Source organism: Micromys minutus (genome assembly GCF_963924665.1).
Source record: "Micromys minutus genome assembly, chromosome: 1".
Taxonomy (NCBI): domain Eukaryota; kingdom Metazoa; phylum Chordata; class Mammalia; order Rodentia; family Muridae; genus Micromys; species Micromys minutus.
This window is the reverse complement of record NC_137969.1, coordinates 138,100,756-138,172,844: the sequence shown is the minus strand read 5'-3', so window position 1 is coordinate 138,172,844 and position 72,089 is coordinate 138,100,756.

The following is a 72,089-nucleotide window of genomic DNA, read 5'->3' as shown; positions in this document are numbered from 1 at the left end:
TTCTGTTTCCATGATCTGTCCATTGGTAAGAGTGGGGTATTAAAGTCTCCAACTATTATTGTGTGGGGTGAAATGTATTTTTTGAGCTTTAGTAGGGTTTGTTTTATGAATGTGGGTTCTTTTGTATTTGGAGCATATATGCTAAGGATTGAGAGTTCCTCCTGACAAATTTCCTCTGTAATAAGTAAAAAGTGTCCTTCCTTATCTTTTTTGATAACATTTCGTTGGAAATTTACTTTATTCTATATTAGAATAGCCACTCCAGCTTGCTTCTTGGGGCCATTTGCTAGGAAGTTTTTTTCCCAACCTTTTACTCTGAGGTTGTATCTGTCTTTGTCTCTGAGATGAGTTTTCTCTATGCAGCAAAATGCTAAATTTTGTTTATGTATCCAGTCTGAAAACTGATGTCTCTTTATTGGTAAGTTGAGTCCATTTATGTTAATAGATACCAAGAAATAGTGGCTGCTGTTTCCAGCTATTATTGTTTTGTCGATTGAGTTGTGTCTGCATCTCTTTCTTCTTTTGGTTTTCTTGCTTAGGAGTTTTTTTTTTGTTTTTACTAGGATGCAGTTCCCCTCATTGTATTGGGTTTTTCACCTATAATTTGTTGTAGTGCTGGGTTTGTGGTCAGATGTTGTGTAAATTTAGATTTGTTTTGAAATATCTTTAGCTCTCCATCTATGGTGATTGATAGTTTTGCTGGGTATAGCAGCTTGGGCTGGCACTTGTGCTCTCTTAGTGTGTGCATGATGTCTGTCCAGGCTCTTCTAGCTTTCATAGTCTCTGTTGAGAAATCGGGTGTGATTCTGATTGGTCTGCCTTTATATGTTACCTGACCATTTTCCCTTACTGCTTTTAGTATTCTTTCTTTGCTTTGGGCACTTGGTGTTTTGACTATTTTGTGTCAGGAGGAATTTCTTTTCTGGTCCAACCTATTTGGAGTTCTGAAGGCTTCTTTTATGCTCGTGGTCATCTCATTCTTTAGAGTAGGAAAGTTTTCTTCTACGATTTTGTTGAAGATATTTACTGTGCCTCTTAGTTGATATTTTTCTCCCTCTTCTATTTTTATTATCCTTAGGTTTAGTCTTCTCATTCTGTCCTAGATCTCCTGGACATTTTGGGTTAGGAGCTTTTTGGTTTTTGCAACTTATCTGGCTGTTTTTTCCTATGTTTACAATATTGTCTTCTGCCCCCGAGATTCTCTCTTCCATCTCTTGTAGTCATATGTGACTCCTGATTTCTTTTTAGGTGTTCTACCTCTAGTGTTATCTCTTTTAGTGTTTCCTTTATTGTGTCAATTTCTGTTGTAAATTCCTTCTTCCATTCCTTCATCTCTTTGGTTCTATTTTCCTCTAGTTCTTAGAGTTCTTTGAGTGTTTTTCTTGTTTCCTCTTTAAAAGCTTCTGATTCTTTTTGCTTTTCCTCCCGTTTATGTTTATGGATCTCTATCATCGTCTTGAGGTATGATTTTAGGTCTGCGTCTTCTTTTTCTGGAATGTTTGGCATTCAGTTGTTTGCTGTAATGGGAGTGCTGTGTACTGGTGTTGCCAGGTTGTCTTGGTTTCCTTGGGATATGCTATTTCACTTTCCTCTTTCTATCTTGTTGTAAGTGATATGTTCTTGCCTGTACCTGGTCTGTGTCCCTGGATCTTCCCTGATCCAGGTGGCGGATGGTCTGAGCCCTGTTCTGTGCCCCAAAGCCACTGGGTGGGAACAGAGTTCCCAATGCTGGGTTCCTGGTTCCTGGATCAGGCAGGGCAAGGGCATGCTTTCTGTCTGCACTTGGCAGAGATCTCTCTGCGCCCTGGCTACTCAGATAAACTTCTCACCAGGCCTGTACCTTTGGGAACTTCTGGTCCAGGTGGCAGATGTGCCGAGCCCTGCCTTCACAGGTTTGAAATACTGTCCCCTTTCCTGTGAGTTCAAATGACTTGTTTCTTTGTGGTTCCCTACTTCTTCTGACTCTTCGACTCTTTCTTTCCATTCGTCTGCCATGACCCTGAGGTTTAGAAGTGTGATGTGTGGTGTAGATGTTCCTTTTAGCGTTGAACACCCCATAGTCTGCTATTCTCTGCACTGGGCAGTTATAGGTCATTGGGATAATCACTATTTATGGTAACAGAAGCTTCTCAGATAGGGTTGAAATATTCGATGATCTGTTGCATACTTATAAAGCACTGAAATAGATGAAAATGATATGACTGTTGTTAGGATATTTAGTTATAAAACTATGTCCACTTAACAACATGATAATACTAGTTTCTTCATTAGAAGCTACATTCTGGCCTGCCATAGGTTCTTAGTTTGATAATGGTATTGAGTATGTGTTTCATCTTATACAATCAGAGATGTAGGACATTCAATTATTTCCATGACACTACTATAACATTGAAGATGTTTGGTCAAGCAAGTCATTAGTGTAGCTCTCTGGGTTCATAGCAAATCATCATTATGTTTCTTATATGGCTCATGTGCAACAACTTCTAGCACTAGGCATGTTAACCAGTAGGGAATGAGGCCTCCTGGTCTGTACCAGTTTGATTTCTTCTTTTTCTGCCACTTCACTCAACATGTAGTGTTCTCAGAAAATGAATCTTTCTCTTAAGTTTTCAAAAGTAGTGAAAAACAATGACACTGTCCTGTAATATTTAGAGTCTTATGGGACCTCATTTACCAACAAGTTCAGAGAAGCAACACATTCTTTGTACCAAGCTTGTCATTAGTTATTATGTGGATTCTAGTAGGGACATTACTGTTGTTATTATTAAAAATTCCATTTCAACTCTTTTTATATTTGTGTAGGTTTATGTATTTTATGAAACTGTAGTGGAAATCTTCTTCATACAATAACACTATTGGCACTTAGACCAGAAAGAAAGAAGGGTTTTGCCTTTTGACTTAACATGCCAAGCCATAACACCTGTTCACACAAAACCACATATACTTAGCACTCATACTTCCTTATATCTTGACAATCAATTAATGAATGAGTAAAACTGAATATGTATCCCCTTCATTTCTTTATCTATTTTCAATTACACTCCAAATTACTTTAATCATGTGATTCCTTTATATACCTATATCAAAGAATAGTTTTAAGAAATTAAGTATAATAACAAGATAATTACACTATTTTTTCATCTATTTCAATTGAATAGAGAATGATTTTAGTAACTGATTATCATAAGACAAATATTTGCTTACAAGTCACCAGAACTTCAAAATAATGCTTACAATTTGTCAGTATTTTTAAGTTTAAAATTTCTTTCTGTGTGAGTGTGTGTGTGTGTGTGTGTGTGTGTGTGTGTGTGTGTGTACTATTTATGATTTCCACTCTATACATTCAAAGACATTGCTTCCTCATAGAAATACCAATAAGTAAACCTCTTTCTTCCAAGTTCCTGAGATTTCAGGGCTTCTATCACTCTTTTATTATTTATGTAATTAAAGATGACTTCACATTTGATGCTGATCAGCTGTCTCACAATATCCATAAGAAATTTTTTTTCCTAAACAGAGGATGCACTGTGTGAATTTAAGGAATAAATCTTCATTATTTGAAAAAGAGTAAAAGGACATTTTATTGAATATCCTTAGCATTTTATAATTTTCAGAAAATAGTGACTACTCACTATTCTACCTAAAAGAAACACATTCTCAAAAAATTCCCAACAGGTAAGATTAGTTTCACTCTGTTTGTATTTCTATGCTCCCTAATACTATTATCACATAGTCTAACCTAACCATAAATTATATTCATTTAGGACTCAATTGTTAAAAGGTTTTCATATGTACTAAGTAGAATAAATATAATAATTCTAATAATTTAATTCTCAAATACAGGATAAAACAGTGCCAAAATTTTTTGAATTGTTTGCCTATCTGAGGAGCAATGTAACCATATAATCTTTCTAAAAAAACTTGTTCAATTATGTAAATCCACTCAAAGTAATTTATGCTATATAGTTATGTAAATATTTCAGTGGTTGGGGATTATTATTTTTTTTTTTGTAGAAGATAAACAGCCAAAATGTATTATTTCACACTTTTAAAATCAGACTAATTTTAAACCACACAATTGTGAACTTTTCATTCCTAGGAACTAACAATCACAAAGGAAGATAGTCCTTTTATCACAGAACTGAATAATGATTTTGCTTTGTACAGTTCTGCTAGATATATTTTGACTGATATCCAATTTCCTTTTGTTTTAAATCAAAAAGCATCAATTTTCTTGACACTGCTATGGGTATAAGTCTTTGAGAAAAAGAATTAGCAAGAACAAAGTGCGGCATTCAAGAAAGTCAATTCTCTCAAAAATGGCTGAAAAGTTAAAGTGAATGTTAATTTACTTACCTATTCGGGAAATCAAATATATTTATTTATATGAGACAAAACTTTAGTGAGTTAAAGGTTATTCATATATGTGGGGAGTTTGCAGCTCTTCCGTTGCTTCTACCACAATGCACAAAAAAGACAGGTAGATTTTTCCATACTGGATGTGAAGGTTAAATTAGAAGAAACCTAAAGAGAAAAGAAGAAAGTAAATGCAGAACAAAATAGAAGAAGAAACACAAAACCAAAGAAATCACCCACATTATGAAAGTACCTTTCCAAACTTGATATGTTACATGTAATTTGTGTTTGGTTTTAATTACCTATCTCAGAATATTTTTCCCCATCATGTTGTGAAGGTTCAACTTAGAATAATATAGTTACTCCTTTAAAGGTGACATTTCATTTATTTTAAAATTCATACAGTATTTTTTAAATCATATTGACTCTCCACTCCTCTAAGCATCTTTTGCATTCATCCCCACACCCTGCTACTTCCTTTGTATCTTATTATTAGTAATTCACTAAGTCTAAGTTAAATTAGTCCTGACTTTATATTCCAATGGGACTATCCACAGAAGCATGCTCAATCTATGAGTACTATATTCTAAAAGAGGAAGAAGAAGAAGAAGAAGAAGAAGAAGAAGAAGAAGAAGAAGAAGAGGAGGAGGAGGAGGAGGAGGAGGAGGAGGAGGAGGAGGAGGAGGAGGAGGAAGAGGAAGAGGAAAAGGAAGAGGTGGAGGAGGAGGAGGAGGAGGATGAAGAAGAGGAGGAAGAAGAGGAAGAGGAAGAAGAAGAGGAAGAAGAAGAGGAGGAGGATGAGAAAAAAGAGAAAGAGGAAAGAAAAATGAAGAGAAAAGAAAAATGAAGAGAAGAGAACAGAAAGAAAAGAAGAGAAGAGAAAAGAAAAGAAAAAAAAAAAGAAGAGAAGAGAAAAGAAACTCTCCCCATACCACAGAAGCTATGGCTGCTAAGCATAGGTCCAGTACACAGTCTTTCTCATTTCTGTGTTACAATGTTGACATGTTAGATCTTGTATCTATCTGATTCAGGTAATCACAGATATTCCAAATTCCTGAGTGCAATATAACTGATCTGTCCAAAGACAGTGTTTCTCTACAACCCACACTAAATTCGCTCTTAAAGTCTTTCTGTCTTTTTTTCTGTAAAAGGCTTCCGTTCCTGTGCTTGGGCAGTAGAGGCTGATGCAGATGTTGAATTGGTAATAGACACTTTACTGACACTTTTCTCTGTACTTTGATCAATTTTACTTTTCTGCATTAACCACCAATAGTGAACAGACTAAGTTTTCTGATGAGGTCTGAGATCGGGACTAGTTTACATGTACCAAGAGACAAATTTAGAAATAAAGTTGACATTATGTCCATTTATCCAACTAATTTTATCTCCTAAACCACAATATCTTTGCATATATTTGTCATACCAGGCATGACTTTCTTATTGTCATATTGTCTTAAAGTCCATCAAAATAATGCAGTTATCTCCGTAGCAGTTATATGAATTTATCCATGAATATTTTATGGCATACTAGTCAGAACTGTCATCCAATGGGTACACAGAAAGCTAAGATCTTACGTCACACAGAAGCTTTAAGAGCATCTTCTAGTGCTTTTAAAAATTATAAAATGTCTCAAATCATCACTCCTCAATTTTATCCCGAAACAACCCCTTCCCCACTCTAACTCCAAATTTTTTCCTTTTTTTTGTAAGAATTTAAGACTATCAAAGTAAACTTTGTTTTGTTTGTTTTTAAACTACTGACTGTGTGGTTTTCCATGGGAATATGTTCTAACTACCCTGAAATATACATATGAAATAATGACTTTCCAACTCCCACCAGCAATCAACTGATAAGTACAGAGCTAGGGGGTGAGACTCCTGTGCAACCTCCTTTCGGGCATTTTGCTTGACTTGAACTTGTGTGGGCCCTGTACAAGCTGTCATATATCCCTTGATTATGCATGTGCAGCTGTCTGGATTTGTCAAGAAAATAGTATTTTCTTGTAGTATCCATTGTCTCTGACCCTTAAACTATTTCCTCTCCTTCCAAACTAACCCTTGAGTCTTGGGAGGAGACAGTGTGAAACAGATGCCCAACCTAGTGCTGAGTATTCTACAGTCTCCACACCATGGCCATTTGTGGATGTCTGTGTTAATAACCATCCATTACAGGAAGAAATTTCTCTGATTAGTGTTTTTATAACAGTAAATTATTAGGAATCAGTTTAATCTGGTGGATTAGACTATAAATCTATCTAGAAAATGGTTATTTTCAATCACGATGTTTTTGTCACTACTGATTGTACCAGTGGGCATGTCTTGCTAGGCCAGTCATTGCTTTATATAGAAGGTCCACAGCAAGGTAAGGTTGATAAAGATGTTCATATGCATAGCATTTTCAGAGCTGTAAATGCCAGACACTGGGGATGAGGCTTCCACTTTACTGTTAACCTGGTTTATTTTTCTTCTATGACTTAAATATTTGGTATCTTCAGGAACTGAGTCTCACAGTCACAATTCAGAACGTAGTAAAAAGACCACAGCTTATAGCCTATGTTGTTTGTAGATCAATGGTACCTCACAAGCCAACATGACCAGAATAGGTGAGCCATTCCTGCCTGCTGAATTTTTACTCACTATTGCATGATTGAGCAATATTGTCCCAGTATAGAAAAACTCCATTTAAACTCCCCTTATATACGTTGATGCAAATATTTTGAGTACAATCCATCTTAGTAAGTTGCTAAATAACTTTTTAATGCCTTTTTATATCTTTGTTCATGTATATTTCCCAATGTTTTCTTGTGCTAAAGCAGCATTTAAAAGACAACTTATATGAAGAAAGCATTTGATTTGGAGTTTGTGGTTCCTGAGGGTTAAAGTCGGTGACCACCATTTATGATGAGCATGACTACATCAGGCAGGCTCATATGGTGCTGAACAGCAGCTGAGATCATATATTTTGGTCCACAAGGAGGAGACAAAGAAATCCAACTGAGACATGGACTTTTGATAACTCGAAACCCACTTTCTCTAACAAGACCACAGCTACTCATTCTTCCCAAATAATTCCACCAACTAGAAACAGAGAGTTCAAATATATAATCCTACAAAAGTAATTTTCACTCAATCATCCATATATATTTTTTCTACTGACTTTAGCATTCATTGGATTATTATTGACATATGAAAATAAAATTGAAGGAATACATTAATAACCTGAAGAATGTTATTTTTTCCTCTCTCTTCAGCTTTCTGAAAAATAATGGTATTAAATATGTAATCCAAGATATAAGTAAGACTTTATATTTTTTTGGATTTGCAAATTAAAAAAACAAGTTCTATCTACTAAGTCTCACCATTTTCATCATCTATAAGATGGGAATGAGAGCTTCCGCTCTTTTAACTGTGCTGAGTCACTGTGGCCAGAGTTAAGTTACATATTTACAATAAATATCCTGCATAAGTACACACGGTTCCTACTGAGGTCTGAAAACTGAGATTCAGTGATTCCCAAACTACCATCTGTTATTACTTCAGTCTTTAACTTCTTCTGGAAACCTTTGGAACATTGCACATCTGAGAATTAAAAGGCCTTTTTTCCTTCCCCAGTTCCTTAAAACTCCAGTCTTTGAACTAGATGGATTCCGTCATAACATCAAGGTATTTCTAACATAAATTTTCTGTTGATCCACTAATTTAAATAGCAAAGCCACTTGTCCACCATCCTCATTGATCTGTATATATCTCTATAATGATGATTGCCATAAACCCATCATAAAAAGTCCTAAATGAGAATTCCTTACACATGTGTTACCTGAAGCAAAATTATCTCGAGAAAATGGAACAAATACATGGCAGTAGCTAACAAGATCTATATTTGAATCTCAATTGTGAATCTAAAATTTGAATATATACTGGGGATACACGTGAAAAGACATTTTTTTTTACTAGTATAAACGGGTTAGTCTGTGTTGACATGTTCTCATTTTTTTTTTCTGTGTTGCATCTCTAAAACCTGCACTTTTATGGTGTTTCAACTTTGGGTTTCTTTTTTTTTTTTTTTTTTAGGTTCTTATTTTAATGTTTCATTGAAAAAAAGTATTATGTTATCATATAAATAAGACCAAAACACACACTGACTTCAACATATTTATATGTTGAATCATAAAACAACTCCAAATTCTCTCTGGCCCACATTGATTTTGCTCTTCAATATGACATTTAAGAAAAGATAAGAATGAAGTGTCAAGTTTTGAAAGTCACTGCTTGGTTGACATTTCTAAACAGCAAAGGATTATAACAATATTAGATAGAAGTTGACTAATCATCTTACAGGTGACCTCAGTTTGTGAACATATTTGAAATCATATGCAATCTCTTACCATCAGTTTACTAGAGTTTGAAAATGCCATTTAGTAATGTGTCTTTATTTAGGTTAACAAAAACTATATTTAAATACATATTTAGGTATCCAAGATAGTGGGTAATCATTCAAAAGTTAACCAGCTGACTAAAATATATGGAAATATGTGGAATAATATGTATCATTTAGAATACTGAAATTTTTTTATTATTTAATCTTTGTGCTCATTAGCCAGAGGTAAAAACATAACGTTTTTGAATACTTCATTCAAACTTTACCTTTAGAAGTATATAAAATTCATGACTATATTTATTATAACAAACAATGAAAATCCAAATTTTTAGGAATACATGGCTTCAGCAATACAACCAAATCAGAAAATTTTATAACATAATCCAGCTCTTACCTGTAAGATTTAAAACTCAGAATATTTATGTACTTCTAGATTGACAAAATATATGAATGCTTGTCTCTAACATTTGGTAAAGGTAAAACAAACTTGTGTATACAAACTAATACATTGTCAACATTAAATTACATTTTTACACTCTCTTGACACTAAATGCTAGATAGTGCCTAAATAAACTATTGTATTAACCCTATGAAGTGAACTCTATTACCATTTTTTATTTTACAATGGAGAGACCTGTGTGAAAATGGATAGATAAGTTGCTCATTAACATACAATAAATAATATGCTTATTTGTACTCAGACTTTAGCAGAAAGTATCAGTTTAAAATCTATTATTCTGCATACCAAATATAGTAGGAAACAAGATAATATGGTTCAAAATGCAAAGCTGTTCTTCTAAAGAGATGTTTAAAAATATAAGGAAAGGTTCTTTCCTATGTAAAGAGTATTTGCATTTTCCATCCCCCCATAAAAGGATAATATCTGAAGAAACAGTAAAGTCTATTTTTAAAATCTGAAAACCTGAAACCAAATCAAAAGCCTGATGTGTTAGAGTAGAGCTGTAAATGTACCCTAATCTAGAGTATAAACAAAATGTGTAATCAGTCTGACCAGGTGGTTTTGTTTTGTTTTGTTTTGGTATGAGCAATCTAGGCATTTTTATGAGGAAAATAGCAGCTTGTTTCTAAGGGATACTTCAGAGTTCAACATCCATGGGTATAAAACCTGTCCCTCTCTTATAAATAGTTGTATAACACTGAGCAAATAGCTTAACCTCTGTCTCCCATAAGTTCCCTAGTTTATGAAATGAGGTAAGTCATCATAAAACCTCTGTGGTTGTAGGGCAAATTGAATTCAGGAAGTAATATTTTGATAGTATCTAGATCTAGGTCTCGCAGAAACATAGTATATTATTTAGATATAATATTAGAAATATAGTATACTGTTTGAAGTTGAATTCTCGAAGTATCTGTGTAGATGCTGTTTTTTATGTGACTTCATGAGACTATATCTAGGGAGTATGTTCAACTTAAATCATGATCAGTACTTAGGTTCCAATCAGAAGAATGAATGTGGCAACTATGTAATTTACTAAATTTAGTATTTCAGAACAACTATATTAATATGCTTTGGTCCTATATTTCAAGTGCTACATACTAACATATTTGATTTTGCAATTCTGTTTGTTTCATTTTGGAAAGCTCAATATAAAGTTACAACCCAGTGGTTGAAAATATTGAAACAAAAAAAAATTATGTGTAGTAGAGTTCCTGTGTGTTCATACGGGTACTCTTCCTTAAAGTTAGAACTTCTTTAAAGATAAAACACAATAAGAAGTTATAAGAAGAGATAATAAAAATGAGTAAATAAAAGAATGAGTTATTTTACAATTTTTTTAAATTAGATACTCTGTATTTACATTTGAGATGCTATCCCTTTACCTACCAGCTCCCATCCTTCTCCCCCTCCAGTTGCCTTCACAAAGGTACACGCCCTTCTGATCCCCCACTCCACCCCATTGCCTTGGCATTCCCCTACATTGGGAGAACATGCCCACTCTGGAACAAAAGCCTCTTCTCACAAATGGAGAATTTAAAAAGTTCACAGCTCAACTAATAACAACTCTAGATTATAATCCTTAAGCATTATGTTAAAGTTACACATTTTCATCCTTGTGAGGGAAGATAGCACAGTCAGTAAGTGCTTGCTTTAAAGCATGGAACAGGAGTTGGAATTATAAGTACTCACAAAAAAGTCAGACTCTTGGCACAGCCCCATCATAGCAGAGGTGGGTCAGATTCAGGAAGATCCTTGGGCCTTGATGATCTGTCACATTTTATTACAGTTTTCAGGCTCAGGAGGAAAAATGTGCATCAAAATTAAGTTGGGAAGCAGGAGACAAAGACATCTCACAATTGCTTCTATATTCACACATAAAAGTGTGCACACATAATAGCATACACATACACACACAAATGCACACAGGTGTGCATGCACTCAACCTCACACACACACTCCACAGCATTGTGAATTATGTAATGTTATTTACACACATACCAGCTTTAGATACTTTGTTCACTTTTGCATTCCTTTGTAGATTTGAAGACACTTCCAATATGGGCAATACAGGACCTTTTCTGTATTTGATGAGAAGTTGTTTGATTACTTCTAAGTTTCTTTTAAAAAACATTTTATTCTATGTTTACAGGTATTCTGCCAACATAAATGTTCTTAAGCACTGAACCACCTCTTTATCCCAATCTAACTGGCATTCGTTATTATCTATGTGGCTATTGTAACAGTATTTAGTCTTCATTTAAAAATCTGCTTTCTGCACATTTTATGCTCATAATACCCAAGAAACAATTCACAGAAATTGTGAAGCTCAAAAGAACAGAAGGACATAAGGTGGATGTCTCAGTCCTTCTTAGAAAAGAAAACAAAGCACTAATAGGAGGAAATAATGGGACAAATAGAGGATCAGGGATTGGAGAAAAGATTATCCAAAGACTGACTCGCCTGGGGACCCATCCCATATGCAGCACTAAACCCAGTCACTATTGCTGATGCCAAGTAGTGATTACTGGCAGGAATCTGATATGGATGCCTCCTCAGAGGCTCTGCCAGAGTCATACTGATACAGAGGAGGATGCTGGCAGATAACCATCAGACTAAACACAGGGACCACAGTGAAGGAGCTAGAGAAAGGACTGAAGGAATTGAAAGGGTCTGCAAACCTATGAAAAGAAGAAAATTATCAACTAACCAAACACACGACAGCTCCCAGGGACTAAAACACCAATAAATTTGCATGGAGAAACCCATGGTTTCAGGTATATATGCAGCAAAGGATAGCATTCTCTGGCATCAGTGGGGGGAGAGGCCTTTGGTCCTGCGAAGGCTTATTTTCCCAATATAGGGGAATGCTGAAGGCGCTGAGGTGAGAGAGGATGGTTGGGAGAGGGAGCACTTTCTCGGAGGAAATAGGAGAGTGAGGGGGAATGGGATTAGGACAAAGAAAGTAGCATCTGATACGTAAATACAGAGAATATCCACTAAAGAAGAAAAAACCCAAATGGAGGGGTACAGATCAGAAAAGTAAATAAACATTTGGCATTTCCATTTAGAAGCAAAGTTTTTTCCTATGTAGACATACTTCCTTCCAGCTTATTACTTTTATGATGAAAAATCATAGTCGACTTCTTTAATCTGCAAGCAAATAAATTCATGAGGAAGAAATTGAAATTTGCATGCGATGAGTCTCCAAACCTCACATTGACAGACTGTCTGAATACTGGGTCACACTTGCAACATTGTGTAACCTGCACACAAACTGCTACAATGCTGTCAGGCAAGGAAGGGGTGTGGTGTGGAAGCTTTGCCTTCAACTAGATTATCATCAGTAATTCAGTGATCTTTATGGAAATGACCAATAAGCCAGACTGGCACACACACATACACACATCTACTAAGGAATTTCTTAATACCCATTCTTATCAAATTGAATCTCCATGGAGCTAATCTTCTACAAATTATTTCTGAGAGTTGACATTTTATGTGCACATTAAAGCTTCCTACAAAGGGCTTGTCAACCTGGAGAGTGGCACAGCTGATGTTCTGACAGCCTTTATCTTGGTCTTATTAAGCTAAGTTCTGCATAGCCCTAAGCAATAGAATAACCTGACAGAAAGGGAAAACAGACAAACAAAGCTGTAAAAAAACAAAACAAAACAAAACAAAACAAAAAAAACAGAAAAGACAATACACTCTTGAAGGAGGTATAGCTTAAGAAGTATTTCTTCTTTGTTAGGATCTTCTCTTTAGATAAATCAATGGAAGATATTACAATTTGGTAATGTTAAAGGACAAGACTAATGTTACTTAAAATATATAGCCACCTAAGTAGTTCTAAACCTCAGTAGATGTAAAGATAATTTACCCTCTATAAGGTAGGACTAAATAAAAGTCCTTTAGATACAGCTGAATGTTTAGTACAGTAAAGTTATTCAGCACATTTTAAAGCTGCATCATGAGAAAAGCATTATCTCGTGCATTCCATGGAAACACAGTTAGTGAAATAGACCCTTCCATTATGCTTAAAGTTTCAAGGAAAAAAGGGGGTGGAAGGACAGGATGCAAAGATATAAATTATATAAATTATATAAATATCACCGTTATTATATGTGAGATTACATAGTGCTCACCTTACATAGTTCATTAACTTTTAAGACTATACTATAAATAAACTATTTCTTTTGAATTTTGAGTATTGAAACAATACTGAGAAATTAGTTACCATCAAGCCTTTCTTAATTAAGATTTATTGATGTTCACAAAACCTCAATATCTTTATTGACCTTATCTTTGACTAAGTGTATCAAATATTTTGAATCAGGTGTTTTTCAGTTACGCTATTTTCCCAACACATATAATTAAGTACCTGAAGTACTTTACCTTTCAATCGCCAATTTTAGGTACTAAATATAATAAAACTATTTACTTATTGAGAAAAAAACTTTCACTTATATTTTTTTGTAATATAGCCAATGTCTTAATTCTCTAAACTTAATAATTTAAACATAATCTAATTATCTTTAATGTAATTTCATGTGAAGTTCTTAACTCTTTCAGGATCATTAAGATCACTATGATTTCTGTGTCATTGGCTCCTAAAGTCATTTTCTACGGCTCATTTTATTAAAATTTCAAGCATCCCTGACTACATTCACCAGTCCATTTCCCGTAACTACGTCTCCCACTTGGTGTCTCATACCTATGAGATTAGAAGTGAACTTTTTCTACCAGGTGTATACTTTCTATCAAATATTAAGTTCCCCAGATATGTTTAAATATTCTCCCTGTATGTTCTTTCAAGTTATTCTTATGAGTATTCAAAGGCTTCTTTCTTTTTTTATTGCTTATTTTATTTATTTACATTTCAAATGTTATCCTCCTTACCAGTTTCTCCTCAAAAGCAACCACCTTATTCCCCCACCCTGCCTCTCTGAGGGTGCTCCCTGACCCATATTTCCATAGCTCCCTAGTATTCCTGTACCATGGGTCATTGAGCCTTCTCAGGACCAAGGAGCTCACCTCCCAGTGATGCCCAATAAAGCAATCCTCTGCTATATATCTAAGTAAAGACATGGGTCCCTCTACATGTACTCTTTGCTTAGTGGTTTAGTCGCTGGGAGCTCTGGTTGATTGATAAAGCTGTGCTTCCTATGAGGTTTCAAACCCCTTTAATTCCTACAGTCCTTGCCTCAATTTATGCACTGGGTTCTCTAGGCTCTTGGTTGCATACATCCACATAGTTCCCAGGACCCAACAGGGATGACATTAACCAAAATACTCAAAAAAGGGGAAATAGAATTTGTAGAGACCATATCCAATGCCTAGGCACAGTCCTTGGTTGAGTGATGGGGCCACCCTCCCACCTCAAAAATTAATGAATCCAGACCTCCTCTTGTTCACAGAAATGCAGGGACAAAAAATAGAGCAGAGACTGAAGGAAAGGCCATCCAGAGACTGAACCACCTAGGGTTCCATCCCATCTAAAAACACCAAACCCAGACACAGGTTAATTTATTAAAAGTACACAGATGACTAATAGGCTTAGCATCATTTAAGATCAATATCCTGCAAGCTAACCCTATATGATATGTTTCTCTCACTCAATTTATGGAACACACCTTAAATTGAATATTTATCTGTTACTTTTATATTGCAGTTTCAAAGCACAATACCTAAGGCAATTTATAAGAGAAATTACTTAATCAGACTTAAGTTTGGAGAGGAATAGAGTCCATGGATACAGAGTACAAGCGTGGTGGTAGGAAAAGATGAGAGCATGCATCTCTAGTCCTAAGAAGCAGGTATAGAATGACATGAGTCTTTTGATATTCCAAATCTCCACTCTGTAACTCAGCATTTCTTATAGGGTTATACCTCTTCATCTTTCCCAAATAACTCTGGAGCCCAAATATTTAAAAATATAAGCCAATGGGGACCATTGTCATTCAACTACAACAAAGTTCAAGGTTGAGTTCATTTTTTTTCATACATTAGACATATTAGCAATGTAACCTCTAAATGAATAAGGTGCTTTGTTTCTTGAGTGATTAAAAAATGATATTATGACTAAAGTCAAAGAAAAGTATTTCAAGTAAGGACATCTGACTTTGCAGAAAAATTTAGCTCATATAGAGAATATGGTTAACTACTAATGTGTACAGAATTCTCCCCAATTTGACCTTTTATTATTTAAATATATCATGAGAAGCAGCTATTATATGTATATAATGCCTTATAGAAAACTTTTAGTCTAGTACTATGGTTGCTCTAGAAAGAGATCACATCCAATGACCTAGATCTGTGTGATCCTTAAGAATGCATAGCACACAACTTTAATCCCTTTTGCTGGAATACAGACATTCCTTTAGTATGCATCATTAAGGTAAAATTCATTTGTAGAATGAAGTAGAATGTTGAGGGGCAGACAACACAATGAATCAGAGAAAGATTTGACAGGATGAGTCAGAGATAGGATACACCAACTCATGAGTTTTTGTGAGAGGCCCATGGCTCCAGGTGTATATCTAGGAAAGGATATCATTCTCTGGTATCAATAAGAGGTGAGGACTTGGATCCAGTGAAGGCTCATTTCAGTGTAAGGGAATGCCAAGGCACTGAGGAGGGAGAGGGTGGCTGGGAGAGGGAGCGCCTTCATGAAGGCAATGGGATGGGGAGGAGGGATGGGATTGGTGAGAAGGAGATAATACCTAAATTGTAAATATAGGAACTATCCAATAAATAAATAAATAAATAAATAAATAAATAAATAAATAAATAAATAAATAAAAGAAATGGATATATCAACTCTCATGAGAACAGACAGGAAAAAGAAGCTATTTAAGAAAAGCATAGGGAGAAGGTGTCAGAAGTTGATTGTCAGTGCAATGAGCGCAGTACAGTGGAACTGAGTTTGTTTGGGGTTCATGCAGTTCAGTGAAGCTCAGCAGAGGCAGTTGAGGCCAGAGAATAAGAAGGAACTAGAAGATTTTATCAAATTGCCAGAGTTAGTTTGTGGCCAAATAGAGCAAGTCAGTGAAAAGCAGAACAGAAAACCACATTGAATCAATCATCTTGGAAAAAAGTTTTGAGCCAAAAGAGATGAATTGAACCAGTCAGCCAGAGTTCAGAAAGAACTAGAAAGGATAAGCTTATTCAACAGTAAGCCTTTGAGATAACAATCACATTTTGAAAATAAAAGGTACTTTTACAATGTTTAAAATTGAATAATTGCAATAAAACACTGCATACAACCTAAACTACTAGAATATTTAAGCAGAGATAATCAATAATTTACAATATTAAGAAAAGGCTAGAAGAAGCAAGAGAGTAGGCTACCCATAAGAAGAAGACCAGCAGTATCAACTGACCTGCATCCCTGAGATCTCTCAGACACTCGGCAACCCACCAGAAAGCATACACCAGCTAATATGAGGCCCCTGACACATATACAGTAGCAGACTGTGTGGTTTGGCCTTAGTGAGAAAAGATGCACCTAACACTTGAGAGACTTGAGGTCCCAGGGAGTGGGGAGGCTTGATAGGGTGTGGGGGTGGGAACATCCTCTTAGAGACAGGGGAAGAGGAATGAGATGAGGAACCATCAGAGGGCAGAATGTGCAGGGGATAATAAATGGACTGTTAAACAATGATAACAAACAAATCAGTAAATTGAAAAAAAAATTGTTTTCTATTTTAATAACTACTAAGACCAAACAGAAACTGTACAACAGTAATTGCAGATGACACCAGTAATGAGACTGGCTTAGAACACATAGTGCAGGGGAAATTTCCTAAACAGAATACCAATGGCTTATGCTGTAAGAGCAAGAATCAACAAACAAGACCTCAAGAAATTGCAAAGCTTCTGTAAGGCAAAGGACACTGTCAAAAGGTAAAAAATGGCAACCAACAGAGTGGGAAAAAAATCTTTACCAATCCAACATTTGAAAGAGGGCTACTATCCAATATATACAAAGAACTCAAGAAGTTAGACTCTAGAAAATTAAATAATCCTATTAAAAAACGAGGTACAGAGCTAAACAAAGAATTCTCAACTGAGGAATACTGAATGGCCATGAATGCACCTAAAGAAATGTTCAACATCTCCAGTCATCAGGGAATTACAAATAAAAGCAACCCTGATATTCTACTTCACACCAGTCAGAATGGTTAAGATCAAAATCTCATCTGATAGCACATGCTGGAAAGGATGCTGAGAAAGACTCCTCCATTTTTCTTGGAGTTGTAAGCTGGTACAACCATTCTGGAACTCAGTCTGGTGGTTCCTCAGAATATTAGACATAGTACTACCTGTGGACCTAGCTATATCAGTCCTGGTCATATACCCAAAAAAAGCTCAAACATCTAACAAGAAAACATGTTCCACCATGTTTATAACAGCCTTATTTCTAATAACCAGAAGCTGGAAAAAACAAAACGCAGATATCCTTCAGCAGAGGAATGGATACAGAAAGTATGGTACATATACACAATGTAGTACTATTTAGCTATTTAAAAAATGACTGCATGAAATTCCTAGGCAAATGAATAGAACATGAAGCTATTATACTGAGTGAGGTAACCCAGTCACAAAAGCACTCATTGTATATACTCACTGATAAATGGCTACTAGCCCCCCAAAATCTCGGATACACCCCCCAAAGATCAATTCACAGAATTTATTAATCTCAAAAAGAAGGAAAGCCAAGAGGTAGATGTATCAGTCCTTCTTAGAAGAAAGAACAAAACAACCATGGTAGGGATAAGAGAAAAGATCATCCAGAGATTGCCTCACCTGGGGAACCATCCCATATGCCTCCACTAAACCCATGCACTATTGCTGATGTCAAGTACTGCTTACTGGCAGGAATATGATAGGGATGCCTCCTCAGAGACTCTGCCAGAGCCATACTGATACAGAGGAGGATGCTTGCAACTATCCATCGGACTGAACAAGGGGACACTAATGAAGGATCTAGAGAAAGGACTAAAGGAAATGAAAGGGTCTGAAACCCCATGGGAAGAACAAAATTATCAACTAGACAAACCCACTGCAGCTTTCAGGGACTAAAACACTAACCAAAGAATTGTTATGAATGCACCCATGGCTCCTCCGGCTGCATATGCAACAGAGGATTTCATTCTCTGGCTTCAATGAGAGGAGACGACTTTGGTCCAGCAAAGTCTTTTTCCCAGTGTAGGAGAATACTGAGGTAGGACAGGGAGGTTGGGAGAGAAAGCACTTTCATGGAGACAATAAGTCTGTGAGAGGCGATAGGATTGGTGGAAAGGGGATATTGAAAATTGTAATTGTTTTAGTCTTAGATGTTGTGAACCTAAGGTAATAAGTGCCAATTTTAATTGAAGTCTCATGTATATTTTATCTCATGGAAGTATCTCATAAGTTGGGTTTAATTTTTTTCTGTTTAATGTAGATATAATGCAAGTGTCAATGTTTAATATCACCTTACAAATCATTTGTCCATAGTCTATCAACTAAAGTTTAATGTTATTTTGTCTCAGCAGTATTACATTACCCAATATTAGTAAAAACAATGATAATATAAACTAGAATGCTGACATTTTCAGAAACTCTTAAAAAATATGAGCTAAGGCCAAGAGCTTATAAATATTATGGCCATAGTGAGCAAATATTTCAATCAGAAAAATAAATATCAGCAAATTGCTTTGCAAAAGTTAGCACACGTTTAAAGTAGAATATTGCTTCTTTTAGTTCCATTTCCAAACTATATTTAATTACTCAGCAATTTTTCTGATTATCCTAACAATACATATTTTTAATTATTTTGTTTTTCAGTTTTATCTTGTATTTTATTCCTAGTTGAAATTAAATTTTGTTTAATTTCTGCTATTTTATATTTTCTTCCATGTACTAATCCATACTATCTAAAGAAACCGAACTGATCGACTGATTATTATAAGTAACTATAAGACTGTGGTTTAAGTAGCCCAACAATGGCCATCTCATGAAGGAAATACAGACAACCCAGTAGCTTCACATACTGCTGTCAAAAGGCAAGATTTAGATTTTTTATAAAGTTGACTGACATACCACACTATATATTCATTTACCATTTATGCACACATAGTTTGTGTCCACATTTTAACCTTTCTACATATGGCATGGCACTGAAAATAAAATACCAATATTTCTTTTAAAAATGATTTTAAGCTTTTTGCATATATTTGCTACTACAAACTCCAATTTTATTTTCATTATTTCAGGGAGACTACGATGGCTATGCTGGTTTACACTCCTACCCGGTACTGTACAAGGCCACCCTTTCCTCTATATACTTTCTGTCACTTGCGATCTCTTTGAAAATAGCTGTTACAATAAACATAAATGATGCCCCAGTGCAGTTTTAATTTGCATCCTACTAATGATTAATGACCTTAAGACTGTTTTGTTTTCATCCAGTATTAGCAATTTGTTTATCTTCCTTTGATAAATGGTGTTTCCATCTCTAATGCATTTTCATTAATCAAATTGTTTTTTTTTCTTGTATTCTTTAAATTTGTTACATATTTTTCATATACTATACATATTTTAAGTTTTAATTCTTAACCTTCATGATTAAGATATGGATAGTTTATAGATATATACCCTACAGGTTATTTGATATTTGATAGGTACTTACCTTATGTAGTGTTTGAACAGTTTTTGCCCCCATAGACTCAGGTGCTTGAATGCTTAGCCCACAGAGTGACACTCTTAGAAGGTGTGGTCTTGTTAGAATAGGTGTGGCTTTTTGTGAGGAGGTGTGGCCTTGTGGGAATAGGTGTGGCTTTGTTTGAGGAGGTATGGCCTTATTTGAGGAAATTGTCACTGTGGGGATGGGCTTTGAGTATTCCTAGTTACTTGAGCTCAAGACAGAAGAAAGCCTCCTCCTGTGGAGGAGCATGTGGAGGAGTCCCTTTCTGGATGCCTTCAAGATGAAGAACTCTCAGGTTCTTCTCCACTATCAGATCTGCCTGGACATGGCCATGCTTACTGACATGATGACAAAGACTGAACTTCCAAACCTGTAAACAGGCCCCAATTAAACAACCTTTTGTAGAGTTGCCATTGGCATGGTGTCCCTTTACAGCAATTAAACCCAAACTAAGATATCTTAATAGCATGTGTTTTACTTTCCTATATTTGTTAGCTTTCCTTTTGTTTTGAAGAATTCTCTTTAGTACTTCCTGTTATTTCTGATCATCTTTTTATTCATGTTCTTGCCTCTGCTATTTCTTTCTTATCCCTCTTCCACCTGCATCTTTTTGGGTTGTTTTTAAAATTGTATTTAAATTACAGTATCCCCTACCCCCTTTTTTAACTCCCTCTAAACAATCCTATACCTGCTTTCCCCATGAAAGTCACGATCTATTTTTTCATCAGTTGTTATTGCATGGACATCTATTTATATACAATTATTTATATATTATTAATTTATTACATATTGTCTATTTATATACATATTCATTCTCAAATCTCAACTCTTGAGACCACATAATATTACTTGGGTTTTTATTTTCTGGGCTGAGAATTTGACAATGGACAACGGATTGCTCTAATCTATCCTGAAGAACACACCTCTCCTTCTTGGTGTGTTCTCAGTTTTCTGGTGCTCCTTGTGTAGATCTGAAGCCCTGTGTTTTTCCCATGACCTGTAACATGTTTTGTTGGTATCTTTCTTGTACAGTTCTCATTTGGAGAATCATGTGGGTGAGATATTATGGCTCATCCTTCTGGTCTTGCCATGAGATACGACCTCACAGAAAAGTCCTTGATCTTGCTTAAGTTTTTCTACTCTCTTTCTGCAGTCTTCCACGAATCTTTGTTGTTGGGGTGTTGGAAGATGTATCACTGGGACTGTGCTCCACAGTCCTCCATGTTGAGTGGCTGTTGCTTTCTGGAGTGGTATCTGCATGCTTCAGAGAGAAGTCTTCTTGATGAGGAAAAAGTGAAGGGTACAGTGTTTGTGGATATAAAGACAACTGTTGTTTGGCTCATGAGGGTTTAGTGAATTGGTGATTACAGATTTTCCTCAGATAACCTTGATTTCATTGGCATTGGTTAGTAGGCTAATTTTCCCACTTCACAAACATGGTATTCTTGTTGAGCAGGACTTAAGTCCAGCTAGAGTGTGGTTGATTAACTTCAAGGAATGTATACCACTGACGTACCTGGAGGTTCCTATTGTGAAGATACCATACACTTCAGAAACAGAGAACAAAGCCTCCCAAACTGGAACTAAATTTAATTTACTCTCCACAGCTTTTACCACAAGGTGACATATCAGTTTCCAATGCTGAGAGGCAATCAAGAGTCCACACAGCTATGGTGCCTATGAACCACCTAATGATTCTCCTCTCTCCCTTCATCTTGCTCCTATAATCCTCCTCCTCTTTTTTCTTTTTCCTTTTTCTTCTTTTTACCTTCTTTGCTTTGTTCTCCAACCTCCATTTTTTATTTTTTCTCTTTCTATTCTCCAAGTCGTTTTTTTAAAAATATATGTCTAACCATTCTGAATATTTTTTTCTGCCTCAGCCCACATGAATAATGGAAATATAAACATAAACCCTTTACTTTACTTCTTTATCAAAACCTACAAAGTATCACATACTAATAATCTGTTTTATTTATAATTTTTTGACCTAAGAGATTCTTCATGTATACATCTTTCAACTTTGTTATGTAAGTTATTCTTGATTACCAGAATGTTCTTGACCAGTATTGTCTATAAGTTTCTACTGACAAATAAATATACTGATAATATGGCTAGAATTTCTTATCTGTATTTGTTTTATTTTCTTTCTACATTCATGATTCGTTTATTTTTAATGTTTATTTATATGAGTAGATGATGCCATTACAGATGGCTGTGAGGCACTATATGGTTGCTGGGACGTCTGGAAGAAAACCCAGTGCTCTGAACCCCTGTACCATCTCTCTAGTAACATTTATGATTCTCGCTGTGCCTGATTTTTTTTAATTTAGTTATCCTTTGACATGATGTTGTATTTTTAGGTTATTTTAAAGTTTTACAATGCTGTCCCAGCTAGGGGTCACTTCCCCAAAGTTTTGGAATTTTTCTGTTATTATCTCTGTCACCCACCTTGTTTTTCTATTCTGGATTTTAAAATCAGGTATTTAATTTAATGATGATTATATATTTTTAAATAATATGAATTCAGACATATAATGTCTTTTTATCTATCATGTCTTTTATTGATACCATTATATCCTCATTTCAAAATTTTTAAAGATAATTTTAACAATGTTAAAAATGTTTTACAGATTACTTGGTTCTTGATTTTGTTTGTTTGTTTGGTTGGTTTGGTTTTTTTAGCATTGGCAGTTCTAGAACTCCACGTTACGTTGTTTAACTCAATCTAAGATCATGGTAGTTAACTTTTCTACCATTGAGTGATGTTTTCAGCAATATTTTCTAGGTTTTTTTTAATTTGTTTGTTTATTTATTTATTTTATTTATTTTGACACAGGTCTCAATGAGTTGCCCTAGATGACTTTGAACTCACTCAGTAGTTCAGGATCACCTGAAAATTGTTATGGTCCCTTGTCTTAGTCTCGAGAAACTTATAATTGGAGAGCTGTACTACCAGGCCAACTTATATAATTTTTAACCTATCTATTCCTAATTATTTTTAATATTAATGAATTATTTTACTTATTTGCATTCTAAATATTACCCCCTTCCAGTTCCCTCTGACGGAGTTCTTATCTCCATCCACCCTCCCCTTCACCTCTGAGTGGGGACCCCTATGGAGGAGTTGGGGGAAGGACTGAAGGAACTGAAGAAGAGAGCATACCCCATAGGAAGAACAAAGATTAGATTAACCTGAACACCTGGAAGCTCTCAGCGACTAAGCCACGAACCAAAGAGCACACACAGGCTGGTCTGAGACCCCAATACATATGTAGCATAGCACTGCCTTCAATGGCCTCCATGGGAGAGGGTGTGCTTAATAAAGTAGAGACTTAATGCCCCCCCTCCAGGAGGAAAGATGCCTTGGTGGGGGCAGCCTATCTAGTTTTACTAGATTATTTCTATGTATATATCAGCATCCTAAAGCTTCCTTAAATCAAGATTTTTCAACTTTTTTCAATGAAATTGTATGTTTGCATTCATTTAGGGGCAGCATCTTGAAACTTATTGTTTTGCAGTAATGCAATATTTCTTTGTTCATTTTTTGATTTCTGTTGCCTCATACTGATGTCTATGTATTTGATGAAGCAACCTCTTCCAGATTTTATGAGTTATTTTCACTGCGAAAGGAAATTTCCATATGGAGGCATGATGAGATAATGGAAGAGCATTTAAGGGTTGGCTGCTTGTAGTGGTCAGACACCAGCAAAGGCAGCTGTTCAGAATCTATGCAAAGATGCCATTGGCAGACTGCAGGGATTTTTTTTTTTAACTGCCAACGCTACAGATGTCCGGAGTGGTAGCATTAGTTTCTGGGGTTTTCATTGGCAATGACTATTACATTCCTCTTAATCTCTTTTCCTCACTGCAGGAAGGTTTGTGGCTGAGGACATTTCTCTTGGCTCTGGGCCTGCCTTGGAGAACAATTATTAGTACTGACTCTGGTGTCTATTGAATGGTAACAGGTATCATAGCAGAGTTGAGGGCTGACACAGGGGACTTTATAAAAGATGTATCTCTGGGACCCAGTGCAGTAATGACATAAGTACCAGGCATAGAGGATGGCCATGTTCACCCTTCAGCTCTTACAGGGTCTGGGTTGTTCCTGTCTATGGTTGCTGAGCTGCTTGTTGTTGTAAAGTCCTATCTGTGGCTGACAAACCGATCCTTGTTGTCTGCGTAAGGAGGGAGTCCTAGCTCAAGGCTTCAAATTGCCAATTAGCTGCTATAAAAATGCCTGTGGTTTCTGATATATGGTTGGTGTCATATCCATAACAGGTGAATTTGGGCAACAGACGAGAGGGTAGTAACACAGCTCCCAACTTCAATATAAAAGGGCAAATTCAATACATTGTTGTAGGGGGCACAGTGGTAGCCACCTTATAGACAAAATGAAGCTGAAAATATGTGTATCTCTTCTCTAGCAAGAACACTACTGTACACTTGGAGGAATAACTTATCAGAGTCCCCTGATGAATGTGTGATTCACAATCGTCCCCACTTTATCACTCCTGTTGATTACCTTTTCCTACATTTAGCATTTCCTTCTGGTTGTATCAGAATTTCAGATATGCCATCATCAATGTTGTCAGCTCTGATGATGTCCATGTCATTCTTTCTCCTGCTCCTCCACTGTGTTGTCATATACTCTTAAATGGTTGCTACAGGTTTCTAAACCGTGTTAATCAATGACTAGATACACATTTTGTTGTTTGAGGTAGTAGAGATGTGTGTTAGTGCCTCCTATTTTAACTTCATGATGTCACTCTCTGCTCTCCCTTTGGGCATTTTGTAATAAATATTGCTTTGGTGGATATGTGCTCATATATACATCTCAAAAATGTACTGAAATGTTACTTCAGTTGTGCCCTTGTTTTTGCTTTATAAATTCCATATTATTATATTTTTCAGGTTTATTTTTATACTTATTGAACACTCCAAAATATTACCGAAGAACACAATACAATTTAATTTTCAGTTAACATTATAGATTAAACATATGTACAATGTGAATACCATAACATAGAAATTAGTTCATAGGTGCATGCACAAAGCAGATGTAAAAACTTATATGTGAAAGTTGGTTACTATGACTTGTCCTTTTGTTTGTTCCTTTTGACCCTTCCTCTTTGAGGGTGCTCCCTTACCTGCCCACCCACTACTGCCTCAGTGCCCTAGCATTTTCTTTACCTTGGATCATCAAGCCTCCACAGGACCAAGGGGTTTCCTCTTCCAGTAATGCCAGAAAAGTCAGTCCACTGCTACATATCTAGCTGGAACAATGGGTACCCCCTGTGTACTCTTTGGCTAGTGGATTAGTTCCTGGGGTGTGTCTGATTGGTTGATATTGTTGTTCTTCCTATGAGGTTGTAAATCCCTTCAGCTCCTACAGGTCTTGACCTAACTTACCCATTGGTGTTCCTTCTGCTCAGACCAATGTTCTGTTCATCTGTATTGGTCCAACTCTGGCAGAGCCTCTCAGGGGACAGCTATAATAATCTGTTGTCAGTAAGCATTTCTTGGCATCAGCAATAGTGTTTTGGTTTGGTGTCATCAGATGCAATAGATCCCTAAGTTGGGAAGTCTCTGGATGTCCTTTCCTTCAGTTTTTGCTTTGCTCTTTGTCCCTGGTTTTTCTCTTGACAGGAGGAATTCTGGATTAATGTTTTTGAGGTGGGAGTGACCCCATCCCTTAAGTGGGGGCTGTGCCTATATACTGGACATGGTCTCTGCAGCTTCTATTTCTTTTGTTGTGTATTTTGGCTAAAGTCTGCCCTGTTGGCTCCTGGGTCCCAGGCATATGGGGCTTTCTAGTGGCTACCCTCAGTTCCCCTTCCTCTACTGCTACACCTATTTTTAAGTTTCTATGACTTATCCTTAAAGATTTCCTTACATCTTCTATGGACTCTTTGTATTCCACACAACAATGTTCCTCTTTCATGGACTTCTATTCTGAAGTTTCTAACTTACACATATATAAATCAGCCTCTAAACCATAAGACAAATCTCTGACATCATAAAGATAGTTTGTGATGAACGACATAACAGAAAAATTGTATTTGCATTTGAAATACAAACATTAATTACACAGTGTTTGTTTTGCTTTAATTTACACTGTTCTTTCAGATAGGAAGAATCTCTCTCTCTCTCTCTCTCTCTCTCTCTCTCTCTCTCTCTCTCTCTCTCTCTCTCTCAAACACACACACACACACACCCACACACATTCACAATATAAATTAAAGATTTCTAAAGTTCTCCTACTATGTACAAATGTATGATGCAAATGCTCTTACAAGCAGAGTATCTGAAAACAATATTTCATGAGACTCTTAAATTTAAAAATGAATTATGAGCCTAGATGCTGGCTGTCCTTTTATGCAGTTATCTTTCAAGTGTACTTGTTCTGGTGAGATTCCTTGGAAGACATTGGACTTTATTTCTCTAGAACCAAGGAAAGATGAGCAAAGTATATCATTTATGTAAATGAACAGAGAGCTTCATGCTTTCTGCCCAATACAATGAAATTGCTTTCAAGACTCAGTTTGCTTTTACAATAGAAACTGCTGTCCAGTACATGCATTTATGTCTTTTATGTTGAGTCCAAAACTGACACAAATGTACCCCTCCTCAGGCTACCTGCTCTGTCAATTTTAATAGAATAATTTGTCTCTGACCCAGGAGGTTATGAGTTCTGCCAACAACCATGAAGCCAGGCAAACTCAGTTGTTTGTTTGCAAGTAGGATATGAAATTCAGCTCTGTAAAATTGTCTCAATTCTTTACTCAGTGATACCAACGTTGTCTGAAAAATGCCACTAACTTCATTCTGTTAAACCCTTTATCACTATCCAATCAACAGCAAAGTGTAAATTCCAACTATTAAACGGTTAACTAGTATGCTTTTAAACTGGGTAATCTTCCAAATGCATTTGTTTTGATTGAGTTCTTAGAAAAAGACTCATTAATATTTTGTGTTCATGGAGTTTTTCAGGACTTAGATTTTCATTATTGCATGGTATAAGATATCTTGTACTTGACAGAGACACAACCAACAGTTTCAGCCCAGCTAGCCATTAATAAGAGGAACCAGTTTCTCTCAGTGTGTCGACAGAGCAGAGCACCATTACCGTGGAGATGTAGTGAACGCTATATACTTAGAGATGAGGAAGTGAGACAAAGAAGCAACAGAAATATGTAATTAAAGAAAACAGGCTAATGATTCAAATTGCACAATATTTGGTCATATTTAATGTTCAAAATTTATGTTTGGGACTTTTCTCACTCTAAATGACTTGCATTGAAAATGAAAAGGATTCCCTGTTGGACATAACTAGTGAAATATGATTTTACTAGAGGATGATTTAGATTTGACCATATACTTGATATTTATATTTATGTAACATATAATAGAATGACATGGCTCCAAATGAAAAATAAACTATCTTATTGCCAATTTCTATTCATTACACATTTTAATTGCTACTGTGAGGCTGTTCCTGTCATTAAAAAGTAAATACATTTGTTAGGTAAAAATAAAACAAAATGAAAGAAATGACAAAAAATCTCCCAAAATTAAAGGCTTCTCTGAAATAGGGTGGTTTTCCCTGGAGAGAAATGACAGATTTAAGAACATGTGCAATCATTTTGGTTTGGAAATTGCCTGTCAGTCAATGTTCTTATACTTTATTAGCCAAAGTTTGACCCCACGCTTACTTTTTATGTCCCAATATGTTGACCTTTGTATTTTAAAAACACAACTTAAAGAAGAAATTATTTTATGAGTTTTATATCACATTTTCTTTTTATACAATTTTATTCTATTTCTTTTTTTCTCAAAATATGTGTACAAATGTCTTTTACCTTAAATGGGTTATCAAAAACAAACCAAGGAATCTAGTTATGTACAAGTGGATAAGCCAATGAGTTTATTGGGGTTACTTATAGCAGTGTAATTGTATAATATACATAAATAGTTTATATATAAAGCGAAGAATGGTGTATACAAGGCTGGATGCCCGGAAACAATGATATCACTGTAAACTTTTGTTTTGCCATGCATGGCAACTTTATGAAAGCTGTACTATGGAACACTGAACTTGAACTAAGTTAAACCTGAGTTAATCTTCTATTTGTTACCTACTTTAATGCACGTGCATGCAGGCAATCGCCCGCACACACACACCCAAATCATTTGTTACCTGGAAATAGAAATTGAGATTGATATTAGTTCTCAGGTGTATAAAAATATAAGATTGGTCATGGTTTCTTCAACCTTCCTTTTATATCCAAACTTGTCTAGATTCCTGATAGAAACTTAGCATGCCAAAATCTCACCGATGAGACTAAAGTGTTCTCAATAAATATAAATACAGAGCCCTACACAAGTAATATAATCCAACTTTATTTGTTTTTTTAAATAACTTTATTTTACAAAACAAAGATAAATGTACAGATTTTAAACATTTTTTGCTTAAAATTATACATTTTTGGCAGTACTTTTTTTTCAAATTTTAAAATAATTTTTACATAAAACTATATGAATATAATTTTTAGTCAGTACTTGATTTTTTCAAAGGCTTGGCAGTATACATTGAAAACCTAATAGTTACAATGAGCGTAAAGTACATGCAAAACAAAACGCAACATGGAAATAGTCAAAGTCTTCTTCTTTTGTAAATATTTTTTTTTTGTTTTCTTTTCTTTATTTCTTGGACTTCATACAGTCTGTGAGTTGTTTCTGGGGCAGGGCGAGCCTCTGGGGTTAGCATCCCACTATCAGTGACTGCATATTATGTCTGTTCTTTTGTGACTGGGTTATCTCACTCAGGATGATCTTCTCTAGATGCAGCCATTTTCTTAAGAATTTGGTTAAGTCATTGTTTCCGGTGGCTGAGTAGTATTCCATTATGTAAATGTACAACAATTTAGATACAATTTTAACCAAAGGACACCTCAGATGGACAAGCTCTAAAAGCCCTATCATTAAAGACATATGAGTATTGTTTGTCAATTTACTTTTGCAGTTTGTAGCATTGCTTTAGTTTCCACATATATGACTTACTAGGTCCATAGGCTTTGACCTGATGATCCTTTACAAAGTCCTTGTAAATATTAATAATGTGAACATAAATCAACCTCTTACCAGTGACGTCTGTCTCATTCTAGTACTAAAGCCAATTGATTTTGACTTTAATAGGTATAATTAATTTCATTATTAAAACCAATTAAAAGACATATTAAAATGTGAATTGCTTCACCTTTTCATCACTCAAATCTTTTTCAAATCAATAAGAACATGGTTGCTTACCCCCATACCTTGCAGATTTCTATTTCACATCTGAACAAATCTTGCAAGTCCAGACACGATTGTAACTCATGGCTGCATAAGATTGTGGATGACTATTATGGCTCAGGAGCCTGCATAGCGCCTTCTGACACCTGAAAGCAAACTCATAAAAAGGAAGATTCCCATTCATTTCCTGATCAGTTTCTTTGTGAATAGTAACCAAAGTGTTAAGATTTTCAATAATAGGGTCTTAATCCCACATGCTGGTGAGAAATCAAGACCTAAGGCCATAGCCTGTATTATTCAGACGGTATGGAGGGTCTCATTGGCCATTAACTTTTAGAATGATTTCCCGCACAGATAATGCTATTTTTGTTCAATAATCTATGGTTTCTTGGAAGAGAAATATACTCCAGTGAAGATCTCCTCCACTTAATATGTTAAAAATATTGTATTGGTGCAAGCCAATAAAATATAGATACCAGTATTGCTTGGGCTAGAGTCTTAGACTTAATATAACGTAGAAGGTGGTCCAAACAAAGAAAGTTATCTCTGGGTTTTTTTCCTGCAAATGGAGTGTGATCAATTAACTACCTCATGCATCTGCTGCTAGGAATAAATTACAAAATACTTTGTATAAGAAAAGTTAAATGTTTTCCTACTATTCCTGAAATTCAACCTCCTCGATCTCATTCCAGATCTGTAGCAGGACACCTGTGCTTTGCAACAGAACACATGTGGCAGACTTCCCTGTGTCCCCTGCTCCTACCTCTTGTTCCCACATATCATTCATTTCTAAACTCTACCCACACACCCACATGCATTGCCTCATTTCAGACCTAAACCTCTGGAGTCATCTCCTGGTAAACCAGGGCCACTCCATCCAGGGCAACAAGTAACTTGAAGATAGACAGTTGAAAGTGGGCACACACCTCACCTATTGCTTCTGAGATCAACACCCCCCCAGTCTCATCTTTGCTCTCTGACTATATCTCAATGGATCACAAAGACCTTACAACATCACTTCTGTCAGAATCCCAGCTGCCAACATCAGGAGGCATTTCAGAAAAACAGAAAACAAATTCTTATAATGAACAGCAATAAAATAACAGAAATCTACACTTAGAGGGGGTGGGGCAGAGGGAGGGAGGGACCTGTGTGGAATAGGGGACAGGGAGAGGAAAAGAGGAACATGATCAGGTATCTGTGGGGCAGAACAGGAATGAAACCCTGAAGGCCATCAGAAAGAATGAAAACAGGCAACTTTGGAACATAGGAGGTGGGGATCCCTGCTACAATGTACCAGAGACCTGGAAGTGAGAGGTTCTCAGGACTCAAAGGGAGGGACCCAGAATTGATCCTTTCTAAAACTGAAGGGAAAAAATTCAGAAGAGACTGAGAGGAAGGAGGTCCAGTGATAGGCCCAAATTGGGATCCAGCTCAAATGGAGGCTCCAAGACCTGACACTATTACTATGGTGTGCTTATAGACAGGGGGCTAGAATGACTGTCCACCAAAAGACCTAAAAAGAGCTGAAAGAATCTGATACAATTCTTTGCACACAACCAATGGACAGAAGCAAAGAACCCTGTGGTTGAATTAGGAAAGGGCTGGAAGAATCTAAGAAGGAGGGTAACTGCCTGGTCCAGCCCTAGTGAGAGAAGAGGAACCCAACCCTTAAGAGACTTGAGGCCTCAGGGAGTGGGGAGGTCTGTTGGGGTGGGGTAGAGTGGGAACATTCTCTTGGAGATGGGGTAGGAGGAATGGGATGAGGAATAAACAGAGGGCAGAACAGGAAAAGTAAAATGTCTGGACTGTATAAAAAGATAATAATAATAATGATAACAACAAAAATAATAATAAAAACTAGAAAAATTTATACCAAGACAGCAAAGAAAAAAATGTTTGAAAACCAAATCCAAGAACAGCATATCAAAAAGATTAAATAGGCTTTGACTAATAAATTTAGGAAAGGCTCAATAATATGAAAATCAATAAATGTAATTGAGCATAAAATAAATTGAAATTTAAAAAATGTGAGCATTTTAATAGAAGCAAAAAAAAAAAAAAACCCACCTTTGACAAAATCCAATATCATTTGTGATGAAAATCCCACAGAGAATGGGTATAAAAGTGGCATACCTAAACCTAATAAAGATAATCAACATCAAGCCTATAGCCAGTGTCAAATTAATTGAGAGAAATTTAGAGTAATTCCATTAAAATCAGGACTGAGACCTGATGCTCTACTCTCTCTGTATCTATTTATTATAAGACTTGAACACTTGTCCAGACCAATAAGACAAGGTTATACAAGGAGATAACAGTGATGTAACTTCAAAGGAAGAATTCAAGGCATCATTATTTTCAGATGATATGAAAACATATGAAAATGACCCTCAAAGGTTTACTAGGAAATTTCTACAACTGGTAAACATGTTTAGGCAAAATGTCAAGTTATAAGAGTACCTAAGAAAACAGTACACCTACATGTTTAAGTGAAAAATGAAAAAATGCCAACTGAGAATGAAATTAGGATATTGACATCTTTAGCTATATCCTCAAATAGTATAAATATCTTGCAGTAACTATTACCAAGCAAGTACAAAACTTAAGTGACAAACTTTTCAATTTTTTTATAGAAAGAATTTTCAGAAAAATATTAGAAGAGGGAAAGATTCCCCTATGCTCATGGATTGGTAAGATTAACTTAGAGAAAATGTCCATCTAACAACAACAACAAAAAGCAGTCTACAATGAAATCCTCATCAACATTTGACCACAATTCTTTACAAACCTTAACAGGACAATTCTCACCTTAATGTGGAAAGACAAAAACCCTGGGTAACTAAAATAAACTGAACAGCCTCCTGGGATATCAATGTGATGGTTTCTCTGAATATGGGGTTTTTATTTACCTCAAGAATTAGCTATATCACTTTTAGCATATACTCAAAGGATGCTCAAAGGACACTTGCTCAAACATGGTCATTGCAGCCTTATTTGTAAGAGCCAGAACCTGAAAATAACCTAATCTCCCTATAGAGAATAATGGATTTAAATATATATATATGGTACATTTACACACTGGTGTATTAATTGGCTTTAGTAAAATTGGCATCATGAAATTTTCAGGAGAAGGGTTCAACTCCAAAAGATTATTCTGCGTAAGGGAGCTTAAACCCAGAAATATAAATACGGTATGCATTTGCTAATATGTGAATATTAGCTATTTAATAAGTGATACCCAGGCTATAACCCATAGACACATAGAGGATGGTAACAGGATGTGACTTGGGGTGTGGGTGCATAAATCCCCTTGGCTTCATAAATAGAATTGAGTAAATTTGAATTTACTTGGGATGGGGTGGGACAGGCAGAAGCAGGGTAAAGGGATGGAGTGGAGGAGGAGGACTAGAGGAAGAGACTATGAAGAGAGATGACTGGACCATTCCCAGTCTAGGGGAACACCAAGGTGTTGAGGTGGACAAGGTCATTGGGTGAGGGAGCACCTTCATGGAAGCAAGGGGAGAGGGAGGGAGGATGGGAGTGGAGGAAAGAAGATAACACCTGAATTGTAAAAGCAGAGAATATCTAATAACAAAAATGTATAAAGTTCAAAGTCTCCTCTCAGACTTGAGGTAATCTCTAAATTGTATGCATATTTAAAATCAAAAAGTAAACTTCATATTTCAAATAAACATAACAGGTTGCGGATACAATTAAAATTTTGTTTTGTTCTACTTTATGTGTATAGGTGCTTTTTTCTGCATGTATGTGTATTTACTATATGAGTGCTTGGTGTCTGTGTAGATCAGGAAAAGGAAGTAGATACTCTGAAGTGGAGTTACTACCAGTTATGTGTTGCCATGAAACTGTCGAGAACTGAATCTGGATCTACCGGAAGAACACCAAGTGCTCTTGGCTGTTGAACCATAGTTTCTACTCCAAATTTCAGATTTTGATATAGTGTTCTTTTGAAAAGCATATCATTAATTTTTAAAAACTCTTGTTATATATCTGGGGGGAAATACTTGATATAATGTGTTAAAACTTTGAACATAAATGAAACTACTTCAATAGTTCATTTCTATTAAGTCATAGATCTTTGAGTGTGTAAGGATATATAAAGATTTTGAAACCAAAAGTGGTTATTAAGTCAGGTATATTAAATATGCATGAGAAAAACACCTCTATTGCATTTTAAAAACTATCAAAATTCAAAATAGGGTGCCCTGAATCAGCAGTTGCTGTATAGTGTAATATGAGGCCATTATAACTGAAGAGAAACAGGCAGACGTTGTTCATTCCTTCAGGGACTTGATCTTGATTTTAGGAGCTGTCAGATATCGTTGCCCTGCAACTAAATATTTACTCATGTTAAAATTTCAGGACCGGTCAGAGAAATCGGCCATGATATAACCTTTCCTTATTATCCCTCTAACCATAGCATCATAGTGTTCTGTGCTCCTCTATTGGAAACACTATTAGAAGCGGGGGGGGGGGGGGGATTCAGTAGAGTTCATGAAAATGGTATTATTTTCAGACATGATGTCAGTCACAAGAACTTGTATTAAAACCTTTAGTGATATTTTTAACAAAATGTACAGAAATTACTATGGTGAGCTTCAATAGAACCACACCAAAGAAGTACCTGACAGAATTTTAATAATTGAGGCCCGAACTTAAAGAATTGAATAATTCCTTCCACTAGCTTTAAATCTTTTCTGCTGAAGGAAGCCTACTCTCAGTTAATAGTGGACATGTTTGAATTGGACAGATTGGCCTAGATTAAAAATGTTTCTTAAGATTACTTATCAATACATTTTTAAAGACAGATGTTCATGCAGCAAAATTGTGTGTATGTGTGTGTGTGTGTGTGTGTGTGTGTGTGTGTGTGTGTGTATGTCTGTGTGTACAGTTTTGTACTACGCTATTTGAAATCTAATAAAGGTGAGATATTTATAACTCTTGGCATATATTCTGAGCACATTCAGATATAAATAGTATGAAAGCAACATATTCTCACTATTTTCTTTCATAAGTATATTTTGATAAATTGATAGGTTTTATTTAAATGTTACTATTTCACGGTTTCATTTTCAGTAAGATGTGAGACTCTCTAATGAAAATCTCACATACATGTGCAATTTTATATAAATGTTATCAATCATGTACATAATTATTCCTAGTGGCAATTTAAATTATTATTTAAGTGGATTAATATATACAGTTACTCTATATGGCTTTGTATGATGCCTTTGTATTATGTATTTATGTATTATATGTCTCATGCTATGTTAGAGATTAAAAAAGAGAAAAAGAAAGTCGCATAATTTAATGTATTATTTTATTGTTTTAGTCACAGTTCTAGTGACTAAAGATACTTTCCTTTATAAGTATCTCCAATTAATCAGGGCATTTCTTTTATTCTGAAAATAGTACAAAGTTCAGTGAGCTTGAATTCCAGCTAAAGATGTTACTGTTCAAGAGCTAATTTATTAGGTCTGTTTATTTGGGATGAGTGCCTATCTCCCATCCTTGGGTTTTGATTCTTTTCAGTTATGCCATTTTGCCACAGTTTTTGATAACTTAAAGTAGGAATAATACTTATTTTAATTTTTTCAGTGATTTATTTCTCTATGAAAATTGAGATATCATTTTTATAAGGAAGCATCTTAAAAGTTGTTTAGTTGTTTAGACGAGATTTCCATAATTCATGAACACACAGATCTGTATTTAAACTACATTTTTTATTAAAAAGCAATTGATGTCTTCTGGAGGACTGTCATGTTCCTTCAGAGATATTTTTCTGTGACCATCTGCTAATGCTGCAGATGTTAGACCTACATACATGTCCACGTAAGTTGGCAGGACCAGGTGAAATCAGTGGGCTCTATAACAAAACACATTTACAGTTGGGGAGGAAAAGTGCTGGGTGAGAGTAGAGAAGGAATTAGAGGTGGAGCAATAGAGGTGAATTTTATTAGAACACATATAGTGTATTTATGAAGTTGTCCAACCACAAAAGAAAAATTATAATAAGCAGGGGAGATGGAGAGAGACTTTCTTAAAGATTTTACACAAAACCCTATCTTTCCTGAAAATAGCGATTAGGAAGAAATATCAAATAAATATTCTTATATTCTTCTCATTATTTTGAAACAGCCGTGGATTTGAAAATCCTTTGAGTATGTTATATTTTAATATTATATTGTTTTCCTCCAAAGATAGACTCTTATTTAAAAAAAATGTTAAGCAGTTAAAACAAAAAACAATAATGAGGCATTCAGTGCTGGGATCTAAACCCTGGATATAGGGCTAACTAGCAAAGTTTTCTTCCATCACCCCCTATCATGTCATTTTAAAAAGAAATACTACTAAGCAGAGTGGTCAAATGTTCTTACTAAAGACAAAATGTAATTACAAAGAATTGACGTCTTTCCTTTTAACTTTCATATTTACAAATGTGTCTTTCCCAGGAACTGTAACACTTTCTCTTTTGTGAAAATGCCACAAAAATGGTTGTATTTCAACATTTTTCTCTTTCCCTTTGACTCCAAATACTGGAAAAAATTTTCAACCGCTCATATTTCTAAAGTGTGCTTATTTCTTCCCAATCTTCCGATATTCTTATGATTCAGTCTTTCAGCCTGTTTATTTTTATTTCTTTCCTCTGCAATAATTATCATTATTGCTTTCAAAGGAAGAAATCCAGAAAATCTTTCCTGATTTCTTCAAAAGTGGAGAGTTTCAAAATCCCTGAGAGAAACATTTTAGTTACTTCTCAATAAAAAATAACTTGTAACTTCAATAAAATTGGCAAAGGTAATGTTTCTATTATATAGATGTACCTCTTCGGGATCCCGTAGGAACTCTCAGATTGTATTATAATTGCTTTGTTGGAAGTATATATTGTGTGTCTATCTTCTCCTTGACGCAATTCCCAGCTCTTATTTTCCTTGCCCTCATCTCTGTATATGTCTTCCTTAGTTTTCAAATACTGTTCTGGTTAGTTTTGCTAAAAGCTCAGAATTGTGTTGACATTTAACTTCCTTTCTTTCCATTTACCCAGGAGACTACCCTTTATATTTTCTTCTTCCTTTATAAACCATAAATTCTTAAGATTTTTAACTGTATGCATAAAAGTATACTTTCTAGTTGTTGAAAAGTTTTTTTTTTCCTGACTATAATAGGTAAAATCCCCAGATTGAGCTTCTAGTATGTTCCTTTCAATTACACAATTTTCATTAAGTGAGATAGTTATTACACAAATAATTTGGGGTTTCCCCATATTAGTTAACTTTCTTTGGCTGTGATAAAACCCTGTAATCAAGATAGAGAAGATGAACTTTTCTCAGTTTCATAGTTGAAGAGGGTAGGAGTTCATCTTGGTGCATTGTGACAGCAAACAGGAGGAATGGTGGTTCGGCCAGGAAGCTGTGATATCACATCTGGGTTCCAAGCATGAAACACAGAGAGTGAACTAGAGAAGCCATGAATTTTTAAACTTTAATACCTACCCTGAGTAATATGCCAGTGAGCCTCATCTCACAATCCTACCCACTGACCTAGAACCAAGCCTGCAAAATTTGAGAGACTATAGGTGTTGTTTTTTATATGACCTCATATTTTTCTTGATAAACTTCGGTAGACAGTATAAACTCCTCAGAAAGAAATGCAAGCAAAAAAAGCTAATAATCCTTAATAGTATGTCTTTAAAAAAAAAAGAAAATTGTAAGGGAGAATATAAGAATCTACCAACAATATTGATTATCTTGGTTATATTTATAAAAACTAAGATTGACAAGCTTCAAAGGCTGTGAGGCTGAGCACAACTCTGGATGGTTAATCCAAACCATTGTGAATGGGCTAATGGTAGCAGATGTGTTTGTGGTCCTATATTAATTGGATTATTGGCTAAAATGACTAATCTCTGGCTAGCTTATTACCTAGAGAAAGGCACAGTCACAATTCTGGATAGAACGGATCATGCAGATAAAGGACAGAAATAGCTCCTAAACACTCAAGAGGAATGAAAAGACCTATCTGTTATCTAGTAATGTGGCCTTAATGCACACAGCCTGTTTACCAGACAAATATTTTCAGTAATTAAGAAAATATAATCCTCACCCCATTAAAATGATAAACAACATACAATGATAAATACTTTTTGGCTTCTGGACATATCACAATTTGAGCATTTCTTGAATTACTAATAGGGCTGTAGTCAGAAGTAATAATAGATAGTGGTGTTCTAGAGAGCATTCTATGAGGTAACAAATCCTCAGACCTTTTCTCTAAAAGTACTTACTCCATAACCAATGGTGAATGAAGAATAAAAATACTGCACATGACAAAATTCTCCTCCTGGTGGCTTATGGCATGAAACTTAACCATAATGCCATTTCTAATCTATCATCTATTACGAGGTCATTAAGATCAGGCTTCTCTGAGGTACTAGACAACAAGAAGTTCAGGTCAATAAGCTTTTCTGTGAAAGGTAAGAGGTGTTCTCTCAATCTGCCACCTGGACAAGCAATTCCCAAAGGATAAGGTTTGGTTAGAAGGAGATCTGAGCAGCCAGGCAGAAGAGAGATCATTGCTGGGTACGCACTGAAAGCATGCCCCTGCCCTGTCTGATCAAGGGACCAGGAACCCAGCATTGGGACCTCTGTTAAAACCCGGTGGTTTGGGGCGAAGAAGAGGGCTCATCTAATCTGCCACCTGGAACAGCAGTTCCCAAAGGTTAAGGCCTGGTGAGAAGAAGATCTGAGCAGCCAGGGGGCAGAGAGATCTCTGCCAAGTGTGCAGGGAAAGCGCCCCCCTGACCTGCCTGAACCAGGGACCAGGAACCCAGCATTGGGACCTCTGTTGCCACCTGGCGGCTTTGGGGCACAGAACAGGGCACAAACCATCAGCCACCTGGACCAGTGGAGATCCAGGGACACAGACCAGGTACAAGGGAAAGGCAAGAACATATCACTGACAACAAGATGGCAAGAGGAAAGCAAAAGAGCATGTCCCAAGGAAACCAAGACAACCTGGCAACACCAGTACCCAGCTCTCCCATCACAGCAAACAGCAGAATGCACAACACGTCAGAAAAAGAAGACTCAGACCTAAAATCATACCTCAAGATGATGATAAAGATCCTTAAACAAGAACGGGAGGAAAAGGAAAAAGAATCAGAAGCTTTTAAAAAGGAAACAAGAAAAACACTCAAAGAACTAGAGGAAAACAGAACCAAATAGATGAAGGAATGGAAGAAGGAACTTAAAGCAGAAATTGACACAATAAAGAAAACACTAAAAGAGATAACCCTAGAGGGAGAACATCTAAAAAAGAAATCAGGAGTCAGAGAAGCAACCATTTCCAATAGACTACAAGAGATAGAAGAGAGAATCTCGGGGGCAGAAGACAACATTGTAAACATAGACTAAACAACCAGAGAAGATGCAAAAAACAAAAAGATCCTAACCCAAAATGTCCAGGAGATCCAGGACACAATGAGAAGACCAAACCTGAGGATAATAGGAATAGAAGAGGGAGAAGAATATCAACTAAGAGGCACAGTAAATATCTTCAACAAAATTGTAGAAGAAAACTTCCCTACCCTTAAGCATGAGATGACCATGAGCATAAAAGAAGCCTTCAGAAATCCAAATAGGTTGGACCAGAAAAGAAATTCCTCCCGACACATAATAGTCAAAACACCAAGTACCCAAAGCAAAGAAGGAATACTACAAGCAGTAAGAGAAAAGGGTCAGGTAACATATAAAAGCAGACCAATCAAAATTTCTCAACAGAGACTATGAAAGCTAGAAGAACCTGGACAGACATCATGCAGACCCTAAGAGAGCATAAGTGCCAGCCCAAGCTGCTATACCCAGCAAAACTATCAATGACCATAGATGGAGAGATAAAGATATTTCAAGACAAATCCAAATTTACACAATATCTGACCACAAACCGAGCACTACAACGAATTATAGGTGGAAAACCCAATACAATGAGGGGAACTACATCCTAGGAAAAACAAGAAAACTCCTAAGCAACAAAACCAAAAGAAGAAAAAGACACAGACACAACTCAACCTACAAAATCAATAATAGCAGGAAACAGAAACCACTATTTTTTGATATCTATTAACATAAATGGACTCAATTTCCAAATAAAGAGACATAGGCTATCAGACTGGATACATAAACAAAATTCAGCATTTTGCTGCATACAGGAAACTCATCTCAGAGACAAAGACAGACACTATCTCAGAGGAAAAGGTTGGAGAAAAAACTTCCAAGCAAACAGCCCCTCGAAGCAAGCTGGAATGCCTATTCTAATATTTAATAAAGTAAATTTCCAAACAAAAGTTATGAAAAAAGATAAGGAAGGACACTTTTGACTCATTATAGGAGAAATCTCTCAGGAGGAATTCTCAATCCTTAACATATATGCTCCAAATACAAAAGGACCCACATTCATAAAAGAAACCCTACTAAAGCTCAAAAACTACATTTCACCCTACACAATAATAGTGGGTGACTTTAATACCCGACTCTCACCAATAAACAGATTATGGAAACAGAAACTGAACAAGGACACTGGAAGACTTACAGAGACTATGAACCAACTGGAATTAATAGATATCTACAGAACATATCATCCTAAAGTAAAAGAATACAACTTCTTCTCAGCACCCCATGGCACCTTCTAAAAAATTGACCACATTATTGGAAACGGAACGAGCCTCAATCAATATAAGAAGATAGAAATACTCCCAGGCATCCTCTCAGATCACCATGGTCTAAGGCTGGTCGTTAACAACGACAAAGACAACAAAAAGCCTACATACTCATGGAAACTAAACAGTACTCTGTTAAACCATAACAGGGTCAAAGGAGAAATAAAGAAATAAATTAAGGATTTTATAAAATTCAATGAAAACGAAAACACAACATACCCAAACCTAACAGATACAGTGAAAGCAGTACTGAGAGGAAAACTCATAGCCCTAAGTGCTTCCAAAAATAAACTGGAGAGAACATAGATAAGCAACCTGACAGCAGAGCTAAAAGCCCTAGAACAAAAGGAAGCAGATACACTCAAGAGGAGTAGATGGCAAGAAATATTCAAACTTAGTGCAGAAATAGACCAAATAGAAACAAAAATAGCATCGGAAGAATCCACAAACCCAAGAGCTGGTTCTTTGAGAAAATCAACAAGATTGATAAACCCCTAGCCAGACAAACTAGAGGGCAAAGAGAGAGTATACAAATTAACAAAATCAGAAAGGAAAGTGGAGACATAACAACTGAAACTGAGGAAATTCAAGAAATCATCAGATCCTACTACAAAAGCCTATAATCCACAAAGTTGGATAATCTGGAGGAAATGGATGAAATCCTAGACAGATACAAGATCCTAAAGTTAAACCAGGACCAGGTAAACCATCTAAATAATCCCATAACACCTAAATAAATAGAAGTCGTCAAAGCCTTCCAACCAAAAAAAAAGCCCAGGTTCAGATTGGTTCAGTGCAGAATTTTATCTGGCATTTATTGCACACATAACACCAATATCTTTAAACTATTTCACAAGATAGAATCAGATGGAATACTACCTAACTCATTTTTGGGGGCTACAATAACCCTCATTCGTAAAACACACAATGACCCCACAAAAAAAAAGAACTTCAGACCAATCTCACTTATGAACATTGATGCAAAAATACTCAATAAAATCCTTACAAACCGAATCCAAGAACACATCGAAACAATCATTCACCATGATCAAGTAGGTTTCATCCCCGGGATGCAGGGATGTTTTAATATAAGGAAATCCATCAGTGTAATCCACCATATAAACAAACTCAAAGATCAAAATCACATGGTCATCTCACTAGATGCTGAGAAAGCATTTGAGAAAATTCAACACCCCTTCATGTTAAAAGTCCTGGAAAGAACAGGAATCCTAGGTCCATACCTGAACATTGTAAAAGCAATATATAGCAAAACAACTGCGAACATCAAACTTAACCGAGGGAAAATTGAAGCAATCCCACTAAAATCAGGGACTCGACAAGGCTGCCCACTGTCCCCCTACCTGTTCAACATAGTGCTGGAAGTCCTGGCTGGAGCAATTAGACAGCACAAGGAGATCAAGGGGATAAATCAGAAAGGAAGAAGTAAAAATACCACTCTTTGCAGATGACATGATAGTGTACATAAGTGACCCCACAAATTCCACCAGAGAACTCATACAGCTGATAAACAAGTTCAGCAAAGTGGCTGGATACAAAATTAACTGAAACAAATCAGTAGCCTTGTATATTCAAAGGACAAACATGTGAAGAAAGAAATTAGGGAAAAGATACCCTTCACAATAGTCACAAAATCTATGAAATACCTTCCTGTGACTTAAATTAAACAAGTGAAGGACCTGTATGACATTAACTTCAAACCTCTAAAGAAGAAAATCAAGGAAGATCTCAGAAAATGGAAAGCACTCCCATGCTCATGGATTGAAAGGATCAACATTTTAAAAATGGCCATTCTACCAAAAGCAATCTAAAGATTCTATGAAATCCCCATCAAAATTCTAACCCAGTTCCACAATGAGTTGGAAAGATATATGTGCAATTTTATCTGGAATAACAAAAGACCTAGAACAGCGGAATCCTTCCTCAATGCCAATAAAACATCTGCAGGAATTCACTATCCCTGACCTCAAGCTATATTACAAGGCAATTGTACTGAAAACTGCATGGTATTGGTACAGAAATAGGCATGTGAATCAATGAAATAGAATAGAAGATCCAGAAATGAGCCCTCACTTATATTGTCACCTGATTTTTGACAAACGAGCTGTACACATTCAATGGAAAAAGGACAGCCTATTCACCAAATGGTGCTGGACCAACTGGCACTCAGCATGCAGAAGAATGAAAATAGACCCTTCCTTATCTCCTTCTACAAAGCTCAAATTTAAGTAGATCAAAGATATCCACATTAAACCAGATATTCTGAAAATATTAGAAGAGAAAGTAGGGGAAACCTTAGAACACATAGTCAAAGGAGAAATTTTTCTTAACAAAACACCAATGGCTCAAGCTCTAAGGTCAAAGATTAACAAATCTGACTTAATGAGATTGCAAAGTTTCTGTAAGGCTAAGGACATTGTCAAGAAAACAAAACGGCAGCCAACAGAATGGGAAAAGATCTTTACCAACTCCACATCAGATAGCGGCCTAATATCCAAGGTATACCAAGAACTCAAAAAACAAGACACCAGAGAATCAAACCACCCTATTAAAATTGGGATACAGAGCTAAACAAAACATTCTCAATTGAGGAATGTGGAATGGCTGAGAAAAATCTAAAGAAGTGCTTGACATCCTTAGCCATCAGGGAAATGCAAATCAAAACAACCCTGAGATCCCACCTCACACCAGTCAGATTGGCCAAGATTCAAAACTCAGAAGACAGCAGATGTTGGTGAGGTTGGGGAGAAAGAGGAACACTTCTCCACTGTTGGTGGGGTTGTAAACTGATACAACCACTCTGGAAATCAGTCTGGCGATTCCTCAGAATATTGGACATAGTAATACCTAAAGATCCAGCTATTTTACTTCTGGGCATATACTCCAGAGACACTCCAATATACAACAAAGACACATGAACCACAACTTTCATAGCAACTCTATTTATAATACCCAGAAGGTAGAAAGAACCCAGATGTCGTTCAGTAGATGAATGGATAGAAAAATTCTGGACATTTACACAATGGAGTACTACTCAGCCATCAGAAACAATGACTTAACCAAATTTTAAGAAAATGGTTGCATCTAGAGAGTGTCATCCTGAGTGAGATAACCTAGTCACAAGAGAACAGACATAATATACAGTCACTGATAGTGGTATGCTAACCCCAGAGGCTCGGACTGCCCCAGAAACAACTAATAGACTGTGTGAAGTTCAAGAAATAAAAAAAAACAAAACAAAACAAAACAAAAAAAAAAAAAAGAGTCATGCTCAGTCCTTACACACCAAGAAAATGTTGACTAATTCTAGGTTACACCCTTTTTTACATGTACTTTTTGCTTATTGTAACTAGTAAAACCTTAATGCAGGGTATCAAACCTTAAAAAAAAGAAAAAAATAAAAACATCCAAGCACTGACACAATAGTATTTGTATACATTTATGGAAAAATGTTTAAAATTTTTTTCTTTTATCTTTGCTTTTTAAAATAAAGTTAAAAACAAAAAAACAAAAAGAAGTATTCTCCCCTAAATTTGTAACCTAGTTTTTTTTTTATTAAATGTCTAAAGGCCTCTGTATAGTTAACAACCACAGGGAAAGAAATACAGTGTCTCTAATATGTGGTGATCCTGGTCCCCTGTGCTGTCTAATAACAAACCATTCCTTTGCATTATTTTGGTGCACAAAATCATAATGTAGGGAAATGTAGTTTTTCTTGAAGATCTAGAGGAAGACTCCTCCAGTGTTGGTAGGGTTGCAAGCTGGTACAACTGAGCTGGAAATCAGTCTGGTGGTTCCTCAGAAAACTGGACATAGTACTACCTGAAAACTTAGCTATTTCATTGCTGGGCATATATACCCCAGAGATGCTCAAACATATAACAAGGACACATGTTCCACCATGTTCATAGCAGCCTTATTTATAATAGCCAGGATCTGGAAAGAACACAGATGTCCTACAACATAGGAATATACAGAAATTGTGGTACATTTACACACTGGAATACTACTCACCTATTAGAAACAATGACTTTATAAAATTTGTAGGAAAATGGATGGCACTAGAGACTATCATCCAGAGTGAGGTAACTCAGTCACAAAAGAACACTCATGGTATGCACTCACTGAGAAGCAGATACTTTTAGTTTGTCCTGAAGCTGTTTGTATTTAATGTTAATTCCACTTCTCCAAGAAGGGTTGCCTGGTCAAATACTTTTAAGGTGACTTCATCTGAGCCTTCCCATTTTAATTAGTAAAATAAAGGAAAGCCAGTAACTGGGAGGGGCTGGGGAGGTGGAGAGAGGATAGGTCTGAAAGGTGAGAGGACAAGGGGGGGAATCACAACATGGAGGTTCTCAATGACCAACTAGAACCAGGTGGGGTTGACTGGTGTTAATAGTTATGAACATTAAAGATTTATGGGTCTAATATCTCATATAGAAGTGCAGTTTGTATTTTTTTCTATTTAATATACTCTTGTTCTTTAGAGGGTTTGTGAATACAGAGTTGAACACATAAACCTGTATGAAAAGCTATCTGTACGAAAATCAGGTCTGAAGAATGAAAACTCTGGGCCAATGTTAGATAAACCTTTTATAGTCTTTTTTTTTTTAACGACTTTATTTTACAAAACAAAGATAAATGTACAGATTTTAAACATTTTTTGCTTAAAATTATACATTTTTGTCAGTACTGTTTTTTCAGACATTAAAATAATTTTTACATAAAACCATGTGAATATATTTTTTTTAGTCAGTACTTGATTTTTTTCAAGGGCTTGACAGTATGCATTGAAAACCTAATATTTACAATAAGCGTAAAGTACATGCAAAACAAAACGCAACATGGAAATAGTCAAAGTGTTCTTGTTTTGTAAATATATGTATATTTTTTGTTTTCTTTATTTCTTGGACTTCATACAGTCTGTGAGTTGTTTCTGGGGCAGTGCAAGCCTCTGGGGTTAGCATCCCAATATCAGTGACTGCATATTATGTCTGTTCTTTTGTGACTGGGTTATCTCACTCAGGATGATCTTCTCTAGATGCAGCCATTTTCTTAAGAATTTGGTTAAGTCATTGTTTCTGGTGGCTGAGTAGTATTCAATTGTGTATATGTACCACAATTTTTGTATCCATTCATCTTCTGAAGGACATCTGGGTTCCGTCCAGCTTCTGGCTATTATAAATAGAGCTGCTGTGAACATTGTGGTGCATATATCTTTGTTGTGTATTAAAGTGTCTCTGGGGTATATGCCCAGAAGTGGAATAGCTGGGTCTTCAGGTAGTACTATATCCAATTTTCTGAGGTATCGCCAGACAGATTTCCAGAGTGGTTGTATTAGCTTGCAACCCCACCAACCTTTTATATTCTTAATATTTACTGCAACAGATACTAGCCCCAGAAAGATCTGAATACCCAAGAAACAAGTCACAGACCTTAGGAAGCTCAAAAAGAGGAAAGGCCAAAATTTGGATGCCTCAGCTCTTCTTAGAAGGTAGAACAATACAATCACAGGAGGAAATTCAAGGTCAAATAGAAGAGCAGAAATTGAAGAAAAGATCATACAAAGGCTGCCTAACCTTGATATCCATCCAAAATACAGCCACCAAACACAAGCACTATTGCTGATGCCAAGAAGTACTTATTGGCAGGAACCACATAGGGATGCCCTACCAGAGTCATACAGATACAGCTGAGCATGCTTGCAGCTAGCCATTGAACTGAACACAGGGACCCCAATGAAGGTGTTAAAGAAAGGACTGAAGGAGCTGAAAAGGTTTGTAATCTCATGGGAAGAACAACATTAACAACCAACCAAATCCTCCACAACTCCCATGGACTGACACATCAATCTTTGAGCACACATTGAAAGACTTCTGGCTCCATATGTATAAGTAGCAGAAGATAGCAGTGTCTAGCATCAATGAGAGAAGAGGCCTTTAGTACAGTGAGGGGAGTTTATTTCCCAAGTTAGGGGAATGCCAAGGCACTGAGTTGGGGAGGGTGATTAGGAGTGAATACACCTTCATGAAGATAAGTGGAGGGAAAGGGGGAAGGGAACAGGGTAGAAGAAAGGGATATCATTAGAAATGTAAATACAGAATATTTAGTAAAAAGAGAAAAAATGTACAATGTTTTGCATTTAGATATGCAAATTCTAATTTAATATTTAGATGTTGAATTATTTTATGTAGCTGCCATTTTATCTTCTATAATTTCTTCTTATATACATTCTCTCTAACAAAATCATCTAGTACTAACCTGTATCTATTTCTGCATCCTTAAATTTCCATAGTGAAAAAAGAGAAACAGTTATGATTTGGAACATTCTGTGGCCAGAGACGTCCTTATAGAAACATGTGATTTGTCTAGACACAAGAAAATAAAGAGAGAAAGAGGAAGAACCACATGATATCTGTGCAGACAAAGTAAGTCAAACACAGAAGGACTAAAGTAATTTAAAACATAAACCTGAGTGAAAATATGATGTTAAAGATGGATTCAGAGACCCAAGTGTAAAAACCTGTGGTACATAACAACATAACTATACCTTATAATTGTATTATAATTAAGCAAATGTAGAAAAATTTTCTAGGTTCTTGAGAAGCTAGTTACGTACTCATTTACTTATCCTTAAACTTAACATGTTCATTTTGAATTCATTAACTTTTATTAAACTCTGAACTGATGAAAACGTTTATACTGAGAGGTCTGGAAACCCCATTTAACCAGGTCTTAAAACTACAGCCTGCTGACAGTTGTTCCTTCTCAAGTACTTACTTCTTTAATAGTTTCTTGGAATGGCTGTAAAAAAGTGCAATCAGCAACTTGAATCTACCGTTCCTACATCTGTAAATTTCCTAAACCTCATTAGAAAACATATAAGAAAAAAAATATTTTTTGACTGAACAAATATAAATATTTCTATTTGCTCCATTTTGGTGGCTTGGATCCAACCTATGTAGGAACAATGAGGATAGGAAGAAAAAGAAAGACATTGGAATACATATACAATGAGAGGAGGATTGAGTGGTGTTCTTGAACTGCTCTAATTCAGAGCTAACATGTCATTTTTCTCTCAGAGAAATGAGCCAGTTCCAGCCATATTATGTTATATTAACAACAGGTTGATTAGAAAGCTGCTTTTGGAGTTGGGGGGCAAGTTCACCAGCCCCAAGGACTAATGCCAGGGAAGTAAGTCTTCATGGGGGAAGAAGGGGGAAGAGAAAGAGAGATAGGGCATACTTGCAGAGAGAGAAGAAAAGGAAGAGGAGGGGGAAGAAGAGAGAAAGGAGGGGGCACAAAATATTTGAATTATATAGGGAGAAGCCACGGGAGGAAGGGCAGCCCAGCTACTGAACTGGAAAGTTGAAGGTTGGGAGCAGGGTATGAGGGATGTGGGGAGAACCTAGAGGTATGGTCTGCTTCCATAAGTAAAAATTCCACCTTGGTCCCTTGTCCTAGGTCTGACACTAAACAAGAACCTCAGAGTTTCTTAGGTACAATATGGCAAAGGGGTGAGGTAGTCTCAGGAGAATTTCTCATTAGCTTAATCATCTCAGGCTATAAACATCTAGGAGGAGAAAACTGCAGTTATTAGTTTCTGTGGATAGTGATCAGGCACTCAAAACTGCTCACAACTACTCATGGTTGTGATGTAAAAAGCCAGAACTAACATCAAAATACAATTTCTTTTCTTTATTAATTGGATATTCTATTTATTTACATTTCAAGTGTTATTCCCTTTCCCCGGTTTCACTTCCATTAAATCCCTATCAATTCTCCCACCACCTGCTTCTATGAGGGTGCTCTCCCCCACTCACCCATTTCTGCTTTCTTACCATCACATTTCCATTCACAGGAACATCCAGCCTTCACAGGACTAAGGGCCTCTCCTCCCACAGATGCCCAACCAGGCCATCCTTTGTTGCATATGTGGCTGGAGCCATGGATATTCTTAGGTTGGTGTTTTAGTTTTATCTTGCCAAATGCTGTCCTTCCTCTTTTTCTTTTCTGAACTCTTTGAAACTCATCTAATGTACATAAAAATGACAATTTTGGGAGAACCCTTACAAAGTTTTGAATCTTACCCATTAAGACTTTCCTAACACATATCTGTATCTACTTTGCATATATAGGTCTTTACTCATAGATCTCTTTAACTGAAATAATCTATCATCATTCTTTAAAAACTATACCCCTTAATTTTCTGAACTTATAGTAGGTTATCCTATATGCCTGTTAACTGACACTTAACAATTATGTTATTCACTATATAATTTTTCAAAATTGTATATCATAACTTTTAGACATTTTTTTCTCTTTATCCCTTTCCCCAACCCTACTCCCAACACCCTTCCCCTTAATTTGCCTTCATAAAAGTGCACTCCCTCCTGATCACCCTCTCACCTCTGTGCCTTGGCATTCCCCTACATTGGGAAAATGTTCCCTCCCTGGGCCAAAGGCCTCTCCTCACATTGATGCCAGACACTGCTCTCTTCAGCTACATATGCAACTGGATGAATAGGTCTCTCAATGTGTGTGTAAAGGTCGATGTTTTAGTCAGTGAGAGATTGAGATGGTTTAGTTGGTTGATAATGTTGTTCTTGTCATGAAGTAACAACTCCTTTTAGCTCCTTAAGTTCTTTCTTTTGCATGCTCGTTGGGGTCCCCGAGTTTAGTCTGATATTTAGATGCAAGCATGCTCAGCTGTATCTATATGACTCTAGCATAGTCCCTGAGGAGGCATATCTATCTGGTTCCTGCCAGTAAGTACTTCTTGGCATCAGCTATAATGCTTGGATTTGGTGGCTGCATATAAGGTGGAACTCAAGGTAAGTCAGCTTCTGAGTGATCTTTTCTTCAAACACTGTTCTTCTATTTGACTTTGCAGTTACTCCTATGAGTGTTTTATTCAACCTTCAAAAAAGGACTGAGGCATCCCCAGTTGGCCTCCCTTATTTTTGAGATTCAGATAATGTCTGTGAATTGTTTCTTGAGTATTCAGAGCTTTCTGGGGCTAGTATCTGCTTATCAGTGAGTGTATACCATGTGTGCTCTGGGTTACCTCACTCATGATGATAGTCTCTAGTTACATCCATTTGCCTATTAATTTCATGAAGTCAATGTTTCTTATAGCTGAGTAGTATTCCATTGTGTAAATGTACCATGCTTTCTCTATCTATTCCTCTACTGAAGGACATCTGGGTTCTTTCCAGCTTCTGGCTATTATAAATAAGGCTACTATGAACATGGTGGATCATGTGTCCTTGTTATATATTGGAACATCTTGGGGGTATATGCGTAGGAGTGGAGTAACTAGGTTTTCAGAAAGTACTGATTTCCAGAGTGGTTGTACCAGCTTAGCACTCTTTCAACAGTGGAGGAGTGTTCATTTTTCTCCTGATACTCACCTGCACCTGCTGTTACCTCAATTTTTAATCTTAGCCATTCTAACTGGTGTGAAGTGGAAACTCAGTTGTTTTAATTTGCATTTCCTTGAAGACTAGGGATGTTGAGCTTTTCTTTAAGTGTCTCAGCAATTCAATATTCCTCAGCTGAGATTTCTTTGTTACCTCTGTACCCCATTTTTAATAAGATTATTTGATTCTCTAGTGTCTAACTTCCTGAGTTCATTGTATATATTGGAAACTGGAATGGTAAAGATCATTTTCCAATCTGTTGGCTGCCATTTTGTCTTTTTGACAGTGTCCTTTGCCTTACAGAATCTTTGAAATATCAAGAGGTCACATTTGTTGATTCTTGATCTTAGAGTATAAGCCATTGGTGTTCAATTCAGGAAATTTTCCTCAGTGTCTGTGTGTTTTAAGATCTTCACCACATTCCCTTTTAATAGTTTCTGTGTAACTGGTTTTATGTGGAAGTCTTTGATCCATTTGGACTTGAGGTTTGTACAAGGAGTTAGGAAAGGATTGATTTACATTCTTCTGCATGCTGACTGCCAGTTGAACCAACAGCATTTGTTGAATGCTTTTAGCTTATTTGTCAAAAATCAGGTCACCATAGGTATGTGGGTTCTTTTCTGAGTATTCAATTTAGTGCCATTGATCCCCCTGCCTATCTCTGTACCAATACCATGCATTTTTTTATCACAATTGCTTTATAATATAGCTTATGATCAGGAATAGAGATTTCCCTGAATGAGCTTTTATTCTTGAGAATAGATTTCACTCTTCTAGGTTTTTGTTACTCCACATGAATTTGCAAATTGCAAACTGCTAAAGTCCTATGGACATACACAAAAACAGAAGAAAACAAAAAGAAAGAAATCAAAACAAAAAGTAATAAATGTGAAAATGAAATTCAGAAAAGATAAGTAGGACTGTAAAGAGTGCAAGAGAGATAAGATGCAAAGGGAGAGAGAAAAAAATGTACTGTCATTTACTTAAACAGACAAGGTGTAAAATTATTTAATAAATTAAAATATCAGTAATGACAATTTCATAACTAAATTCTTAAACAAATCAAAATAAAACTTCCCTTTTTCACTAATCTAGCAATTATTTTTTCCTGTTATGATTCTTCTACACATTTATAAAATCTTAACTTTAATATGATAACATACTTTATATTTTAAAAATTAAATATAAATAAAATATTGAAATAAAATATTCAAAAATAAAACAACAGTAACTTGTCATTTGACTTACTAACTACTTGTGGAACTTGACTGAAGGAGCTGAAGGGGTGTTCATCCCCAAAGGAACAATATCAACCAAGCAGATACCCTAGAGCTCCCAGACCCTAAATCATGAACCAAAGAGTTTACATGTAGTGACCCATATTGCTCCAGCCACATATGTAACAAAGAATGGCATTGTCTGTCATCAATAAAAGGAGAAGCCGTTGGTCCTGTGAAGGTTCATTTCCCCAGTGTAGGGGAATGCCAGGGTGTTAAGGTGGAAGTGGGTGGGTGGGAGTGAAAGCATCTTCATAGAAGCAGGGGGAGGGAGAGGTTGTATGGGAGAGGGGGTAAAGGGATACATAAAATATCCAATAAAGATTGAAAAATGTTGGGCTGGAGAGGTGGCTCAGTGGTTAAGAGCACTGACTGCTCTTCCAGAGGTCCTGAGTTCAATTCCCAGCAACCACATGATGGCTCATAACCATCTGTAATGAGATCTGATGTCTTCTTCTTCTGGTGTGTCTGACAGCTACAGTGTGCTCATATACATAAAATAAATAAATCTTTTAAAAAAAGATTGAAAATGTTTATATGTAAAATACAGTTAATTGAAATTTATAATCAATTTGTTTAAATGAAAGTATAAAAACAATACAAAGACTTGTATTTTTTTCATCAGACAACCACCTTAATTAAAAACAAAAGACACTGGTGATTTTGAGTTTGAGTTTGCTTAATTATTTTTAATCATATATTACTAATTTCCCACTAACATGTGCTTAATAAGAGCTAGACATTTCCGATTAATGTTTTCAATATATCTGCTAACACATTTAACTGTAAAATTATAACTCATTGGCTACCATATGTTTTTCTGATGAACAACTTATGTGGTTTATCATTTATCTTCATTTGAAATCCTGTCTATAAATCTGGTATCAGAATCTACACACTTTTCTAAGAAAGAATAAAGAAGAGAACATTTCACTCAAGGTCTGCTTCTAAAACAATTTTGGCAGTTACTTTGTGTACATGACATAACTAATTAATGTTTCTACCATCAGTTTGAAGCTTTACATTGATTTTTCAATTTGACGCATTTAAAAGTTTTAAAAATATATTCATTTTAAAGTTCAGTTTTATTTTAATGTAATTGACTAAGATCATTTATATAATCTAAATACAAAAATTATCAAATATTCTTTATTTTTGCAAAATACCTGTGTGGGAACCTTTTTCCTTTTTTGCAAAATGAACAAGTTAAAATGTGCTTTAAAATATACTTTTAATGTAAAATATGTGCTTTAAACGATGTATTGAGTTTATAGTACAGATTTGCTTAGTTTTTAACCTTAATAAACTTGTGTTCTATCTACCACCCAGAACGGTGGCTCGTAGAGGCTGAGCAACTGATCCAGCGACCAGGAACAGAAATTTCGAACTTCTGTTTCAACCCGGTGGCGAGTTCAGGACGCAGAGCGGAGCCTGGCCCATCTGCCACCCAGAACGGCGGCTCATAGAGGCTGAGCAACTAGGGGGTGGGAGACCTGGGCTGCCAGGGAGCAGAAAGATCTCTGCGGAGTGCACACGGAAAGTGCACCCCCTGCCTTGCCCTGCCCCGCCCTGTCTGATCCAGCGACCAGGAATAGAATTATGGAACTTCTGTTCCCACCCGGCGACTCTGAGGCATAGAACAGGGCTCAACCCATCTGCCACCTGGACCAGTGGAGATCCAGGGACACAGACCAGATACAAGGGAAAGGCAAGAACATATCACTGACAAAAAAAAATGGCAAGAGGAAAGAGAAAGAATATATCCCAAGTAAACCAAGACAACCTGGAAACACCAGAACCAAGCACTCACATAACAGAAAATATCGGAATTCCAAACACTCCAGAAAAGGAAGACACAGACCTGAAATCATATCTCAAGAGGCTGATAGAGATACTTAAACAAGAACGGGAGGAAAAGCAAAAAGATTAAGAAGCTTTTAAAGAGGAAACAAGAAATACACTCAAAGAACTCAAAGAACTAGAGGAAAACAGAATCAAAGAGATGAAGGAATGGAAGAGGGAATTTAAAACAGAAATTGACACAATAAAGAAAACACAAAAAGAGATAATCCTAGAGGTAGAACATCTAAAAAAGAAATCAGGAATCACAGAAGCAATTATTTCCAATAGATTACAAGAGATGGAAGAGAGAATTCGGAGGCAGAAGACAACATTGTAAACATAGACAAAACAGCCAGAGAAAATGCAAAAAACAAAAAGCTCCTAAACCAAAATGTCCAGGAAATCGAGGACACAATGAGAAGACCAAACCTAAGGATAATAGGAATAGAAGAGGGAGAAGAGTATCAACTAAGAGGCACAGTAAATATCTTCAACAAAATCGTAGAAGAAAACTTCCCTACCCTCAAGAATGAGATGACCACGAGCATAAAAGAAGCCTTCAGAACTCCAAATAGGTTGGACCAGAAAAGAAATACCTCCAGACACATAATAGTAAAAACATCAAGTGCCCAAAGCAAAGAAAGAATACTAAAAGCAGTAAGAGAAAAAGGTCAGGTAATATATAAAGGCAGGCCAATCAGACTCACACCCAATTTGTCAACAGAGACTATGAAAGCTAGAAGAGCCTGGACAGACATCATGCACACCCTAAGAGAACACAAGTGCCAGCCCAAGCTGCTATACCTAGCAAAACTATCAATCACCATCGATGGAGAGATGAAGATATTTCAAGACAAATCAAAATTTACACAATATCTGACCACAAACCCAGCACTACAACGAATTATAGGTGGAAAACCAATACAATGAGGGAAAATACAGCCTAGTAAAAACAAGAAAACTAAAAGAAGAAAAAGACAAAGACACAAATCAACCCACAAAAGCAATAATGGCAGGAAACAGATACAACTATTCCTTGATATCTATTAACATAAATGGTCTCACTCCCCAATAAAGAGACATAGGCTATCAGACTGGATACATAAACAAAATCCAGCATTTTGCTGTATACAGGAAACTCATATCAGAGAAAAAGACAGACACTATCTCAGAGTTAAAGGGTGATAAAATACTTCCAAGCAAACAGATCCAAGAAGCAAGCTGGAGTGACTATTCTAATATCGAATAAAGTAAATTTCCAACCAAAAGTTATCAAAAAAGATAAGGAAGGACACTTTTTACACATTACCGGGGAAACTGGTCAGGAGTAACTCTCAATCCTTAACATATATGCTCCAAATAAAAAAGCACCCACATTCATAAAAGAAACCCTACTAAAGTTCAAAAAATATATTTCACCTTACACAATAATAGTGGGAGACTTTAATACCCCACTCTCACCAATGAACAGATCAGGGAAACAGAAACTGAACAAGGACACTGCAAAACTAGCAGAGACTTTGAACCAACTAGAATTAATAGATATATGCAGAACATATTATCCTAAATTAAAAGAACACACCTTCTTCTCAGCACCCCATGGCACCTTCTCGAAAATTGACCACACAATTGTACATAGAGTGAGGCTCAATCGATATAAGAAGATTGAAATACTCCCATGCATCCTCTCAGATCACCATGCTCTACGGCTGGTCTTTAACAACAACAAAGCCAACAAAAAGCCCACATACACATGGAAACTAAACAACACTCTGTTAAACGATAGCAGGGTCAAAGAAGAAATAAAAAAAGAAATTAAGGATTTACTAGTATTCAACGAAAACGAAAACACAACATACCCAAACCTATGGGATGCAATGAAAGCAGTATCGAGAGAAAAATTCATAGCCCTAAATGCTTCCAAAAAGAACCTGGAGAGAGCTTACATCAGCAACCTGACAGCACAGCTAAAAGCCCTAGAACAAAAGGAAGCAGATATACCCAAAAAGAGTAGACGGCAAGAAATAATCAAAATGAGGGCAGAAATAGACCAAATAAAAACTAAAAGAACCATTGAAAAAAATCAACAAAACCAAGAGCTGGTTCTTTGAGAAAATTAACAAGATTGATAAACCCCTAGCCAGACTAACTAAAGGGCCAAGAGAGAGTATACAAATTAACAAAATCAGAAAGGAAAATGGCTACATAACAACTGAAACTGAGGAAATTCAAGAAATCATCAGATCCTACTACAAAAACTTATACTCCTCAACATTGGAAAATCTGGAGGAAATGGTCGAATTCCTAGACAGATACAGGATCCCAAAGTTAAACCAGGACCAAGTAAACCATCTAAATAACCCTATAACACCTAAAGAAATAGAAGAATTCATCAAAAGTCTCCCAACCAAAAAAAGCGCTGATCCAGACAGGTTCAGTGCAGAATTTTATCAGAAATTTATTGCGGACATAACACCAATACTCTCCAAACTATTCCAAAAGATAGAATCAGATGGAATACTACCTAACTCATTTTTTGAGGCTACAATAATCCTTGTAACTAAACCACACAAAACCCTACAAGAAAAGAGAACTTCAGAACAATCTCACTTATGAACATTGATGCAAAAATACTCAGCAAAATCCTTGTAAACCGAATCCAAGAACACATTAAAACGATCATTCATCATGACCAAGTAGGCTTCATCCCTGAGATGAAGGGATGGTTTAATATAAGAAAATCCATCAATGTAATCCACCATAATCAAATTCAAAGGTCAAAATCACATGGTCATCTCACTAGATGCTGAGAAAGTATTTGGCAAAATCCAACACACCTTCATGTTAAAAGTCCTGGAAAGAACAGGAATCCAAGGTCCATACCTGAACATAATAAAAGCTATATACAGCAAACCAGCAGCCAACATCAAACTTAATGGCGAGAAACTTGAAGCAATCCCACAAAAATCAGGGACTCGACAAGGCTGCCCACTCTCCCCCTACCTATTCAACATAGTACTGGAAGTCCTGGCTGGAGCAATTAGACAGAAAAAGGAGATCAAGGGGATACAAATCGGAAAGGAAGAGATAAAAACATCACTCTTTGCAGATTATATGATAGTGTACTTGAGTGACCCCAAAAATTCTACCAGACATCTTCTACAGCTGATAATCAAGTTCAGCAAAGTGGCTGGATACAAAATTAACTCAAACAAATCAGTAGCCTTCCTATACTCAAAGGACAAACATGTGGAGAAAAAAATTAGGGAAAAGGTACCCTTCACAATCGTCACTAAAACTATGAAATACTTTGGTGTGACTCTAACTAAGCAAGTGAAGTACCTGTACGACAAGAACTTCAAACCTTTCAAGAAATAAATTGAGGAGGATCTCAGAAAATGGAAAGATCTCCCATGCTCATGGATTGGAAAGGTCAACATCTTAAAAATGGCCATCATACCAAAAGCAATCTACAGATTCAATGCAATCCCCATCAAAATTCCAACCCTGTTCTTCATGGAACTGGAAAGATCAATGTGCAATTTCATTTGGAATAACAAAAGACCTAGAATAGCTAAATCCATCCTCAACAAAAAAAAAAAAAAATCTGCGGGAATCACTATCCCTGACCTCAAGCTATATTACAAGGAAATTGTGCTGAAAACTGCATGGTACTGGTACAGAAATAGGCAAGTGGATCAATGGAATAGAATAGAAAATCCAGAAATGAGCCCTCATGTATATGGTCACCTGACTTTTGACGAAGGAGCAGTAAACATTCAATGAAAAAAGGACAGCCTATTCAACAAATGGTGCTGGTCCAACTGGCACTCAGCATGCAAAATAATGAAAATAGACCCTTTCTTATCTCCTAGTATAAAGCTCAAGTGTAAGTGGATCAAGATCTCCACATTAAACCAGATACACTGAAACTATTAGATGAGAAAGTAGGGAAAACCTTAGAACACATAGGCACAGAAGAAAATTTCCTGAACAAAACACCAATGGCTCAAGCTTTAAGGTCAAAGATTAACAAATGGGACTTAACGAGATTGCAAAGTTTCTGTAAGGCTAAGAACATCGTCAAGAAAACAAAATGGCAACCAACAGAATGGGAAAAGATTTTTACCAACACCATATCAGATAGAGGCCTAATATCCAAGGTGTACAAGGAACTCAAAAAGCTAGACACCAGAGAATCAAAAAACCCTATTAAAAAATGGAGTACAGAGCTAAACAAAATGTTCTCAGTTGAGGAACACTGAATGTTCGCGAAACATCTGAGGAAGTGCTTGACATCCTTAGCCATCAGGGAAATGCAAATCAAAACAACCCTGAGATCCCACCTCACACCAATCAGATTGGCCAAGATCCAAAAATCAGATGACAGCAGATGCTGGAGAGGCTGCGGAGAAAGAGGAACACTTCTCCACTGTTGGTGGGGTTGCAAACTTATACAACCACTCTGGAATCAGTCTGGTGATACCTCAAAAAATTGGATATTGTACTACCTGAAGACCCAGCTATTCCACTTCTGGGCATATACCCCAGAGACACTTTAATACACAACAAAGATATATGCACCAAAATGTTCATAGCAGCTCTATTTATAATAGCCAGAAGCTGGAAGGAACCCAGATGTCCTTCAGAAGATGAATGGATACAAAAATTGTGGTACATTTACACAGTGGAATACTACTCAGCCACCAGAAACAATGACTTAACCAAATTCTTAAGAAAATGGCTGCATCTAGAGAATATCATCCTGAGTCAGATAACCCAGTCACAAAAGAGCAGACATAATATGCAGTCACTGATATTGGGATGCTAACCCCAGAGTCTTGTACTCCCCCAGAAACAACTCACAGACTGTATGAAGTCCAAGAAATAAAGAAAACAAATATATATATATATATATATATATATATATATATATATATATATATATATATACATTTACAAAACAAGAAGACTTTGACTATTTCCATATTGCATTTTGTTTTGCATGTACTTTACGCTCATGGTAACTATTACGTTTTCAATGCATACTGTCAAGCCCTCGAAAAAATCAAGTACTGACTAAAAAATATATTCACATAGTTTTATGTAAAAATTATTTTAATATCTGAAATAAACAGTACTGACAAAAATGTATAATTTTAAGCAAAAAATGTTTAAAATCTGTACATTTATTATTGTATTATAAAATAAAGTCATTTAAAAAAAGTTTAACAGAATATTATTAATTTAAAAAAAAACTTGTGTTCTGAAATAAAGGTTTACATTCTTAAATGCTAGTTGTTAGATTGAATTCTTTTTTGTAAAATTTAAAGATATCAATGTCAAAAAATAAAGCTCTCAGTGAATAGATTATCAAAATCCGAGCCTGTACCCTCCATTTTTCTCCATGTGTTTTCTGGTCAACATCTGTATACCACATAGCCTGAATGTTTTCTGTTGTTCAATAGAGCATTCTTGGTTGTCTTTATTTTTCTTTCTGCGGTTAGCGAGATTTATCTGCAAATTGTCCACATTGGGCACCAACGAAGGGTGCACAGTTACAATGGGAGAGTGTCTCAGAGCTCAACTCAAACTCAACCTCATGTTTGATCCACAGAGTAAATGATTAACAGTGAGCTGCGGAGAAGAACCTTTCCAACTGTCGTAAGAATTGTGAAATCGGTGTTTTCATTCCATGGTAATTAAAAAGTATCACTGAAATTGCAAAAGAAGTAATATGATGTCAAGGAAACACATTATTTTATTAGAAAACTACTATGTTGGTCAACTTTAAGACCTTAGTACATTTCTGAGCATCAATTGGAGCATTTCCTAAATATGAAGGTCCATGACTATGAACACTTAGAAAGCTGAAGCACAAGGTTCATATAAGGTTTAGCCCAGTTGAAGTTATGTCATGACTACCAAGTTTACCCTGGCTTTTTAAGAGCCAAGCATTGAGGGAGGGACACAGAAAAAGAGAGGGATAGAGATGGAAAGAGAGAGAAGGGAGACTGAAATTTTGCCTTTGTATTAGATGTTTTAAAAATATTCTTCTGCGTTATATAAAAATATTTCGTAAAGACATATTTTTCACTACACCTCTATCCAGTCATTTCTTCCCTTATTTACCTATAGATTAATGGCATCATTCTCCTCCCACGACAATTTTACTATTGCATATATATGAATGTGTTTGTGTACATGATTTTCTCTCTCTATAAACTGTATTAATCATATGTGAGAGAAAGCATGGTATTCTTTGTATTTATATAATTAATATTTATATTAAAATTAAAATATATTTTGGCTAAAGTAGTGTTACTCCATTTACTAATAAAGCTTTACATTTTTCAACATTTTAGAAGTTATTACTGAATCTTGAATTTAGAAAATGTATACTCCCCATGATTCTATATAGATAATTAAACAATTCTCCATAAAAAATGTAATCAACACATTGCTTCTCATATAGCATATACAATGGCAGAGACAAACTGGGCATTCATTTTCTTTTGGTTTTCTGGTCTTTTGTGCATGAGAAAAATAGCAAGATCTTGAAATGAAACTACCCTGACCTACAAAAGAAAATTAACTGTTATGTATTCGTATAGAGAAATTCAGGATCCATCATACTTGATCCATGACAGGATCTCTAGAGAAATGGCTACATGATGGGGAAAGAGACCTTTGGGGTACATAAAGATCAGTGATCAAGGTTCTGCTGGAAGGAGGTAGTTGCTCTGAAGAGGGTCCAGAATAGTGCAAGTTTGTGTCCGAGATAATTGGTTAGCTGGAAAGCCATCAAGAACATGTCTAACACATGATTAGTAAGCCTGGCAAGTATTAACTACAGTAGCAAACAGGGACAATATTCATGATAATGCACCTATGCGTGTATGTGATTGAAGTATGTCAACATTATAAAAATCTTGTCATAGATTGTATGTCAAATAATGAGCAGAGATTCTGCTAGAAGAGCTAGACAATGACTCTTCCTCAGATAACTCACATAAAGCAAATAGATCCAGTTACTGAGATAATTCATCTATAGCAATATTTTTCTCATAAAAGCAGTCCACAACAGAGTTGATATTGATTTTTAAAAGTCGATTGAACTTAAAATGAGAGCCCACAATTTGGAAAACAGTTAATAATATACACTGAAACTAGTTGAACTTGTGAGGATATCTCATCATGGCTAAACCTAAATAAATCCATATTTATTACATTCTGGATAACAAACAAATATGCACAGAAATGTGTTCTCAGTTAATCAGAGTGATGAAGAGGCTTTGCGTTTATGACAGTAATCATTATCCATGAGGGTACCACAGGAATTCTTCACACTAAAGGATGTGTTTAACTCTCTACCACTGAAATCTTACTTTCAAACACAAAGGCCTTACATTGCCCAACTCCATGTTTTCTTGTCTTCATACATCAACCTGGTTACTACAAGCTGTGGAAACTTCATAGGTATTAATTACTAATGCTAATCAGGATGTCCTATTAATCCACCGGGAAATACAGTGTTAGCCATAAAATATGATTATTTTTACTCATAGCAGAAGTTTCTTGCCTATCATTGATTTGAAGAATTACATACATTTCTCTCAACATTATGTATGAAATTTGTAAAATCTTCCCCATTAGCAAAATCATATTATTACACTTTAACATACTGGGTGAGTTATTTAAAGAAATTATAGCAGTTATCTCTTTTACAGAGCTGTTAAGTTTCAAAATACCCACAATTTCATTTACTAAAAGTGAACTTATTTTCATGGTGAAAATTAAATTTCTCCCTTAAAAGTAAGACTAATTGTCTGCTTCTTGCTTCAACATTAGCTTTTCCAATCAGGATCATGCAGAGTGCTGAGCATTCTTAGAACGAGATGGCAAATCAAGTAGATTTCTCATTACATTGTCAAAACACATGAATGACAGATAACATCATCTCTTTCCAAATCAAATTACTGTCTTGTTAAGCACTGATTAATTAAAATTTACATAAGAAGACATAAAATAACCATCAGAAGGTCAAGTAAATGATAAAGAACGAAGAATAATTTATGTGTTATGGCATGTATGACAAGGGGCTGAGTAGAATATTATTGTAGAACAATATCCCCCAAGTGCTGTATGGTCATTGCTCTCTAGAATTTTCCACAGCCATGGTTGGGTAAAGTAAAGATGTACAAGACTGGGGACATTTACTTTGTATCATGAAATGGAGGTTGTGGAAATTCTGCTCGTGGGATGTATAGACTATTCATGATTAGTAGAGAAGAGGCCACAGGAAACTCCCATCATTCCTAAGACCTATAGGCAGTTATTGGAGGGACATATGATGTGCACCCATCCTCAGGGATATGGACATTGTTTCACAGATATTGGAAACGTTTTTTCTAATGGTGTAGTCTTCCATAATTGTTTCTGTGTTTTCAATGTAATATTTCTCTCCTGCTCTTTAAGATCCCTCAGCTAAACTCATTAGTTTATAAAATCACAAGTGGGTAAAATCCTTTGTTTTGCAGTCAGTAATGTGTTTACTGAAAGCCAAGTTTGTTCCTGACAACTCAAAAGAGTATACACACACACACACACACAAATATATTCATGTAAAACTAGAGACCTAAATAGTAACTGTTATAAAACTATGTCAAAAATTTAAACTGTTGCCCTGAATTGAAGACTCTTCAATTATATTTATCATGTGATGTCAACACTCACTTAGACATAAACTTTGATAGGTGTAACCTACTGTTTTTGTTTGTTTGTTGTTAGACATTTGTTTGGTGCGTTCCACTTGAAATCTAACCACTTTTGATTTCAAATTTAAAATGTGAATCACTGGGGTTGGAGAAAAAATATGTCCTTGAAAAATGTCCATATGATACTTGTGGAAAATATTGATAAATTAGGCTATGTAACATTGTAGTATTGAGATCCTATATTATTTTAGTGAAAATAATAAAGTCATAAGGATGGATATAGGAAAGGAAGAAGAGAGACCTTGCAGTGTCAGGAAGACTTGGCTCACATTGTGACCTTTGGAGGAGCAGGAAACAAGTATGAAGTGAGAACAGTTAGAGGCTTGCAGATGTTGGAGAACATACGTAAGTAACAGTCTCTTTCTCAAACTCCAGAAGATCAATGCTGGGAACACAATTAGTATAGACCAATGTTTGCTTACCTTAGTCCTAGGCTATCTACGATTGCATGAAAATAAATGTATATTATATTAGGATACTAAATTAATTATTTTAATAAGTATTAATTTATTATTAGTATGACTTCAAAATACATAATTATCATGAGATATTTAAATGTTTTAAATGAAAATTAGTATATAACTAATGAGATATTGAATATTTTCAAGTAATTAAGATTTAGGAACTCATTGTATGCCTTTTTCACACTTTTAAACAGTTATGCTACTGGCTTTTGGAAGTCCTAACTCTTTCAAATACTTACACTATGTTAAATATAAAGGAAACATAAAATAGAAATTAGTAGGCTCATTAAAATCTGATGGTATTTTCTATAAATTGATAGATCTACCAGTTAATAGTGTTACATATAAATATTGGCATAATATTTGACAGGTTTGGCACATGTGTTTGGAAAGTTTCAAAAATTTCTGTTTCTTTTATTGAATATTTTGTACAGTGTCTTCCTGAGAATCGTGAGAAGCAGAGATGGTCAGGAGGGCAAGACTTTGCTGAGGGGCAATGGGGAACCGCAGGGGAATTCTGTGCAATAATTATATTGCCATTACTGGAGAGTCAGATCTTTTACTTAAGCTGATAATTTGGGATTGGTGTTTAATATTATGTTCACCTACACCTGAATCTTTTTTTAACAAAAGTATCCTAAATAAACGTGTCAGATGTATGAAAATAAACTATTATTATAGAAGAACTGCACAGAACCAACGTTTAAGGTGTTTCGGATAATTAAATAAGAGTGAGGAAACTGTCTAGGACCTAATTAAAACTCTACATCTGCTGAAAGAGTATCAAGAGACTATAGAAAATAATGCAATTTTTTTTAAGTCGCTTCTATCTCAAAATACAGTGTTAACAGCTAATAAAAATAGTAAAGACATGCGGTATCAAAAAACAATAAATCACCATGAATAGTATGAATGAGCAGTTTGTTTAGGGTATCCTGTCTGGTAAAATAAGTACTGTCTGAAAGCTTGATGCTCAGGGCTAGCAAGATGGTGGCACTGGTAAAAAGTGCCTGATATCAAGCATGGTGACAAGAATTTGTCCTTTTGTCTGCTCAGGTTGTTTCTGGCATGTGTGTCTCCCAGCACACATTAAAAAATGAATAAATAAAATATGTAATGAAATGGTTACAGTATAATGAAAATCTGAGAGAATAAACATGTATCTCCTAATAATATCAAGTAATGAATGAATATATTAAGTATGATAGTAAAATAATAAATAACACATGGAAACAAGTGTAGGTCGTATGTTACAACGTGTTTGAAAATGTATTTACTACATTTCTTTATTACAGTGAAGTATTGAACATATGTATGAGCAATTGACAATAGCAAGAAACACTGAAAAAGATTAACAATAAAATAAAATTAATGAAATAGCTTACATACTGTAGCACATTCATTGCTTCCTAATTTAATTTTTATTAGATATACCATGTCAATACATTTAAGCCTCACACACTGTTATTTACCATGATGTATTTGTATGTGGCCTTCTAATGCATATTCTAACAACCTTTTTATAATAGATAATTTGTATTTGTTTATTATGCTAAAGGTGGGCACTGTGTCTGGCATTTTTAAGACTTATGTTTTCCCAGAATTGGCAAGATTCATATTAAGGTGATTCTGCTGCTCAGATGAGCCCACCTTGAGTAATGCATCATACCTGTGCCTTCTCAGCAAAGATCTATTACCAGAGCACTGGGGCCTCGTGACAGTTGTCTTGATAGATGGTGTGCTCTGTCATGGGCATTACACTTTGTTGTATTCCTTGAGGCATTGTGCACTTGCTGAAGTGTAATACATAGGGAACAAAAGTGATTTCAGATTCTTTGGAAGAGTTTGTCACTCATCGAAAACTGTGGAATAGCTACTGCTTTGAGGAGGAAGATGAAGTAAGAATCATGAATGAACTTTCTATGAATCAACTTTCTGGGAAGGAACTTTACAATCAAATTGAAAACGAAAGTACATTAATAGAATGTTAGAGGCTAGATTAATGCACAGCCTTTTCATCACTATTTATTTGGGCTTATATTCTGAGATGATAAAAATAAAACAATTTTTGCTAAATGTATACCTTATGGAAACAGATTCACCTCCTAATTACATTTAAAATATCCAAATGTTTTAAAATAAAATTCTCCACAGAACTAGGAAGACCAAGTACTCTGTAAATCTAGAATCTTTACAATTAAGGAGCTGCTCATAAACATACTTTCTTCTCTTAGTTCTTTTTTATATATAATGCATTTCTTATATATATTTTTATTTGTGGGCCTGGAGAGATAGATCAGTTGCTAAGACTACTTGCTTCTCCTCCACATGATCTGAAGTTGGTTCCCTGCAATTTAGTCCTGAGATTTCCTACCTCCTGTAGCTACCAGGAGTTCCACTGTTCTCTTCTGGCCTCTCTGGGATTCTGCATATGTATCATACACTTCTATAAGCACACGTACACATACTCATGGATATAAATTAATCAGTACATTTGTTTTATTTTTCTAGCTGCATCCATTTACCTGTAAATGTAATAATTTCATTTTCCTTTTTTGTTTTCGTACTAGACTTTTATAGTGTATTCATCCATTAATGGACATCTAGGCTCTTTCCACCTGACTAGAGAAACATATTAATAAGTCCCTGTCACTTGCAATTTTCTAAAGTTTCTGTGGTTGATTTCAAGTTCTATGTAATGTAGTCTAAATTGCTACTTGGAATGCTTTAAATTAGTTTAGTCAATATTTGTTTTGTGATTTACTGTATAATCTATTATTATGAATTTCCCCTGTGGTGTGGAGAAAAACAGAATGCTCCACAGCTGTTGATTAGCGGCTGTCCTGATGCTTGGCAGATCCTCTTAGACCTCGTGTTGCTTAAAACCTTTTTATTATTTTTTTTTCTCTTGCTTTTATTTCTGTATGGTATATCCATTGCTCAAAGTGAGGCATTTCAATTTTAACAATTTTTGGTATATCATAGTTGTCATCTTTGTTTATATCTAATAAGATGTTTTTCTTAGATGTCTGGATGTTTGGCAGTAATTACTCTTTTTTGGGTCTTCCAATTATTCTTCATTTTGTTCGATTTAAATGGGAGTGTAGACTTCCTTTGTGACATTTTCCTCCACATTTGAGAAATTCCAGCCACTGTGATTTTAAGTATGCTTTCATTTATTTTCTGAAGCTTAGCTCTTTGGATAGTTTCCCATTACTGATCTGATTTGTTTATTATTTTTCAGTCTCCTTTCTTATTGCTCTCCGGAACTGATAGCATCTAATATATTGTTTTTAATATAAAGGATCCATTATTCTTATTAATTTAGCAGACTATGGAAATTGTCCATTACATTTAAATTTTAACAATAGTATTTTATTCTAATATTCTATTTCTGATGTATTTTCAATTATTTTTAAATTGTTTTTTATTTTTATTCTTTTTTGAAAATAGCATTTTTCTCACAAAGTATATCTGGATTACACTTTTCGCTCCTACTTCTCCCAGTTACTTCTCAGTACCCTTCCCTTCCAAATCCATCCCTTCCACTTGTTTGTTAGCCAAGAAAAAGAGTCTGAGAAACAACAACCAAAAGGATAACAAAATACAATGAGATGAAATAGAGAACATTACATCAAGCAAATCAACAGAATAAAAAGTTGTGTAAGAACAGTCACAATAAACAGAGACCCACTCCTTCACTCACTTAGGAGTCCTATTAAGAGAGTAGGTTGAAAGCTGTAATATGTGCAGTAAGCCTTACACAGACTCTGGTAGACCCTGTTCTTGATGCTGTCTTTCGAAGTTCTATGAGCCTTGCTCAGTTGATTCAAAGAGCCTTGTTCTTCTCATGTCCCTCATCCCTGATCAGAGGATTGTACACTCTCTGCTTCCTCTTCCTCTATGTTTCCTGAGCCCTAAAGAGAAGGTAATATGGTAACAACCTAAAAGTGCTGTGTGTCCCAAGGATTCTCTCTCTATGTAATTTCTGGTTGTAGATTTTTGCATCTGTTCCCATCTGGACTGAGTGAGGCACTGTTCTATAGATATGTCACAATTGTGATCAGGAGTCATTTTATTGATTGTTTTTGTGTGTTTGCCTTAGACCAATAGTGTTTGTTTTTACCCTATACTCCGGGCTATTCAGTCTATAGTCCATAATCACCAGAGCTGTGTCTAGTATGAAGTGAGACTTAAGTCAAATCAGATAGTTTGGCTATTCCCACAAATTCTGTACCAGCACTGCTCTAATATAATTTTCAGGGAGTACAAATTGTAGGTCAAAGGTTTTTTGACTTGGATGATGTTTATACTCCTCTTTTCTGAGTTTATGATGTAAGAGTATAAAAAAAAAAACATTAGAATGTAGGGGTGAAGGTTACACATAGACATTCAATAGGTTGTGTGGGTTTTGACCTCAGCAATGAGACCCTGCTCTCAGTTTTCAAACAGAAAACTATTGCCTCAGCAACAGCCTATGTTACTCGAGGATTTCCATGTGACTACCTTGACCAATTACACAATTAAATAAAACCCAATTTCAGTAGTGGAAGTCTCCTCTGGGGAAAAGAAGTAGCCAATTGGGACTCTATCTCTTCCACTGTTAGGAGGTCACATTTCAATTTTAGAATGTTCCCATCACACTACATTTTATACCAATCTTAAAACGACCACTCCAAGTTACAGCTGTCTCACCAAACATTCTCTTACTCTATACTTTATTTCTTTCTCACCTCAACAGATCTCCTTGTTCCCTTCTCCATCCATACCAAGTCACCAGTAAAATCTATTCTATTTTCTCATCTCAGTGAGATCCATAAACTCCCACTATTCCCTTCCTTATATTGAACTTCTCTGGGTCTACAGGTTATAGACTGTAATTTGTTTAATGGATATACCCATATATAAATGAGGACATACCATATATATCTACATATGGGTTACAACACTCACAGTGATTTTTTTTCTTTACTTCCAACCATTTACCTACAAAGTTTATGATGTAATTTTTTAACTGCTGAGTAATACTCTATTGCTTAAATTTGTCACATTTTCTTTATCTATTCTTCTGTTAAGGGACATCTATGCAGTTAATATTTCTTTCCTACTATGAATGGAACAGCACTGAATATGTTTGAACAAGTGTCCTTGTGTTAGGATGAAGAGGCTTTTTTGTTTTTTTTTTTTTCTTTTTTTTTTTTTGGCTATACCCAAATGTGCTATAGCTGGATCATGTGGTAGATCGTTTTGTAATGTTTTGAGAAATTACCACATGGATATTCAAAGTAGCAATATAGGATTACAGTCCCATGAGAATTAGAGAAGGTTCCCATTATTCTATATCCTCTCCAGAATGGGCTGTCATTATGTTATTGACCTTCAGCATTCAAATAGATGTAGGATGGAATCTCACAGTAGCTTTGATTTGCAATTCCCTGATGGCTAAAGATGATGAATGTTTCTTTGGTTCTTTCCCACTAGGAATTTTTCTATTAAGACTTATCTGTTTATATCTGTACCCCATTTTTAATGGGAAGATTTGGTGTTTTGAAAATCTAATTGTTGGAGTTCTTTACATATATTGGATATTAGTCTTTTATCAGATTGGTAAAATACATTTTTTCTACTCTGAAGGCCCTAAAAAACCAAATCTCAACGATAAACAAACAAACAAACAAACAAACAAACAAAACCCTTCTGTGGCACTCACGTTCCTTGACCTCAACCTTTATTACAGAACAATCGTGATAAAAAATTCATGGTATTGGTACAGAGACAGAAGGGTTGATCAATAACATAGAACTGAATACCCAGAAATAAAACCACATGCTTATGGACACTTGATCTTTGACAAAGAAGCCAAAAAATATGCAATAGCAGAAAAGAGAACATCTTATATGTTCTTATTGGAGGTATGTTCTTTACATTGAACTGAATTTTTTCTTCAATTCTTATATTTAGAAGTATTGGACTTTGTTACTTAAGAAATCTCCAGTTGAATGAAAATTACCTACCTATTATATTTCCTATCTTCATTTAATGCTGGTTTGTAAGATTTTAGACAGCTATTATGTCTACATATTTTCCCATTTTCTTATAGACATTTAACCTATTCGCCTGCTTTTTATATTAACTGTAATGCTTACTGTACAATAATTTATTCATTTATACATTTATTTTCTAATTTTTATTCTTTTTCAATGTCTAGATTAACTCTTTGTTAATTAATATTTTTATTGCAAGTATGTTATTATCTAAACCACCTTAATATTTTATTTGTCATCTTTTCCAGTTTATATTTATCTATTTGAAAAGTTAACATGGCTCTTCTTCCACTTCTTTGGAAAACTTAAAGTATTGGTAGTGATTGTAAATTTAGTTGTAGAGAATTAACGTAACTTACAACTGTCTATATTTCGAATCTCACAACCTCTGTTCTATTGTACCTAGCGTTTCACTTTGACATTCACTGCTATGAAACTCTGACTGTGTATTTTATTTCACTAACTACTGAATTACTATTAATAAAATAAAATCAGAAACAAACGCACATAGTACAAGTAAAGCCCACAACATCAGTATATATCTTGAAGGTGTAGCAGCACCATACAGTGACAAACCTATCGTGTCTTAACTACAATTTTTAAAGTAGTTTTCAAATCACACTATTTTGTTCTTCGTAAGCTTCTGTGTCTAGCAAGAAATGAATAAAAAAACATAAATGTCATTCTATATCATTATGTATTTACAATAACTTAAATTTAATAATTAATGAATCTTTAATTTGTGACTAATACTTATTTGATGACTATAAATGTGTTAGTTTATTAAATTTCTAAGTATGTCTCAAGGCTAGATATTGTGAGTGTAATTTGATCATTTATTTCTTTTGAAGAATAGATATCTCTACTATTATTGAGATTTGCTACTAAAAGAAAATAAAAATGGTAGAAAGTTGGAGTGCAACTTTATTTTGTAATTTACAGAACAGAGCTCACTTTTGAAATTAGCTTTCTTTAAATTCTATTTCCTTGTCTTTTTATACAACGACATATTTCACCACTGAAAGGCCAAAAAAGTGATATAACTCTAGAAATAACCATTTATGTTTTCTCATATATTTTCCCCTTGAAGAAAGTTTAATTTTTCTGTTTTCATTATTTTTCACGTTTGACCTCATAATGGTCTTTTTCAAAAGCACCAAAGGTTATATAAAAAGAAATTTAAAATAAAACAGCATTAATATTCAAAGAAATGCTTTAAGTATAGAGATTTTTAAGACGAGAGGGAAAAAAAAAACCATATAGAGATGCCAAACCTAGTTACACTAAAAACAAGTGAGAAAAAAAATGTAGATTACTTCCTGAGCTTTCAAAACCATCAGACATTCAATGTGTAGTAATGACTGAACATATTCACTGTACTTAAAGCCCATATAAAAAGAAGAGCCTAAGAAATTAGAATTAAAGAAGATGTGTGAAATTTGCCTAAGTACAGAATGCACATCTATTTTGAATTTTCTTGCTTTTATTGAAGACAAGTGGCAGATAATTTCACAGCTGTCAGTTAATGCACATAATGAATGCTTTATAAAAGGAGGAAAGCATGAAGTTATATTCATGTTCCATAAGTATGTAAAATAAATTCAAAAGGATGTCAAGATCTGGTATAAAATGAAAAATGCAGAAACACTTTAGTTTAATGATGTGTGGGGGTAGGGTGGGGTGTAGATGTCAATGAATATTTTCTTACTGTTTAGTTACATAGCATTATTAACTGATAGAGAGTAACTTTAATTACTCTTAAAGATTACCTTGATAATCGACTTAATAGTACATTTTTGCAGTTCTAAAGTTTTAGAACCCACAGACAGACTTTATAGAAACATAGATAAATACCTTCTCCAATTGTATAGAAGACCCACTTATATTTTAATAAAACTATACACTGTAATAGTAAGTAGGTGTGTGAAGTCTAACTAGAGCACATCTAATATCTTAAATGACACAAAATGCATTTATACAAGAAACGATTCATAATGTCTGAAAATAAAATGCCTAGAAATATTTTATTTTTATTATGATTGTGATTATCAGTATATTAGTTTAAAATGTTTGTAGAAATATTATGTATATATTCAGCAGTATTGGACATGAGTTGTACCACAAAACTTTATATAGATAGTTCTTGCATTGATGATACATCTTAATTGATGAAGTATCATTTAAATTTAGTGCAACTTCACAACTATTGAAGACATTAACTTGTAAAAACGTATATGTGAACAAGTGGAAGACAGCTGGAGTGGTACCCAATACAATGTACATGTATGCAGTGGAGACATCTAAGGGAAAGATAAACACAACAGTTTGTGCATTATTTAAAAAGTGGAACTGGACAAGCAAGAGTAGAAAGAGTAGTAGGCTACTACTGTTGTGAGTAGCCTACGCTGCCACCTGAGACCATGATAAAACTCAGGAGAGTGCTTCCACCAAGGGCTAAGTTCATGGAGAAGTACAGGTCTGTATCATGGGCTCCTATAACCACGAATAACTATGTATCATAGCTCATGTTACCACTACAGACTATGCTAAGATCCCTGATTTGCGCTGCCACATGGGCCCATGATGACGTCCAAAGGTTGTGAAGAACTGACTCCAAGACCTCACTGGTTCCAACATTCGGAAGAGATAGATGTTCTCATCGCGAGCCTGCAGCAGCACTTGAAAGAAGGTGCTGCACCTGGGCACCAGTAGATCTGGCCGTGCAGACCAAGAAATGGTTGAGCCAGCCTTGAGGATTGAAGAGCAGGATAACTGGCCAAGTCCATTGTTGGCTCTAATACTAGGGAGAAGGGGATCATGTACCTTGACTGGGCAACCTAGTAGTTGCTTTCGTAGCCTGGATGTGGCTGAGCTGGCACTAAAGGCAGGAGAGTGGGAGAGCTGTCCCTGTCTCTTTACTGGCTACAGTCCTGGGTGAGCTTGCCCCGGCAGTGCTGAAGAGCTTGCCTTGGTGGTGCGGGTGCAGTACAGTTGGTACTCAGACACTGCACAGGTACTGATTCAATGCTTTGAGTTGCCCCACTACAACATCTACTTCCTCTAAGAAACTACTGGAGTTCTTGAAGTAACCTGTCCTACAGATCCAAAGCAGCAGGATCTTCATGCCATAGGACAAAACAGGAAATCCTATAGAAGTCCAGCTGAGGATATGGTATTAATGGTATGGCAGAAAGTAGGAGCCTCAAACAGACCAAAGACTAATTGCAATGAACATTTGCAAGTAAAAACTTGAAATCAAATGGTACAATGTGAGGCCCATTATGATATACTGTAGCTTCCACTATGGATTTTTTATGTATATTTATTTAGTCATTATTTTTGTTTTCTTCTGGGGGTAGTTTTTAAAGCAGAAAGTGGATACAAAGGAATGTGTGGAACTGAAATATATGATGTAAAATCCACAAACAATCAATAAAAAGTTTTTTTTTTTTTAATTCCATCTAGTACCTAGTCGATGGAGCATCACAAGTTACTGCATTACAAGGAACAAGACATTATCTCTGTGACCTTGGGTTTCCATGGAGCCTTGACTCATTGCCACAGGCAAGATAAAGACTTGACAAAGTTAGTCAGAGATTCCATATGCCCAATTCTTATGAGAACAGGACAGGACAGAGAGAAGACTTAAGAGAGCAGAGCACACACACACACACACACACACACACACACACACTCACACACTCACACACTCACACACTCACACACAGATACATGGTGGGGAGATGGAAAAAAGTGGGAATTCAGATGGGGAGGGGAAAAGGGAGAGGGATGGGGAGAGGGAGAGGGTAAGGGGGAGGAAGAGGGAAGGGAAGAGGGAGGGGGAGAAGGAGAGGGAGAGAACAATTATACAAAGACAGGTTCAAGGTGAAAACAGAACAAAACAGAAAATGAGAAGAAACCAGAAGATTAGAACAGATGGCAAGAGTTAACATGAGGCCAAGCAGAACAATTCAATGAGATGCGGAGAGAAGCCAGATTGAATCATTCAGCTTGGAGAGGATTTGGAGCAAAAAGAGCTGAGTTGAACCAGTCAGCCAGAGTTCAGAAAAACTATAAAGTGCAAATTTATTCAGCTTCCGAGGTGACAATTACATATGGCAAATAAAAGTTACATTTATGCACAATTTTTACTGAATGTATAGTTTTTCACCAATTAAACAAGTCTGTATAACAACACACACACACACACACACACACATATATATATATACATATATATATTCAAATATTTACAAATGTATATTTTATATGAAGGCAAACTTATTCATACAATGAAATCCTAACGTTATTAATGGTGCATTCTCTCATTTT